Source organism: Heloderma suspectum, chromosome 1 (genome assembly GCF_057233095.1).
Source record: "Heloderma suspectum isolate Gila_16-S chromosome 1, 16-S_ref, whole genome shotgun sequence".
Lineage (NCBI taxonomy): Eukaryota > Metazoa > Chordata > Lepidosauria > Squamata > Helodermatidae > Heloderma > Heloderma suspectum.
In genome coordinates, this window is record NC_139458.1 from 291,056,351 (window position 1) to 291,128,236 (window position 71,886).

Here is a 71,886-nt window from a genome sequence, read left to right on the forward strand (position 1 = left end):
AAGGGCTCTCAGTATCCACTTTTGCTGTCCATCTGTTAATCCCCTCATTGGATGTAATTTAAAAGTGCTTGTACATCCCCTATTATAACAGAACAAGATTTATACAAGCAATAAGTTCCAACCAAAGCAAAGCCACTACAGGACATGACAACGTTATATGCCTCAGTGAAGCATTGTCCTCATTACATCACCAGCATCTAGTTGAATTAGCCAGGTGCCCTCCAACACCTTGCCATTGATCCCCGCCCCTCATCATCTGCCACCTGAGTCAGCTGCCTCACTCTGCCTAATGGTAGAGCCAGCCCTGGCTATGATTTTGTGGTAGCAGTCCCAAATGGAGGTCTAAAAACACCCCATAACAGGTCAGACTATTTGTCCACTATCCCAGTATTGTGTGCTCTGGTTGGCAGTGGCTCTCCAAGGTTTCAGGTACAGAGAGGTCCTTTCCCATCACCAGCTACCTGATCCTTTCAACTGGAGATGCCAGGAATGGAACCTAGGACCTTGTAGTCCACCACTGAGCTATGGTCCTTGGATTGGGGGAGTGGAGAAAAGAATTGATGTTCTCAGAACACAAGCAGAATCATATTGCAATGTATTTGCCATTTCAGAAACTGGTAAAAAGCAAACAAACGTTATGCTCATAAGTAATCAAAAAAGTGTTTCTGAAATGGCAAAGCGTTACAGGGGGGTGCAGGGGGCAGCTTTGCTGGTTCAACTTCTCACCCTTTTTTGTTTGAGGAGTGTTCCTTCATTGATTAGTATAAGCATGGAACATTCCATCACAATCCAGCCCTCCCAAATGAAGGGTGTGCTGCAGGAGTTTTTCAATAGAATTGCTAACTTTGGGGTTTCAAAAGCTCTGGAACTGAAACAGGCCCAGCAGGCATTGGCAAGCCAGGCTCAAGCAGGTGCACAAGGAGGTGTATGATAACAATCCCCATGGCTCTGCGGTGACCACTTCCTTTTCTTCTGTCTTTTGACTACCTTGCTTATCACTATCAACAGAACCCGTGCAAGCAGCTACAGAGGAAATGAGCCTTCATTTCACATGAAGCTGCCATTTCATCTGTAGCAGCCTGTGCGATAGCCCTCCAGGGGCAAGCTCACAAACTGTGTGCCTTAGCACACATGTGTGGGCTACACTGATCAAGCTGGCTTTTTCATATACACATTCTGGCATATACACATATACACATACCCAAAGACCAGCCCCCCTCCTAGAACAGTCAAGTAGTCTGTGGTGGGTTTTTCATTCCTTCTCAGTTGACAATCTTACCCTTCCACAACATTTATCAATGTCATCTCTACCCACCTGCCAAGCTATGTAATTCACTAGGTCACACTACAGCCACTTGAGGTCTTCCCACACTTAACATCCAGGCCAGACCTTGTTGTATCAAAGCTGTGGCCATCTGTGATTATCTCCCTCCCCTCCCCACCCCACCCCACCCTTCTCTCTCCCCACCCCCATACACAGAGTTCCAATACTCCTCTTGCATTCCTGTTGCAACCATCTTCTGTTGCTTCTGTTACCCTGACACTTCCCACCTCTTTTTGTCATCCCCACTTCTGCCTCCACCCCATGAAGCTGAATGGTGGGAGATTCAGGACAGATAAAAGGAAGGACTTCTTCACACAGCACATAGTTAACTACAGAATTTGCTACCACAAGATGTACTGATGGCCAGCAATTTGGATGGCTTTCAGAGGGGGTAAGCGAAATTCATGGAGGAGAAGGCTATATCAATGGCTGCTAGTCCTGATGGCTATATGCTACTTCCAGTATCAGAGGCAATATGTCTATGTAGCCCAGATGCTGGAGAGTACAACCAGGAGGATGCTATCGTATTGTCCCATTTGTGAGTGTCCCACAGGCAGCTGGTTTGCCCCCGTGTGAACAGAATGCTAGAGGAGATTGATGGACCGTTGGTCTGATCCAGCAGGGCTCTTCTTATGTTCCATGCCTAGGTGGCTGCATCCTTGCTGGCTGTGTTTGGGAGACCAGGTCCTAGGAAGACACTTCACTTTCTCCAGCTCTCTCACAGACTCCAGATAATTCTGTTCTTCATGGAAATACAAATTGAAAAGAACCTTGAACATTCCCTGTTATCTTCTCCCATCTATGCAGCGAATAGTGTGGGAGATGGAAACAACCAGCAAGTTAGTATTCTTTTATAGCAGCTATTGTTCTCTGGAAGCAAAAGTAGGTATGGAATGTTTCATAACTGATGCTAATTCTAACCCCTCATTGCCTCTTGGCATTTGTAAAGTAAACATTTGGCCGAAGTATAAAATACGTATTTCCCCACATGGTACAAAGAAAGGAATTGAATCACAACAAGATAATAGAGTTCCAGCGAATAAACAAAGGTGCATTAAGTGCTTGAAGACTCTTCAACTTTATTGCTTAATTTAGAGATTACATCTGCATTCAGGCCAGAGAAGAATTACCCTCAAATGTCAAGGCTTTTGCGTTAATGCTTTTGTCAATGGAGGTAGTTTTTAAATTGAACTGTGGCAGAAGCCTTGACATTTGAAGCTTGCAACAAGATACAATAATTATACCGCTAAATGATTCAACAACTTCCAGATGTGGAGAAAGGAAGGGTGCAAGTACATTGTATCTCCAGAACTGACACTGCAGAGCAGAGATGGAGGCCCAATTTAAATGAAATGCTAAACTATGTGTTGAGCCATGGTGAGTTTGAGATTCACACACTCTCTCTCACCTCTGCTACTTCACACACAAAAAGAGGAGATTGTATACCTCCATTTGAGTTTTGAATAAACCATTGTTTCCAGTTATGGCAGAACTCAGGAAACTGTGGTTTATTCTAACTCTGGCTAGTTCAAACAAACCAGGATCAAATCATGATTTCAAATCCTAGTTTGTTAACTGACTACAGATAAAATTAACAACACTTTACTGTGTTTAGTTGTAACAAGAAACAATGGGTTATTTAAGGGTGGGCAACTTGTGGCCCTCCAGAAGTTTTGGCCTACAATTCCCATTAGCCCTAACCAGCATAGCCAATGGTGACGGATCACGAGAAATGTAGGCCAAAACATTTGGAGGGCCACAAGTTGCCCAGCCCTGATTTAAGTGGAAGCTCCCCATCTTCTCGCTTCATGCATGATGAAGGAGGGGACAGGGAGCATGTGATCTCAAGGTTCACCATGGCTTCTCTTTGTAATGCTCAACAATGGTCAGGGCTGGCCCAGAACATTTTTCTGCCTGAGGCAAAAGGCAAGATGGTGCCCCTTGTCATTCCATGTACAAAAACTGACCAGGCTAGTAGTTGAATCTTACTTCAGTACTGGTGGCAGGGCAGCATCCTCCACCACACCAGAGGGCAGCAGGCTAGCTTAGGACAGGGTGGATAGAAGGTATATCTGGATCTACTGGGTGACTTCTGGATGATCAGCAAGGATTTCTGACCCAATTGTTTAACAGTGATAATAACAAAATGACTCTCCCCCACCCCCGCCAAATTATACTGCTGAAATGAAGAAAGCTTGAGGAAGATTTTTATGTGGAAGGTGAGCTCAGTTCAGATTCTCAAAACCAATTCCTGGGCTTAGAATTTTTAAAATTCTAAGTGTATGTCTTTTGTATCTGGCTCTGCTTCATGGATATTGAGGATCTAGGTTTTTTTTAAAAAAAACACCAAAGTAGATCCCACAAGCGTGAAATCTTCCACCCCTGGCTTAGGGGGCATAGGGAAGGACTAGCCGCATACACACCTTACCATCGCACCCTGCCCCCTCAGCATCTGCTTCCTGAGGGAGCCATTTCATTCTGTCTAATGGTAAGGCAGGACCATAATGGTGTAGCATTATGTCTGAATTATCTCTAGGCTGTTTTCATTTTAAATAATATGATTCATGACTACTATCCACAAGAAACTAATTATCCAGCTGCTATGGCACCATTTCAAATAAATCCCATTGCCTTGGGATACCATTAGTAATAACTACACCAAAGAGTCGTGCACACAACCCAACAGTATATGTGATATTTGGATAACCAATGCAAGACCTACCAAGAAGAGGCTGTGCAGAATTTTGAGGAGAAAATGGATCTCAGCAAGACTGTTGTTGTGAGACCTATTTTGCCAATACCTAAATTACTGCAAGATGATGCAGCACAGTAAAAGTGAAAGGTGTGAGTTAGGTAATCTGACCTGTGGTCCAACTTATGGCCCTCCAGATGTTTTGGCCTATAACTCCCACCATTGGCTATGCTGGCTAGGGCTCATGGGACTTGTAGGCCAAAACATCCAGAGGGCCACAAAACATCTTGGGCAATCCATGATCCCTTCGCCTTAGCATTCACTCCCATCTGTAATATGGGGATGATAATATAGAGCTTACTTTATTATTTGTTTCATTTATATCTTGCCTTACCACCAAGGAGCCCAAAGTGGCATACCTGAGCCTCCTGTCCTCTCCCTTTTTATCTTCACAACAACCCTGAGAGGTAGGTTACTTTGCATGGCTGTTATAAGGATTACTGAGTTAAGGTACGCAAGGTGCTCCAAAGCATTGAAAATGTGCTATACAAACACAAACAGCACAATCCTATGCAAATTTACTTGCAAAGAAGTGTGTTCACGTCATTCCAGGAAAGTGAGCATAAGTTTGTAGCCTAAGAAGAATTAAGTATTACTTCTAAAAAATATTATGTCCACTTCCAGCAGTAGACATTTCCTTTCAACTCCACAGTTATTCTGAACGTTAGAAACCCTTTAGAATTTTCTAAAGACACCTTTCCTCCCTCAGTCTTCACTCCATTATCCCTGTTAAAGCAGTGTGTGTGTTTTTTTCCATGAAGGCTTCAAAAGCACACCCTGGCCTCACCTAATCATTGTATAATGCCTGCCCTTTTTAGTAGTCTTTCCACTGCCTTCTGCAAGCAAGGTGACTGGAAGCAAATAATCCAGAATCACTACCATTCCACAACACTGCAATTGAAACTGAGGGACAGGAGCAAAGGGTATGGCTAAAGAGAAACAGATTCTGTCACGTGACAAAGGAAAGGTCACAGAAATGTACAGAAAGGAATGTTCTCAGTTTATCTTGACCGAAAGAGCTCAGAGGGCATGTTTACCATAAACATTGAACAGATAGACTTACAAACCGGGAGAACGTTAGAAAGACAGCACTGCTGTCAGGAGCGCCCTAGCAGCCTCTTTCAGTAGACTCCAATAGCCAACTCAAGACACAGACAAAAGGATTCTTTTCAAGGCTTTAATCCTTTTACAACTTAATGACTCTCTCAAATGCTAATCACTAGCGACGAAGCAAGGAACAGCAGAGTAGCCTATGATCCGGGTAGGCAGTTGGTCCCTGTTTGAAGGAGAATCACTTGAAGACCCTGAACTTATGGGCTAGGGAGAGATCCTCCCTCTTTCCATTGCTTGCATGCCAAACGGGCGCTACACCTCCTTTCCACACCCTCCATCGCTCGTCGCTCCCTCTGTCTGCGTTGAGCATCTAGCAACCCCCCCACACACACTTTCTCACTGCTAGGATCACTATCTATCTCAAGAATGCCGGCAGGAGGAATCTCTGCCAGCTGCTGTGCCTGTGAGGGATGAGCTGGCTTCTCTCCCACGGATTGCTGATCCTTCTCAGAATCAGAACTGCTCTGGGGTTCTTTCGGCTCAGTTTCCATCCAGACATCTGCTCTCCCACCAAGTTGCTGTGATGTCCAGGTGTGCTGTGTTGTACTAAACAGCTCATAATCAAATGGCAGTCATGCATCATCATAGAATCATAGAATAGTAGGGTTGAAAGGGGCCTACAAGGCCATCGAGTCCAACCCCCTGCTCATTGCAGGAATCCAAGTCAGAGCATCCTTGGCAGATGGCTGTCCAGCCTCATCTTGAATGCCTCCAGTGTGGGACAGCCCACTACCTCCCACTACTACTATCATGTCTCCTGCTTGTGTATTGTAGCTCTCCCTGTTGATTTCACAACCTCAAGCAGCAATAGCTTCCTACTCTCCCCATGACCAGCCCTCACAGCTGTACCTTCTTCTGCCTCTCCTCTCCCACCTGACAGGAATATGAGTACCAGGCCTGAGGCAGCCCAGAGTATTCTTTTGCAGACTTTCTTCTTCCTGCATTGTAACACAAATCTTACAGAGGCCTCTGCAGATAACAAGGGAGTATCTACACAGCCACTTTCTACTCCATTGGTTTAGAGTGCTTCTAGACAGAGGGCTCCTGGCTCTACCAATCAGAAGGAATTGTGCCCCAAATCCATCTTCTTTTTCCTTAACGGATTTTCTGCAGGAAGGGAAAAGACAGCAGCAGAAGCAGTGGGAAAACACAGGAGGGTTATGAGTGGAAGATGTTGTTGTTTACATCCCAATGGCACCATAAAAGTCTTGCCCAGAAGCACCCATAGAAATGTGGGAATCGCTGGAAGAAGATTATGCCTTTTCTCCATTTTAAACAGTTGAAAGCTAATAGCAGAGATTTACTGGACAGATTCTCTTCTATGGTGTCGGTTACCAGTAGTACTATCATTACCCTCTTTGTGTGAGCCTTTCTATACAAGGCATTTATTGTGCACTTGTGATTCCTCACTCAGGTAGCTTGTGGATGCTTTACACGATGTCATCCTCCTCCAGGGCCTCTCCTGTTCTTTGCAACCATTTTAGTGTGTTTATTTCTAACAAGGGAAGTCTGGTATTTCTGTAAGATTTGTGCAGTTCCACTATACCACAGTGCCACCTAATGATTATGTAATGGAACATTTAGAAAGGCAGAGAAAGAAAACCCTGAGAAAAAAAATGTGTGTAAAGGAGCTGAGCTTAATCCCACAAAGAATCCCGAAGCAGAAGCCTCGGTAAAGCGGTGGGTTGAAACCTCATGTAGAAAACCACTGTGTGTGTGTGTGTGTGTGTGTGTGTGACAGACAGACAGAGAAAGTCAGAGTTCAGATGTACGTTAAACACACCGCTAATTATTTTCAAGTCTGATGGTTTCAATCTACCACAACCACACACCCCCACCACCCAGTTCGAATCTTTCATCTTTACCTATCAAAATTTATTTTGGAGGCAGGGATGTTAGAATTGTTGCTATATATGATAGACAATTCCTGGATTGTCTAGTAAACAGATACTTGTGATTTCACTGAAACTTTATATAAAATAGAGCTGTGCACAAATGGCTCCTCAAAATTCTCCACCTTACTTGTGGGCAGAGAAATTTGGAAGACAATTTCACTGAATTTCTCCAGGGGCAGAGCAGTGTTGTGTCCAGCTCCAATCCAGAGACGAGGTGGAGCTAATGGTGAGCCAAAATCTGTCTTCCAATTTTCTGAAAGTTTTCTTCCCCCGTGAAAGAGGCTTCCATTGCTCTGCCTCATTTTCAGGGTGCTTTATACTTTATTTTTGTGCTGTTTTTGAGCTCACCTCATCATTGTGAGGCAGCGGAGGGTAGTGTGCACATGTTTTCTTTCTACACATCTCTCCATTGCTTGGCAGCCTCCCAGGCTGCCTGCACTTCCTGATCTGAAAAAGCCCTATGGGAGGAATTACCTCATGAAGTCTTCCCCTGGCCTTTAACTGAAGTGTGGGAAGCCAAGGACGCTACAGGTTGCTGGAGAGATGAAGGAAAAGCAGGACACCTTCACATACTCCTTAGCCACTTCCTAAGCACAAGAAACCCAACCCCAACCAATGAGTATTTCTCCAAATTTTTCTTCACCACTGAATTTCTTTTTGAAAGAAATTTATTTTGCATCAAATTGAATGAGAATGGTTAGAAAAAATGTGGAAGACATTTTCGTTATAATACTAATATAAGCAGCAGCTTCCAGCATTCCATAGTGTTCCAACATTTTGTTACACGAGACCAGAGATGGGGAATGTGTGGCCCTCCAAATGTTGTTGGATGGCAACTCCCATCATCCCCTGCCACTGGCTATGCTGGCTAGGGCTGATGGGAGTTGCAGTCCAACAACATCTGGAGGCCCACCTGTTCCCTATCCCTGCTCTAGAGTCATCAAGAAGCAGAACATGGAGAAGGTCTGTGCAGATAGGGTCTGGTTTGATTTTCGATTGCTAGGGTTACCAGGGTCACGAAGCAGGTTGTTACCAGCAGCCCCATTGCTGTTCCAGAATAGTTTAGGAAAGATATGGGGGGAAAGCCCTGAATGTGAGCAAAATTGTAATAGATGCATTTGAAAGTGTTTTCCATTCATATATAGTAGTTAATCAACTTATCCAAAATCTGCCAAAATCTGAGCACGGGAACATCCTTAAATTTGCATTTCAAAATGAAGTCATCTGCAGGTAAGTGTAATTTCTCCTTCAACTTTTATTTTTCAATTTTGTAATATCCCAGTGACTAGTAGTTAATTGTAAAGATCTAAGAAATATAGAGGCCCAGGAACATGGTATTTCATTTATTATACATATTAACCATATTATTTATAATAATCACATGTTTGTCTGCCAGTGCCATAGTGCCAAGACTGTGAAACATAGACAACTGAAACTTGACATACTAAAGGGATCTAAGAGGTCTGCTCCTCATGGTTATTTGGCTTTTAAAATGCATTGATTTTAATGCGTCCGTGTCTGAAGCCTGCAGTTACATCTTCAGTCAATAGGTGGCAAATATCCCTAACCACCATATAGTTTTGCAGTTGATACAGTTTGAAGCCAGGGGAGACTGGTAGGCTGAGAGACAGAGTTGTTTGACTTCTCCATCCCCCTTTCCTGGCTGAATATCGCTTGTTGCACCCAAACTAATGGAGGCCTTCTACATTTGGAAGGGGGGAACACTGGGGTTTCTGTGCTTTGTTCTACCTGCCAATATTGTATTTCTCGGTGCACGTCTGATGCCTGTTTGCCATCTTCTTCACTTGATTCAGGACAGAATAGTTTCCTCCTTAAGGTTTCTTCCATGAAAAGTCATGCTGCTGTGCCAGGGATAAGCTGCTTTGTTTATACCCATTGCTCTTTTTCTACTTGCAGCTTCACATGCTGCCTAGGGTGTCAAGGCTGGTGTGTTTCTCTGCTTGTGTTTGGGTGTTTCTGTGGTAACACAGGCCTCTGGGAGCAAAAAATCCAAGTGGTGCTCTTGACGATTGCTTTCCCTGTGGATACAATGTTTGTGTTATTCTGTACAGTTTTGTTGTGGGGGTTATTCTAATTCCTCGTTTTTAATTCATCATCCAGGAAATAAGACTTTTAATGTGAATGACGTAGAGGGATTTTAAATAGGGAAGCAGGTCTAAATCCTGCTTATTCAAATTGTTGCAAACAGTGTCAGCGGACCAGCTTTTGGAAAAGAAGGAAGAAAAGCTATAAGGTTTTGTTTGTTTTGTTTTTTTCACAGCAGGGGCCCATTTTCACAACCAGCTTCCAGTGTGTTAGCCACCACTTGCGCTGAAGGTGGGCTGCCATAATTACTTGTGAGGATCATCTTGTAAGGGGTGACAGCACACACAAAACTTTGTGGGTACTGCTCTAAAGCACAATCCTGTAAGCAGCTACTGGCTAATCATTTACATGGATGTCCAGAGTTCAGTTTGTGCCTTAAAGTGCAATCTTATGCAAGTTTAGTGAGAAAAAAGGTCCTTCAACTCTCAGCATGCCCCAACCAGCATCTCTGTCTGGGGCATGCTGGGAATTGTAGGGCTTTTTTTTCTGTCTAAGCCTGCATAGGATTGCACACTTAGGGCACAATCCTATTCAGATAGGCGGCCGCCTCCAAACTCGGAGGCAACCTTCTATCCAATGCAGGACAGGAGAAGCACAGGGCAGATTGTTCCCTCCATGCTCCTCCTGCCCTGCATTTTCAGCTGGACAGCTGATTGCAGCTGTCTAGCCGTGGGAGGGCTGAGAGCGACGGGACGCTGCTGTACGACACATTGGATGTGTTATACAGGCATTTCCGTCCTCCCCGTCCCAGAATGTCTCCTGGAACGCCCCTTTTCAGCCGCTCCGCACTCCTCTTGCGAGTGTGGGGGATGGGGCTGTTCCATGATCCCTGCAAGGGAGTGCGGAAGTGGGGGGAGGTTGGTTCTCTGGGAACCGAGACTGACTTCCAGGTCAGTTCCTGGAAAACAAGATATCCTATGGCCGTCTAGCCACTGTCTCGCCACCATAGGATTGCTCCCTCCGCCACTCACAGAATGGCCTCTGCTTATGCTACTGATGGCTCACAATCAGCAGGTACCACCCACACTGGGAGCTGGTCGAGGAAAATTAGCACTTACTGTGAGGGTGCTTTGAGCTTTTTTGTCTTCTTGATGTCAGAGTTGGAACTGAGCTCATAGAGCCCCAAAGCAGCTCTGATTTTGAGAAAAATCCACAACCCGTGGAAGAGGAGCCCACTCGTCTCTCAGAGGTGCAGCTGCAGGGAGAGGCCCCCCCTGCTTGCATTCCTGAGAGAGTGACCCTGGCAGCGAAAGAGCGAGAGATCAGTTGGTGCTAGACGCAAGGCACCGGCGCCAAGAGGAGGCGCTCAGCCCATTTGGCGCTATGCCAACGGCTGCTCCCTGATGTCTCACGGGTAAGGGGGGAGCCTCTCCTCCTAGCCCATAAGTTTCAGAGCTTTCCCGCCCTTCTCCTCCAAGCGGGGACCAACTGCATACATAGAGCTTAGGTTACCCTGCTAAGATACCCTTTGCAGTTCCTTGCTTAGTTGCTGGCAATTAGCATCTGAAAGAGTCATTAAGTTATAAAAGAATAAAGCCTTAAAAATAGTCCCTTTTGTCTGCGTCTTGTTTTGGCTACTGGAGGGGACTTTAAGAGGCAGCTAAGGCGCTCCTGACACTTATTTCATCCGAGTAGAGAGATAGTAATGAAAATGGGTCATTGGTTTGTTACAGTAGCAATATAATAAGAATTGACTCATATATTTGGAATACAAAAGAAGAACTGACAAACTGTATAATTCAATGAAACTGTATAATTTAATAATAGACAAAATAAAGTTACATAAATAAAACGTCTGTACCAACTTTATAACCTCAAAAATAAAACAAAAAACAACATATTATATCACTCAAGTACATAACATGAAACTAATCATGTATAAATACACCAAATTTGTTTTGTCCAAAACATCAAATATTATCTGTAAGAACAAATATTGCCCCATTTATTATTTCTCATATTAACACGTGTGTGCGTGTGTGTGTGTGTGTGTGTGTGTATATACCAAGCCTCTCAGACCAATCTGCCAAAGAATGAGTCAGTAATAACAGTATCACCACGTATTAAGGCTCGTTATTATACCTATAAGCCAGACAAAAGCAACAGGCAAGAGTGCATATATATATATACATTCAGTGCAGCTATTAACATCCTGAAGCAGCAGTGAAACAACACTCCAGGCTCTAACCATAAAAAAAGACATGCAAACAACAATAGTAGTCCTAGGCACCAGTAGAACATTACTGAGGGCTTCAGTTACAAATGGTAAAATTGGAGGGTAGCCACACTTTTTACCCATTTCCCTTGAATGGCAGACAACCACTCCTCCAGATATCACAAATTGGTTTTTGATATTTCCCTCAGTTTTTTTTTTTAAAGTTAGCCTTGTGGCATGTAGGGCTGCTGTTCCAGAAACCCAACCCCCTTGGGCACACAGAATTGGTCTTATAGCTTTTTAGGTTGCAGCCCAAACTGAAACCTACTTCAGACCAACAGCAAATGAGGTGGTAAACCTGCGTCAGGAGGACTACACCACTTTGCATTGCAAATAGGGACTCACATGATGGAATGTCCTCCTTACCAAAAGAAAACAAGAAAAGTTCCTTGTACACAGAAAAGTAGATGTCAGGAAGACGCATCCTAGACCAACTGCCCTTCTCCTTGACATGCTCATTTTCTACATGCAGGGAGCTTTTTTTGTATGGAGAAAGCATCCCCCTCATGTGAGCGCCCACCTGCAGTCTGAAGTGATAATGTCCAGACCGGTTTACCAATGCCTCCTCATCTGAGCTCTATACAGGTGTTGTAAAAGTGTGTGTGTGTGAGGAGGAGGAGCATGCTAGCTCCAGCCCCTCCTCATGCATTTCCGTCAATCTCTTCACATGGCGGGTGACTTTCTGAAGGGGAGAAAGCCTCTTTATCCATAGAAGCTCTCCACGCAATTTTGAGCACTGATTTTCCAGCATTCCAAATTGTATGGAGAACCTCCACAAATACAGGAGGCCTCCCCTCTAAAAAGTCACCCTCCACATGTAGAGGGCGACAGAAATATGTGAGGAGGGGAAGGTGGCTAGCAGGTTCCTCCTCTCATGCATTTAGTCTACATACTTTCCTAACACATAAACAGGGCTCTGGTGTTTGTCAGAAGTAGGCCTCAAGATTTATTTACTGATGCCTAAGAAGCTGAGGTTGATCGGTTCTATGAAGACCTACAACACCTTCTAGAACTAACACCAAAAAAAGATGTCCTCTTCATCATAGGGGATTGGAATGCTAAAGTAGGAAGTCAAGAAATCACCGGGATAACAGGCAGGCATGGCCTTGGTGTACAAAATGAAGCAGGACAAAAGCTAATAGAGTTTTGCCAAGAGAACACGCTGATCATAGCAAACGCTCTTTTCCAACAGCACAAGAGACGACTCTACACATGGACATCACCAGATGGTCAATATCGAAATCAGATTGATTATGTCCTTTGCAGCCAAAGATGGAGAAGCTCTATACAGTCAGTAAAAACAAGACCTGGAGCTGACTGTGGCTCAGATCATGAGATGCTTCTTGCAAAATTCTGGCTGAAATTGAAGAACGTAGGGAAAACCACTAAACCATTCAGGTATGACCTCAATCATATCCGTTATGAATATACAGTGGAGGTGAGGAATAGATTTCAGGGATCAGACCTGATAGACAGAGTGCCTGAGGAACTATGGACGGAGGTCCGTAACATTGTTCAGGAGGCAGCAACGAAATCCATCCCAAAGAAAAAGAAATGCAAGAAAGCCAAGTGGCTGTCTGATGAGGCTTTACAAGTAGCTGAGGAAAGAAGGGAAGCAAAAAGCAAGGGAGAAAGGTGAAGATATATCCAACTGAATGCAGAGTTCCAGAGAATAGCAAGGAGAGACAAGAAGGCCTTCTTAAATGAACAATGCAAAGAAATCAAGGAAAACAACAGAAAGGGAAAGACTAGAGATCTCTTCAAGAAAATCAGAGATCTCAAGGGAACGTTTTGTGCAAAGACGGGCATGATAAAGGACAAAGAAGGCAGGGACCTAACAGAAGCAGATGAGATTAAGAAGAGGTGGAAAGAATACACAGAAGAGCTATACAGGAAAGATCTGAATGTCCCTGATAGCCATGATAGTGCGGTCACTGAACTTGAGCCGGACATCCTCGAGAGTGAAGTCAAGTGGGCCTTAGGAAGCATGACTAACAACAAAGCTAGCGGAGATGACAGTATTCCAGCTGAGCTATTTAAAATCCTAAAAGATGATGCTGTTAAAGTGCTGCATTCAATATGCCAACAAATTTGGAACACTCAACAGTGGCCGCAAGACTGGAAAAGTTCAGTTTACATTCCAATTCCAAAGAAGGGCAACGCCAAAGAGTGTTCAAACTACCGCACAATTGCGCTCATTTCACATGCCAGCAAGGTGATGCTCAAAATCCTACAAGCTAGGCTTCAGCAGTATGCGAACCGAGAACTACCGGAAGTACAAGCTGGGTTTCGAAGAGACAGAGGAACTAGAGATCAAATCGCCAACATTCGCTGCATCATGGAGAAAGCAAGAGAATTTCAGAAAAACGTCTATTTCTGCTTCATTGACTACGCTAAAGCCTTTGATTGTGTGGATCACAACAAACTGTGGCAAATTCTTAAAGTGATGAGAGTACCAGACCACCTTACCTGTCGCCTGAGAAACCTGTACGAGGGTCAAGAAGCAACAGTAAGAACCAGACATGGAACAACCGATTGGTTCAAAATTGGGAAAGGAGTACGACAAGGCTGCATATTGTCACCCTGCTTATTTAACTTATATGCAGAGTACATCATGAGAAATGCTGGGTTGGATGAATCAGAGGTCGGAATTAAGATTGCTGGGAGAATTATCAACAACCTCCGATATGCAGACGATACCACCCTAATGGCAGAAAGCGAAGAGGATCTCAAGAGCCTCTTGTTGAGGGTGAAAGAGGAGAGTGCAAAAGCTGGTTTGAAACTCAACATTAAAAAAACGAAGATCATGGCATCTGGCCCCATCACTTCCTGGCATATAGAAGGGGAAGAAATGGAAGCAGTGACAGATTTTACTTTCTTGGGCTCCAAGATCACCGCAGACGGTGACTGTAGCCATGAAATTAAAAGACGCTTGCTCCTTGGGAGGAAAGCTATGGCAAACCTAGACAGCATAGTAAGAAGCAGAGACATCACCTTGCCGACAAAGGTCCGTCTAATCAAAGCTATGGTTTTCCCAGTAGTAATGTATGGCTGTGAGAGCTGGACTATAAGGAAGGCTGAGCGCCGAAGAATTGATGCTTTCGAACTGTGGTGCTGGAGAAGACTCTTACGAGTCCCCTGGACTACAAGGAGGTCAAATCAGTCAATCCTAAAGGAAATCAACCCTGAGTGCTCATTGGAAGGACAGATACTGAAGCTGAAGCTCAAATATTTTGGCCACCTAATGCGAAGAGAAAACTCTCTGGAAAAGACCCTGATGCTGGGAAAGACTGAAGGCAAAAGGAGAAGGGGACGGCAGAGGATGAGATGGCTAGATAGCATCACCGATGCAATGAATATGAACTTGAGCACACTCCGGGAGAGAGCGCAGGACAGGAAGGCCTGGCGTGCTATGGTCCAGGGGGTCACGAAGAGTCGGACACGACTGAACAACTGAACAACAACAACAAAAACATATTACTCTAACCGTTAGAGTCTAACTTAATGCACATTGCACCTGCATCCACTTCTGCTTTGCACCAATGAATGTGAAAGCTGAATTAAGCCACATCAAAAATATAGTGAACAATTCAGTATGGGTGCCTTATTGTTTACAACCACCAGACACAGAAGATTAGAACAGATATATACTTGCTGACTGTTCTGTATATCCTTGGTGTTTTTGGTGGTGTTGAATCCAGTATGACTAGCATGTTTATTAGTTAAACCCTATGAGATTTCACAAGTTGCTGCGGAGACCTTGTCCCTTGTCAGGCTAAAAATGCTGACTGCAAACAAGATGCCAAATCTCTGTGCAGAGAGCTTTGTATGTCAGACTATCCTAGCACTGGATTTGTTGACTATGAGATGGAATAAAGTTTGCTTGTACTAAAGAATAACAACATGTTTACATCCTCTTTCACATTCCCACTGTTGTCAGCAGCAGAGGAAAGTGTGCATGTGCCTCCCATATCCAGAACTGGTTTGGGAAACATGAAGGGGACAAGGGGGCTTTTGACTTCACTTCCTGTATTTTGCCTTCTTCTACCCTGTCCTTCCTGCTTGAGCTCTCAGTCCATTCACTCATAGGAGACTTTCTTTCTTTCTTTCTTTTTCTTTCTTTTTTTCTTCCTTCCTTCCTTCCTTCCTTCAAGAGATTTATAGTACAATCCTATGCATTCATGCCTACTGAGCTCAATAGGACTTATTCCCAGGTAAGTGGGTATAGGACTGCAGCATCCATATAAGCAGCAGCAGCAGCCTACACAGATGTTCTAATTCTCTAAGGTGGTCTTATCTTTTTGTAGCGAAGCACTCTTGTTACGGTTGGAGTCCCCAAGCCTCACACAAAGGCACACACATAGGTTCCAGGTAAACACAAGTCCACAGGTGAGAAACAGCTTGGGAAGGGGGATTTCCAGTGGAAAAGTGATAGGAAGGGAAATGGTGGAACACCTCCACCACCTGCTATTCCAGAATGGTCTCCCTTTCCCATCCTGTTTTACAGCAAAGGAACAGGCCATCGAGCCTTTATTACATGTAGTTGCATGTATTGTTTAGTTAGGCTCACAGATGAACCTAAAAACCAACATATACAAATGTCATTGTTGAATTGTATAGAACAATTTTCTTACAGCTAAATACCCTTGTGTCACCACAGGAAGGCACTGCCACTCGTCCCCTCAGCCCTGGAACTGGCCTTATATCATACACCCTTTTCAACATAATCAGCATAGTGAAGATGGGAGTAGCAAGTTGGAGGAAGAAAGAGAAACTAAGATTGTTCCTAGATGGGGCCTTCTTACACAGCCTGAGCCCAGATGAAATCTATGTCACCATAATATAGGTCAGCCTTCCCCAGCAGCCTTGTCTCCTCCAAATGTTTTGGACTGCAACTCCATCATCTCCAACTATTGGCCATGCAGCCTGGGGCTGATGGGAGTTTCAGTCGTGCTGCTATTGCACTGATCCCTGGCTGAAGTGAAGGTGGGCAAAGGACCAGCTGGCCCTATGGACCTGGACCTATGATGAGCAAAGGGGCACCAAGTGTCCTTGCTGAAGCTTAACCTATCAGTAAACAACATCCAAGAGTTAGCCGCATAGTTCTATTTTGCAAGCTTGTGCAAAGGAGGATTGAAATAACAAAGCTAAAACTATTATAGTTGCTAAGCTACTGAATAATGTGGTTCCTTTTAGTCACCCCCAAGTCACTGCAAACTTACAAAGGCCAGCTTTGCAGATAATATGTCTATAGCCAAAGGTAAAATTCCCCAATAATGCCTCTCTGTGTGATCTACCATGGTTAGAATGTGCACGCACACACAGTTGTAAACCTAACAGTATTGTCTGCTGGCCTTCTTAGTTTTCTCTGGGTTTTATGATGCTTCTTAGCTAGGGACATTCCTGATGCGAATCTGACAAAATGTTTATGTATACTAGCAAAAACACAAGGTTAACTTATTCTGAAATAGGCATATTGCAGATATTGAATCTCAGAAATATCAGTAATTTCATTTAACAGATGGGGAAAACAGATTAACAAGGTAGTTCTGTACATGGATATACATGAATGCATTCCTCTTTTTCTCTGAATGTATAACAGGTTACTATCAATAATAAACTGGCTAGCCAATGAATTAAGCTTCATTTTACTGAACATTTGCACTCTGCTAATAATTCCTTTCATTGATTCATATTGATCTCCATGTGCACTTAATTTATGAATTCTATGGATTTAAAGCAAACTGCTCTCAGTAAACAAGATGCATTGACTATTTGTGCGAAGTTATAAAACAATAATAATCACATGATATAATTTCAGTTCCTGAGTTTAAAATGTGAGCAAACATTTCAAAGGCAATGTTTTGAGCAGTGAATTCTGAACAGGTGACGGTAAACTTCTATCAATACCTCCTGATTTGACTAATGTTTGCAGAAAAGTTGAGTGGGTTGTTTTGCAGAATATTCTTACTTCTTTTAGGGCATAATCCTAGGCATGTTTAGACAGAAAAAAGTCCTACAACTCCCAGCACCCCCCAGCTGTTTAAACATGCATTGGATTGCATACTTAAATCTTTTTGGGTTTCTTAACCTCCAGTGACCTGGTTCGTACCACACGACAGTCCACCATGGTTGAATTTAGTTGTGGGGGCTGTCATGATGTGGCCTTTTTGTATGGCACCCACAAGGGACCCTGCTTGCAGTGGTTTGCCATGCTGTGTGAGCCCGGCGTCATGGGTTGTTTGAGGGGGTAGACAACCATCAAATAATCCTAAAACAAGCTATTGTTTACCCCCTCAAACAATCCATGACACCGGTTTCACATGGCATAGCAAACTACAAGCGTGACATCACTTGCATATTCAAAATGGTGGCCACCACACTCTGCTAAGCCCCATGGTGAAATTAACCTACAGTGTCTTAGCGTTGCGTGTGAACAGCCCCAGAACTCACATGTCACTAGCACAGTGGAGTTCATGACAACGGGAGAGCCCCAAAGGCACCAAAAACAGTGGGGTTGTTGACACAACACATTAACCCACTCTCAGGAGTTGAGCGTGGCTTATTTATTTATTATATTTATATCCCACCTTTTTTCCTCTTTGAGGAACCCAAGGTGACGTACATTATCTTCCTCCTCCTCTCCATTTTAGCCTCACAACAACAACCCTGTGAAGTAGGTTGGGCTGAGAGTCTGTGACTGACCCAAAGTCACCCAGTGAGCTTCCATGGCCGAGTGGGGACTAGAACCTGGATCTCCTGGCTCCCAGTCCAACACTCTAGCTACTACACCACACTGGCTCTTGTTTTGTAGCCACTACAGTTTTTTGAACTGTAGGTTGTTTGTTGAACCGTGGGTTAGTGTGTTGTCTGAATACAGTCAGGGTGGCTTGTTAACCATGCAGTGTGGCTTACTTTTCTCCAGTAAGCCACCTTGAAAATCTATCGTTCATCTTTGGATTGTTCAGGGTGGTTAACAAGCCACCCTGCATGGTTAACAAACCACACTGGCTGTGTTCAGATAACACGATAATCCTTCCTGTGGGAAACGTGCTGCATTCAGACGACACGCTAATCCCTGGTTCATCAAACAACCCACAGTTCAAAAAACCCCACACTCAACCACAGAGTGTGGGTTAGTGTGTTGTGAACAGCCCCAGTAACTGCATTCCAGAATGGAGCGAACAGATAAAATGCAAGGCCAGCTCCAGGTTTGAAACTAGTTTGTTGCATTTATTGTTTTGTATTTATGATGTTTTGCTGCATTTTTTAAAAAATGTACAAGTTACCTTGTAAAAGGCAGGCTAGAAATTCTTTAAATGAATCATAAAGATACCAGTCAGTGTCGTCATCCTCATCCTCTGGTTTCCCACTTGCAAATGAGAATGGGCTGGTTATGTCAACAGTAAAATTTTTGTGTTTTTCACAACGCTGATGTCTCCACATCACTGACTTGTGCAACTATAAAAAAAAGATTGATGTGAGGAATCAAGTCACACATATCAATCTAACAGATTGGCCTTTATATCAGTGAAATCACCAGCCTTTCCTAACACTAGTCCTACATCTGTGTGAGAAGCTGCTTCTGTGTAACAGCACTCTAATTGTGGAACTCCCTTCTCAAGCAAGTTAGGTTGGCTCCTTCATTATTGGCCTTTAGGATAGCTGGTAAAAACTGTACTGTTCTGCCGAGGTTTTAGTGATTAATATCACTCTTTACTTTTAGAAGGTTCCCCGTTTTATTGCAGTATATGTATTTTATCAGATTAGGGCACAATCCAGGAATTGCCACCACGATTTGTGAATCAAGTCACTGAGTGGAGGGGAGATTCTGAAATAGATAGATAGATAGATAGATAGATAGATAGATAGATAGATAGATAGATGTTATTCTTAGATTTTGCTTGTTAAAAAAATATTATTCATGCTATTATGTTTAATAGCCAACCATCATTGTGAGTTGTGATTTTAAAATCAAATGGGCCAGACCTTAATATATACTTGTATCTTATTAAGCCATCTTAATAAGAGAAGTTTTAATAAGCAATAGTGTATATTTCTGATTTTAATATAATGTCCTTTCAAAATGGCAACAAGCCCCTGACAAATGGAGCAAAGTGTCAAAGATTAATAACTTAGATACTGTATTTTTATTACTGCTTATTCTCCAGCTGATAATTGAGATTTTATTATCTGTTTTGATAATAGCTAGCTATGCCTAACATAGGCCGTGTTTCCACAGCAACAGAAGGAGAAGCTAATGGAGGAGTACCAGATTTTTTAAAAGGAATCGGCTTTGCTGTGAGCAGGGCTCCACGAGCAGATTTTCCAGACCAGAAAAATCGCTTCATAGAGCATACTTCCTGGTGGGGTGGGGGGTGGAGTGACCGTCATCTGCTTGGCAGGGGCTGCTCAACCAAAAAGAGAGGCTTCCCCCTCCCCCCCTTTCTCCTTTCCCCTGAAAGTCCAGATGCACCTGCATTTCAGGAGCAAGCCTCATTGAGCACAATGGGAGTTACTTCCAAGTAAACACGCATATGCTTGTGCTGGGAAAGCGGGGGGGGGGGGGAGAACACAAAGACAGAAACCAGCCCCCATTTTAACCCGCAAGACCTCATTGACCACAAGGGGAGTTACTTCTGAGGAGACACAAATGGGTTTGTTGTGGGAGAGAGCAGTAAACACAAAGACAGAAACCAGTACCCATTGTAAACCGCAGGATATCTATAACCAAGCTGTGAAGTACTTACTTCCTAAGGCAATGAATCGGAGCCTCGAGATCATGCTTAATCCCATTTAAGAAATTGGGCTTTAAAATGTGCCTTGTCAATTGCGGGGCTTCTCTGTTATTTCTGTTGGCATTCAGAGGGCAAGCTTCATTCAGCACAATGGGAGGAAACACCCCTTGACCAGGGTCATGGTGAAAGGCACACCCCTGGGCAGGGCTAGCATACCCAAGCCAAATGCGGGGGTTGGGGGCATACAATAACTATACCAGGGAGAACCCGACTTAAGGAAAAGAATCGGACTTTAAGCAGTCTCAGGAAATCTGTTTTTTCCCTGATAAGCTCCAGGGTGGCTGCTGGATGGCCACGATGCCATGTGTCCCTAACGACCTCAACACGCAGCCGGCTCGGAGCAAATCACTGGTGGAAACAATCCCCTAGATACTTTCCCTCCATGATCCAAATAGCAGCTCACTCAAATTGATGCCAGGTCCTGCTGGCTTTAAGGAGGAGATGCAAAAAATATTTTTTCACTTTTTGAGAGAAGAATAAAACATGCCCTTCACTATTTCCTAAATACGGGTGCGCAGAATAACCTACCAACCTTGAAGATGCATTTGCGTAACTGAATACTGTGTCCTAAGGAAATCTGGCAACCTGATTACATGAACATTGGTTCAACTGAAATGTATTTCAGTGAATGTGTTCCAGATCAAGGGTTAAGGATTGCAAAGTGCTATATCTAAATGGCATGCTTCAAAATGCTTTGCAAATGCATGGTGTACATCAAGTTGATTTTCTTTCCTCAAAAGGCTGGGCTAGGAAATTATCAAAATGCTTAGAAATGTTATTTTATTTTGATTACATGTTTATACTACTCTTCCTCCAAGGAGGCATACATGATTTTCACCCATCCATTTTATCCTCACAACAACCCTGTGAGGTGGGTCAGCTTCAGAGATAGTGACTAGCTCAAGGTCATCCAATGACATTCATGGCCCAGTGGAGATCCTAGTCTTGACACTCCCCAGTCCTAGTCCTGATACTCTGACCACTACACTACACTGCCCCTGGGTCACATTTTTATTAGTGTGGGTTATTTTGATTATGATTACTGTCACTGGGTAACTGTGGTCATGGACTTAAGCAAAACAGTATTATTCCTTGATTGTTATGAAGCACTCTCCAGCCTCTGGTAAATGATACCAATCAGAATTTGGGAAGGTGACACCTTCCAGAGAGTAGGAGGTGGCCAAGGAACAGTTTTTAGTCAGTTTTGCCATTTGGATCTGAAAAGAGTCAGATTAGAGAGCTGGGAGTTTTTAGCTGGAATTAGCTAAACTAGAAGCAGCCTGGAGGACTATGGGAGTCCATGCTGTTGTTTTCGGACATCTGACACAAGATTAGCTGTTTGCTGACTCTTTTTAGAATCCTGCTTCCACCCACTTATGCTCTGTTTGCATATTTGTAAATAAAACCAGTGTCACGAAGCCTCCAGTGCTCATGCAAAAGAAACTCTGCAGAGCTACTCATGGGTTCCTCAACAGTCAGGGAAAGTTAGAAGCACTTAATATATTACAGCCTTTCTCAAACTGTGTGGCTTCAGACATGCATAGACCCAGTGCATGTTTGAATGTTCCTGCATGGGAGAGGGACTTGGAGAAGCCACTGTATCTCAGCACAAGCTACCTCACAGGAGGAAGTGTGGGATGCATACATTATTGACTGATAAATGAGTCGATTTAAATTTTCTGCCCCCTTGCCCCACACTGCCTCAAAAGAAAACATGTATCTTTTCATTTTCATTTAGGTTTGAATAGAGTCAGTGGTTTCCTGTCCCACAGCTGGGGTTAATTTATTCAGCAATGCTAAGATGATTGTCTTACAACCAATGTTTGCTGTTGTGGAGGGTTGCTGTGCTTGTTTTGCACACGTTTAAGCTGTAAAGATGCAATCCAATATTTGTCTCAGAGTACTCCAAGGAGCACCATGACATTTTCAAAGCCTCGCCAGCAGGGTGGAAGTGAGGGAGGACCAGTGTTTTGCCACTCTTCCTCCATGTTTGTTTGCTTGCTTACCATTTCCCTTTCACTGCTCAAAGTAGGAGTCAAATAATTTCAGCCAGCTCCAGGGCTGCTGTGTTTCCCCATGTTGTGTCTGGGAGGGCTTTGGCTCCTTCAGATTTGGAGCCTCCCCTGCTGACCCAAACTATGCCCACAAACCTTCCCTCCCCCCACCCTCGATATCAGGGCTTCAATGTGGGAGAGGTGGGGGGAACAGATCTTTCTGTGGGGGCAGAAAGGGGGGATGTAAGACTGGATCTCCTTCTCCAAGATCTGAAATCTGTCTCTGACCTCAGAGAGAGATTTCTCATCTATCCTGTGGTTCCACAGGATTGCCCTGTAATAGAATTGTCACAAGCTGTATTTTCTGCATTTTATTTAGAGTTGTGCACAAATGGCCTCTCAGGATTCTGCAGCCTATTTGTGGGCAGAGAAATTGGGGGACAATTTCACCAAATTTCTCCTAGGGGAGGAGAAATTCTCCAACAGTTTCTCACAGACAGGGCTCACTATTGGCAGGGGTTGTAGCGCAGGTTCTTACCTTTTTCGTAAGGGGTTTTGGTTTATTGCACTGCTTCTGTAGGTGTCAACAGCATCAACTATGTTGAGGCTTCCAGTTTTTTTGAAGCAGAATCTTGAATTTCTTTTGGTGGTATTTTTGAGCTTGCCTAATCACTGAGAGGTGACCGAGGGTGCTGTGTGTGTTTTCTCTCTCTATTACACATCTCTCCATTGCTCTGCAGCCTCCCAGGCCACCTGCACTTTCTGAACTGAAAAAGCCCCATGGGAGGAATTGCTTCATGCTGTCTTCCTCATGATGTCTTTAACTGAAGTGCAGGAAGCTGAGGAGGCTACAAGCTGCTACAGAGATTACTGTATAATGACAGACAGGACACTCATGCACACTCCTCAGCCACCTCATAAGTAAGGTAAGCCCAAGAACCCCAAACCCAACCCATGAGAATTTCTCTGAAATTTCTCCTCCTTTGAATTTCTTTTTGAAAGCAATTTATTCTCTATCAAATTGAATGAGAATGGTCGAAAAAAATGTGGGAGAAATTTTTGGCACAGCACTAATTTTATTGCCACTTAACTCCAATGTCTGCATTTTTCCTTAACACTCATGTGTATATATACTTGCCAACAGGATTACACTTGATGTGGCTGATGGAATGGACTGTAGCTTATAATTTGTTAATCTTTAAGGGCAGTATCCGAAGGCAACCTTATGTAAACTAGACCCATTCACTTCAATGGGTCTACTCTGTGTAGGAGTACCACTGAATACTGCCCATAGGTGCCGTGCCAGTCTTTGTTGTTTTTGCTGCAATAGACTAACAGACTCTGGAAATCTTTAATTAGGGATTCTCAAACAATGAGGGGGTTAGCCTACCTGAATACAAATTCACACAACCAAACTGTGGCTTGGTCACATGGCTGCTTCACCATATGTTAATTTCTACACATATACACTCCACTTATACTCTAAACATATCAGTCTGTTTGTGTGAACTAGCCCTAACTCAAGACAAAAGCAGTTCAAGCTTCCTCAACACAATGCAGAGAAAGATGACTTAGCTGGCGGTATGTCCATCCTTGTTCTGGATTCATGCAACATCAAATAGAAGAAAACGTGGCAATATAACTGTTAATTCATTGATGCTAAGGATTTTATTTTAATGTTATTTTTTGTAAGTAAAATTAGTGGATTTTGTTATGTTCTTTGATTTTATGACCGGCCTTTGTGAGCCTGACTAGTGCTGTGTTAATTATTGTTCTTAGCATCACCGTCTTAATGGTTTTGTTTAATTTGATGTAAACCACCTTTAGAACTATTAATTGAAAGGTGACCTAGAAATAGAGTAACTAAATAAGGGCGCAATCCTATGCATGTTTAGGCAGAAGAAAGGGAAAAAAAAAAGATGCTGGCTGGGGAATGCTGGAGTTGTAGGGCTTTTTTTCTGTCTAAACATGCAGAGCATTGCTCCCTAAATAGCATGGACACAGGGGCCATTGCATGAAAATTACAAAATCAAAACTATATCAGGAAGGGTAATTTGGCATCTTCCATAGAAAATCCAGCACTTTCATGGAAAAAATGTAATAAAGAAGAGTCCTCTTGCACTTGTATGATATATAAGTTAAGTCAAGCAAAACTGCTGAAGCCATTTCCAGTTTCAGAGCCTACAATCATTAACCCAACTGGATGTGCTTGACAACAGTACTCCAACAAGGTCCAAATCGAAGTGCGTGACTTCTATATAGAACCTAATTAAAATGTTTCCCCATGGCAGTGGTGATGTTTGATGCCGGAAGCAGTAACATTTGTAGTAGGCAACAGCCATTCACTACATCATTTGTGTGGATCATGTGTAGAGAGTCTCCACAGCAGCACCAAATCTTCCTGGGAGAAAATGGTGGTGACATGGAGAATGGCAGTGACAGCAGCTTTCAAAAGTTACAGTGCTCAAGTAGAGATATTACCATACAGACATGTTTTAAGTGGTCTTTGTACAGGGGCTGCTGTACTGTCTGAATCAGGTCTTACTGCAGACAAGTACAGGAAATTTGTTTAGGTCTTAATTTCTTCCCTCCCTCCTACCTAGATTTCCATTTGCATGGTAAATGCTGTTCTCTCTCCTCTCACTTTGGGAACCATCCTGGTCTTGAACTTTTAAACAGAAAGCACTTCCAAAACATTTGTTTACAGATGGGATGGTAACAATTTGGCCTGCAGTAACGCTGTTCCTCAAAGCAGTGTTCAGATCTACCCCCAGCCAGCTATTTCATTGGTTTGACATTCTGCCACTGGCCTTTGCTGGTTTCTCGTTAATTCCTTGATGTAATAGCAAACCAGCTTTTTAAAAGCAGTTCTGAGTCTGGAATTGTAAAAGCCACATACCAGACAGGTTAGGCTGCTTTTATTATCATCAGATGCCAGGGTGATAAACCCGGCTTGGAGATCACTTTCCTGATAGGCCAGAAAATTATACTGATACTTAAAAGGCTAAATACTGTTTTAAAGAGAAATTTCATTGACATCCACGCATCAATTTTGCACTTTAAAAAAGGCACTGCAAAATGTGAACAAGCATATTTGAATAATATCTGTAAGGCTGAATGCATAAAAATATGTAGGAAGAATATGCTTCATTCTTAGTCAAGGAACATACCACAAAATCCTGGGCATTTTTACCCAGAACATGTCTCACTGAGTTCAGTGAGGCTTACTCCCAGGTACGTGTGCATATGATTGCAGCCTGAGTCCTGGGAATCCTGAACCTAGCAGACCTTCATGGAGGATAAGGCTGTCAGTGGCCACAAGCCCTCATGGGTATATGCTAGTATCAAAGGCAGTATGCCTATGTATGCCAATTGCTGGGGAACACGAGCGGGAGGGTGGTATTGCACTCATGTTCTATTTGCGGGCTTTGTGTGAACAGAAGCTGGACTAGATAGATCTTCTTCTGATTCAGTATGGCTCTTCTTATGTTCTCTTCACTCATCCTGTGACTTGTGATGTCCTACTGCTAATGGTCCCCATGCTCATGTATTTGCCAGTAAGCCCTGACTCCCAAATCCCAAGGAGTTGACAAGTCTTCCAATTAGTCCACACAGTTCTGAGACCATTTGACTGAAGAACATAGGAAGCTGCCTTAGACTGAGTAAGAGCATTGGTCCATCTAGCTCAGAATTGTCAGCTGTGACTTGTAAGTGGTACTCCAGGGTTTCAGGCTGGTTTTTTTCCAGCTCTCCCTGGAGATGCCAGGGATCAAACCTGGGACCTTCTGCACGCAAAGCATGAGCTCTACCACTGAGCTAGGACCACTGCCTTCTTCTGTTGCCACTAAGGTCCACCATCCTGCCCATCTCTTATTTGTCTCTTTACAGCATTCATCTCTCCTTCTGCCCTGCTTTTCCTCCAGAACAGAATCATGTCCACCAAAGAGGTCCTGGGAGATTTCTTTTAAGTATATATTTGAAATAGAAGTGTTTAATTTTTTTTCTTTTCTTTTTATTAATGACGTTGTGAATAGTTATTGTGAATGGATATGCTTTTTGTCATTTCTTTTTTCTTTGCTGTTTCCCCCCTTTCTCCTTTTTGTTTTTGTTCTAAATAGTGCTGCTGCAGCATCTACCATCTACACTTAGGCAGCTATGGGGGCCTGTCTTACAGAAAGGAGAATGAAGCTGTTGCTTCAGATAGCAGATTCCTGAGGAGGTGCCATTTTCTTATCTCCATAGGTATGGGTCATTAAAGAATGAGAAGGAAAGGTGTTTGTAGCAGGGGTTCATAACCTGCTCATCTTCCAGTGTGATATACCCATAATTTCCCAGCAATGCCCTGCTGAATTCAACATAGAGCTAACAGGCCAGTCTATATGCAAAAGAATAATTGGACACAAATGTGATATAAATGGCCATAGACAAAAACCAGTGGAGGAACACTTCAAACTTCCCAGGCTACTCTGTGAATGACCTTAAGGTGGCCATTCTTGAACAAAGGAACTTCAAGGCCACTTTTTAACAAGAACCAGCTGCATAAGAATTCATCAAGAGGTTCAGCTTGAATACAAAGACTTTTTCCTCACCTGTATTAATCACTTCATCAGTGCAAGGATGTTTCTGTTACAACCCAACAATTGTTTTGCAAATGACCACTGTTAAGGTAATTATCACTGTGTGCAGTTTCCCCATTTAAATTCCTTCTGTTTATTATTCTCTCCCTCCCCACCCCAATCCTACCAGTTCAGAATAATTGACTGGGGCCATGAAAGCTTATTTCATAATAAATCTGTCTATTAGGTGTCACAAGACTCTTCCTTGTTTTTGCTGCAAGAGGCTAACAGGGCCATCTCTCTGGAAATTGTTTAAATAAAGAGAGACATGCCTGTTTGCCTTGACTCTTGTATCTCTGTTTCTTTTTAGGCAATGCTGGTGGTAAACCTTAGGAGACAGGGAATAATTATTTTTGCTTCAGGCACAATATTTAAGGATAGCACCAGCACTCACTATGGGTTATTTTCTGGCTTGGCTAAGGCATAGAGAGTACAAAACAAGGAAAGGGTCAGCAGACTGCAACATATTTAATGTATCACATATTTTGACCCTCAGTCACTGAACTACATGGACCGATGATCTGACTCAGTATAAAGCAGGTTCCTATGTTCCATTGTTATGGTCCCTCCGGGACCTTTATAATGGTCCTGTTTGCTGCCTGGCTATTATCAAGATGGTCTGTTTTACCTATGTATCACTCCTAACTCTATCATTCTATGTGGATGGTATTGATTGCCAGTTGGGTACTTGTAATATGGAATAATAACTTCAGCTGCATAGACTCCATGTGTCTGTTCCAGTGAACAGACAAATCTGGGACTTTGGCCCACTACTCTGCCACTGACAGCCATCCAGCTTCAAGCTAGTGGTGAAGCTGGAACTAACCGCAGCGTAGGATGCCATAAAATATGCATATTGCCTAAATAACACATCTCTTAAGGTGTGGCCCTTAACAGCCATAATTTCCCAGCACTTTGTACAGCACCAGCTGCATAGCTCTGAAGCTTTCTCAGGCAGTTAATTCTTCCCACTTCCTGTGTAATCTCATGGTACTCCAGCCCTTCTGATTACAGACGAGAAGAACATAATAAATTATCTTCAACCCAGATCAGTTTTTCATGATCTTTGGTTATAGCCTCAGCTTCCTCTAATCCTTGGCCCCTGATCCAATACAACTGTGAAGCAGGCCAGATAGCTTTGACCATAAACCCCCACCAAGGCCCAAGCCTATGGATCTAGCCTATGTCAGATGACCACTTGCTTGTACCCACCCATAAAAAAAAGCTCTGCTTTTTAAAAAGGTTGTTTTAGGCAGGAAGGCAGGATGAAGAAATTACAGAGCTGAAGCTAAGTGTAGGACAGTGTGTTTCCTAAGATACCCAATGCCATGTTCAGTAGGGTTTCTTAAATGCCATGGTTCCTTAACTACAGCATTGCGTTTCTATCCTTAGACACAGAAGGCAGAGAACTTTACTTCTTCTCACTCCACTTCCAGTTTTATTAACGTATACTTTACATGACATTTGTCCCAAACAGGTAGGAGTCTTTAAAGAAACCAGAACGGCACTGGTGATTGCAGAGATGTATGGTCACTAATGACTGTTTATGCTGAAATTGCTTTTAGAATGCATGGATTTAAACATTGTTTTCCTCATGCAGCCTGTTTAGGATGTCGTGGCAGTGCTACATGCTGGTTAAAATAAATTTAGAATCAGATTAAGGCTGCAATCCTGTATCTACTTGCCTCTGTGTAAGCCCCATTGAACTCTTGGGGCTTACTTCTGAGTAGATATGTATAGTATTGCACTGTAAGGCACTCCACACCTTTGCATTGCCTATTCATCCTTGAGGATGCCCATTCATCCTTGAGGTAAGATTTTTTTATGTGGCTGGACAAAACTAACTTCTTCTTCTAGGTCAATTCTGGGGAATCAGGTCTTAACTTCCAAGGACTTTCTACTGATGAGAAAAAGCTGAGATTATGATCTATCAAATTTACAAACCCAAGATTTCACAAGAATTTTGTTTCATTTTCTCCTCTTTGTGTATACCACACACTGGTTTGTCAGCATGACTGCTCAGTAATGTAAAGCATTAAAGGTGTCTACTGTAGATTTTTTAAAAAATATGATGCTGCCCATGTTGGGGCTCCAGATCAACTGTCAAAAACACTATCAGCCTCACAGTGTACAAATGTGCGCAATTACTGGTCAAAATATGGAGTGATCGCTCACACCCAGACACCCTTTTCACGAATTTACTGCATGATTAATTATCAGTGACTAATTCCTGTGTGAAATTGATCTTGGAGGGTCAAACACAACTACTGGTACAGCACTTTGGTACAAACATGCACGCTTTTTTCATCTGTACTTTTAAAATCATTTGATAGTAATAAATAGATATGGATATATTTTAGGTTATATTATGGGGGCCTCATGTATTCTATTAGGACACTGTGGACAAGATTTGGGGAATCCAAAGGTTCTGTTCTTTTCCATAGTTTGAGTCCTTCTGGTCCCATCTGTTTCCATTTCCCATGGCAATACTCTTATCTCCATTTAATCCTTTACATCAGGGGTCCCCAACCCCCAGGCTGTGGACTGGTACCAGTCCGTGGCCTGTTAGGAACCGGGCCGCGTAGGGGTGTGCAAAACCCCCTTACCTTGGGTCCACGGGGGGGGGGGCAGAGGCGATCCATCCCTTCCCCCGGAATCCTTGCCAGCCCCGGCCGGCTCCAGACACTGGCGGACTTCCAGCCGTGAAACCAGCCCCCACTGGTCTGTGGAAAAATTGTCTTCCACGAGACCGGTCCCTGGTGCAAAAAAGGTTGGGAACCGCTGCTTTACATGTCCTGTTATTGCGACTTTTTCAGTGGTAGCACCTGGACATAGAATCATAGAATATTTCCCATCTGTCCAAATGGTGGAAATGGCAAGAGATAAATCATAGGAAAGAACAAAGGTAACAGTCATTTTGCTACTATAATACATATGAAACAGGAAGTATGAATGAAAACTGCATTGGAACTGGGATCTCTTAAAGATCTTTCTTTTCCAAAGGCAAGGTGCAGGATGGATTCTCTGTTAACTCCATCAACTCCATCTGCTCAATATAGGTTAAAGGGCAAAGCAGAAGATGAACAGTTAAGATACAAGGACCTCTATTGTTCTCATTTAGGTCACCAAGAAGCTACCTGAAAACTATCTTATCACGGCCCTTGCGATTTTGAAAGTAAATGCTTTAAGCCTAATTGCTGTGGTGACTGCCAAACTTAATTACATCCCTGCTTAGTAAGAAAATAATAAACTAAATATTTCTATGAGTCTATCAAACTACCATTTTCCAGGCTTAAAGATTTTGTTCTTAAACAATTTAAGGTGCAGTCCTATGGGATGCACCCTTGGTACTCCTAAACCCCGGAACTCAGAGGCTTACGAGTATCCTATGCTGAGAAGGAGGCGTCTCTGAAGGAAAGCTTCATGTGGATGCACCCACGGTATAGCACACAAGTCCTTTTTGGGGTGGAGTGACAGCTGTAAAGATAGTGAGTATCCAAAGATACAGAGTGGTGTTGTTATAGACCAAGACCCCAAATCCTCATCCTTGGAGGATCCTGACGTCTTGTCCTCAGAAGAGGCTCCAGAGTTAATGGTTCAGGGAGAAGACTCAGCCATGGAAAGGCATCACACCTCCATAGGAGCCAGTTCTCCAGAAAGACCCCAGGAGTTGGCTCCCCTGCATCCAGAGGTCACATTAAAGTCCTCAGACTCTTGAGAACTCAGGCCATGAGGACACTGGCATACTCCAGCCACCCCCACATAGTCGCACTCTGAGATTGCTAAAACAGGCCAGGTCCCTTTAAGAGATCAAGCCTTAGTCAGTATAGAAGCAGAACCAACCAACCAAAGGGCAGCTAAACTCCTATTTAAGTCTGTAGTCTTGCACCACTCCTTCTTGGAGTAACATATAGACAACCCTGTCTGGCTTCCAGTCCCAGTACCACTTGGAGCTTTCTGTGGTGCTGATCTCTTCCTATCTTGTTTACCGAGAAACCTGACCTCTTCCTCCTGTTGTTGTTGTTGTTGTTGTTATTATTCCACCTTTTCCCCCATACTGGGACTCAAGGCGGCTTTACAACATTTACATCCGTCTTGGGAATTGAGTATCCTAGTATATGTGAGGTACAAATATGTGAGATACAACTGCAAGGGTGTATCCAGTATATGTGACGTACAAATATGTGAGGTACAACTGCAAGCGTGCATCTAGTATATGTGACATACACATATGGTGTCCACTAGCAACCAATTCACATACAGAAAGACAGATACCATATCATATATAATCGCTCTTTCGTATCTGTGAATGCAAGCTAACTGAAGTATAACCAGCTCCCACACAACCTAGGGCATAAAACTTGATATGTTTTAGTGTCTGTAGGTATCAATAGCAAAAAAATCCAAACCCACTAATTCATTTATTTTTAATTTGGAACTGGAAAAATGGCTATCGCCATCTCAGGCTACCCACACCTACAGATTTTTCGCCAGAAGCTTTTTTATTATGGAACGTCCTCCATAATACTTCAGTGAAAACTGAACTTTAAACTTCAGTGAAAAAAAACATTTTGGGAACATTCTCACAGCCAGCTTGGGCCCATTGGTTTTCAAACTCTCTGAAAAGTTAGAAAGAAAAAATGACAGCACTGCATCCCATGTAGAATTTCCCAGAACTCCATTCCTTAGATGTTTCCAGACAATATCATATACTCTCCCTGGCTTTTCTGTGGTAGCAGCCTATCATGTCAATTTTGTTAGACAAACAATATTACTTTACCTCAGTGACTTCTGTGAAAGACCAAAAATAAAAATAAAAGGATCATTTGTAAGTTAAAAACACACTAGATTATTCATTCCTTCGATAAACAAGTGTTGTAAAAGAGTAAATAAGTCTCTAAAAATAAATAAAAGCAGATTGTTTATTTTAGATACACTGGGTTGGATCCAGAGGGTTCTTCCACCAGTGGTAGCAGCCCCTGAGTGAAGTTCCACTCAGAATGTTCCTACTAGTGGAAAGGGGTGGAAGTGCTATTTGCCAGTTGGCTCCTCTTGCAGCCCCCAGTGCCACCAATCCCATGGTTCCAAAGGGTACTGCAACCCTCTGGAGCACATTGTCTGGGGGAACAGGGGGATGCAGGGAGAGGGGGGGAATGATGAACACTGTCTCCTGCCCCATTCCACCTCTGCTGGCTCAGAAGCCTTCGGTGGACAGAAGGAGCCTTCTGTCCATGGGAGACAAATTCTGGATCCAACCCATTCTTTATCATAACATAAAATCCTTCTTAATGCCTTCAGTTTATCAAATCGGTACAGTTTAGCAGGGCATGTATGGATCCCATTCCCATAGGTCAGTGAGGACTGAATGCAGTTGAATATATGTTGAAAAAGTACTTCAGGAATTCATTTGGCTTTAATAAAGACCATAGTGAAAGTAGCACCTGAAATAAGAGAATAATAGTATTCTGAACACATGAAAATACATAACAGTAATTGTGGTAAGTTCCATAAACAGAAACATTGTTTTCCACAGAGGGAATTCTGACTTGTGCTTTATTTGAACTGGAGGTGGCTTATTGTACCTTTTGTCCAGTCAAATAAATAACACAGGCTCTGGCAGCTTCTGATGAAAAATGAACCTGCAAGGCTAGTACAAGAGCCTCCACAAATTATATGCCTCATGTGTTTTTTATAGGAGCATCAACACAGATTGCAACAGGTCGTATGCTTTGTTTCAGCTTGCTGCCACTGAATGGTATGATGTGCTGTATCTGAAATCCAGTCCGCTCAAGGTTTGTAATGTATATTGTTCTCAAGGAGTAGCTTGTTTATATGAGTCTCTAGTTGTTTTGAATTTGATACTACTTTTCCTGCCAATGAGTTACTGTTCCCACATAATTCTTGTGTAATTGTATGATAAATATTTTGAACATTTGATTACTCACTTAAATCCTGTCCACCTCAAGAATGGTTAAATTGGTACAATACAGTTTACGAAGAAAAATCCAGAACAGCAATTTAACAAAAACTTTCAGATATAACAAGCTGATTGGAAGTTAGTATAATGACTGCCTCAGACTTACCATCTCCAATGTTTCTATATATATTTTAATGTTATGCAGTGCATCCTATAAATGTCTACTCAGAAGTAAGCCTCCCCGTGTTCAATGAAACTTACTCAGAGGTAATTGCATGTATGATTATGTATCAATAAACCAGTCTGATCAGTTACAGAGTGACATTTAAAAGCATGGATACTTCAAATGTTGGTTTCTATATTCTGTTTATTTCTGTGAGAATTTTCCACCCATGGGCATATGTATGAATAGGAAAGGTTTTTTTGTTTTAGTTCTGGTTTCTTGAAAGACCTCACCTCACTGTTTCTTTACTTTATGACTGTTGCCATGAAGAGGTAGCAACAGGCCGTCTTATGGATTGTTGTTGTTGTTGTTCAGTCGTTAAGTCGTGTCCGACTCTTCGTGACCCCATGGACCATAGCAAGCCAGGCCTTCCTGTCCTGCGCTCTCTCCTGGAGTGTGCTCAAGTCCATATTCATTGCATCGGTGATGCTATCTAGCCATCTCATCCTCTGCCGTCCCCTTCTCCTTTTGCCTTCAATCTTTCCCAGCATCAGGGTCTTTTCCAGTTACTTTTCTCTTCGCATTAGGTGGCCAAAATATTTGAGCTTCAGCTTCAGTATCTGTCCCTCCAATGAGCAGTCTGGGTTGATTTCCTTTAGGACTGACTGATTTGACCTCCTTGCAGTCCAGGGGACTCGTTGAGAGTCTTCTCCAGCACCACAGTTCGAAAGCATCAATTCTTCGGCGCTCAGCCTTCCTTATAGTCCAGCTCTCACAGCCATACGTTGCTACTGAGAAAACCATAGCTTTGATTATACGAACATTTGTCGGCACGGTGATGTCTCTGCTTCTTACTATGCTGTCTAGGTTTGCCATAGCTTTCCTCCCAAGGAGCGTCTTTTAATTTCATGGCTACAGTCACCGTCTGCAGTGATCTTGGAGCCCAAGAAAATAAAATCTGTCACTGCTTCCATTTCTTCCCCTTCTATATGCCAGGAAGTGATGGGCCCGATGCCATGATTTTAGTTTTTTTAATGTTGAGTTTCAAGCCAGCTTTTGCACTCTCCACTTTCACCCTCAACAAGAGGCTCTTTAGATCCTCTTCGCTTTCTGGTTAAAAAACAGGTGGAAGCAAACAGTATGAGTAAATGGGGAATTCTCAAGAAAGGTGGGATATAAGAAGTGGGGGTCCCCAAGGAAACCATCTTATTAACCTGTTCATAAATTAGCTGAAGCTGGTAAGGGCAGTGAAATGGCCATATTTGCAGATGACACCATTTTTTTCATGATGGTGAAAATCCAAGCCGACTGTAAGAATCTTCAAAAGTTTCTCCAAACTGGGCAAATGGGCAACAAAATGGCAAATGAGATTCAACCCAAGTAAGTGTATGCACAGTGGAGCCAAGGATCCTAACTATTGATGGGGTCTGAACTGGTGGAGATTCATCAGGAGAGACTTTGGGCTGTGGTGAAAGTGTATGGAAACATCAACTCAGTGTGCAGAAATTGTGAAAAGAGCAAATATCATGCTAGAGATTATTAGGAAAGGGATCAAAAATAAAAGTACCAGTATCATAATTTCCAGAGGAGTAGCCATGTTTGTTTGTTGCAGCAAAAACTATGAAGAGTCTTTTGGCACATTAAGAACTAACACATTCATGGGGGGGGGGGGGCGAGATAAACTGTTTTGCAAGAAGGAATTGAAATGCAAAGTGTTCAGACAGTGATGATTACCTTAAATTTTGTTGGGTGATAACACAGACATAATTGCAGTGGTGAGCCAATTAACGTATGTAGTGTGATAGGAAACTTTTGTCCTTGTTCAAGCCACAGGAAATAGTTGAATCTCTTGCTAAACTGTTACTTAAGCTATTTTGCAATGTTACCTGTCTTTGAAATTGGCTAGCTGGGTGTGGTGCTGACCACGTCGTTCCCTTCTGTGCCCTAAGGTCATTGACAGAATATCCTTGGAAGTTGAACTGTTTCCTTACAGGTTTTTGAACCTTGCCATTCTTGATGTCAGATTTTGTTGTTCTTCAGTCGTTAAGTCATGTCTGACTCTTCATGACCCCATGGACCATAGCACGCCAGGCCTTCCTGTCCTCCACTTTCTCCCAGAGTGTGCTCAAGTTCATATTCATTGCGTTGGTGATGCTATCTAGCCATCTCATCCTCTGATGTCACATTGGTATCCATTTATTCTTTTGCACAGATTCTGCTCCTTTTGTCCTACCTAGAATGCAGCAGAGCAAGGGGTGTGTGTGTCTGTGCAACGCTCCATCCCCACTGCCCACTGCTGCCCCCCGCCATACCGCCAAACTTGGTGGTGCTGGAATTGTTTTTCTTCTTACAAAAAGAAATGGTGGATTGGGTGGGGGGAGTGTAGCCTGTAGTTGGGGGATAGCAGGGGGGAAATGGCCCCCAGGCCTCCCACAGTTGCTCACCCTTGCAGCAGGGCATAACTGGCAAATAAAGGATCTATCACATGAATATGCCATCATACTGATGTTGTTCAAGAATGGCTACCTGTCATTGACAGAGTGGCCTTGAGGTGGCCATTCTTCAACAAGGGAATTTCAAAAACAGATATCAACATGAAATTGCTGAAGTACAATTTATCAAGAGATTCAACTCTTATTTCCTGCGGACATATGTTAATCTGCTCCCTGTTGCAATGATGTCTGTATTATCACCCAACAACAATGGCAACTGTAAGGTAATTATCACTATCTTGTATTTTTTGCATTTCAGTTCTCTCTGACAGCACAGTTTATATCTCCCCATCACCCAGCATGTGTATATAAATCTGGCAATTTGAGGTTAACACTTCATGCATTTCATGAAGTGGACAGTGTCCATGAATGCTTATGCCAAAATAAATGTGTTAGTCTTTAAGGTGCCACAAGAGTTACTTTTGTTGCTTTGCTTTTGCTTCAATGGACTAAGACAGCTACCCCTCTAAAATGTGATAAAAATGCCTTCCGTGTAGCTAAAATGGAATTGAAAATAAAGTAATGCCTGATACTGATGTTACTTGTGCCTTGGCTCCTTTCACTTAGGGAACATCCTATGGCTGCTAGTCAGCAGCTAGACGGCCATAGGATAGAACCGACCTCGGAGCCCGTGTTGAGGACTGACCTCCACCCCCTCCCATGCTGCCTCGTAGATAGTGTGGAACGGCCCTGTGCACCGCAATCGCAAGAGGAGTGCAGAGCGGCAAAAACGGGGTGTTCATGGGGGTGTGTCAGGGTGGGGAAGTTGAAAATGCCGGCACGACACATCCTACGTATCATCCGGCTGCCGCTTCCTGCTCTCTGAGGTCCTCAGCTAATGTGGGACCTCAACCGAAATCGGCTGTGTAGCTGTAAATGCAGGGCGGCTGAAGCACAGAGAGGACGATCCCTTCTGCACTTCTCCTGCCCTGCATTGGATAGGTGGTTGCCTCTAAGTTTGGAGGCGGCCGCCTACCTCAGTAGGACTGTGCCCTTAATGGGTTTGTTATCTGAGCTTGGAACCATCTCCTGTCAAGACTAAGCAAAATGTAATCAAATTAACAAACCTTCCTGACTAAAACCCTGCACTGTTTTCAGAACGGACAGTAACAAATACAATCCCATACAGGTTTTATTGGGATTAGCTCTACCTCTATGCAGTTCTTATTTTTTTTAAAGTCATGCAATTCAAAGCATCACATAATTAATTAAATCATTCTTGCCCGTTCTGCACCATCAGTTTACCTAATCTACATCAATCTGCACCAATCAGGTGAGCAACTCAGACTTTAGACAAAGAAGATGTTTTGTTTGAATGAGTATACAGCTATTATGGTATGATGTTTCACTGTACATTATTGTACTGAGCAAAGTTAGCATTCCTATTGTCTTTTTGTTGTTCAGTTGTGTCCGACTCTTTGTGACCCCATGGACCATAGCACGCCAGGCCTTCCTCTCCTGCGCTCTCTCCCAGAGTGTGCTCAAGTTCATATTCATTGCATCGGTGAGGCTATCTAGCCATCTCATCCTCTGCCGTCCCCTTCTCCTTTTGCCTTCAATCTTTCCCAGCATCAGGGTCTTTTCCAGTTACTTTTCTCTTCGCATTAGGTGGCCAAAATATTTGAGCTTCAGCTTCAGTATCTGTCCTTCCAATGAGCAGTCTGGGTTGATTTCCTTTAGGACTGACTGATTTGACCTCCTTGCAGTCCAGGGGACTCGTAAGAGTCTTCTCCAGCACCACAGTTCGAAAGCATCGATTCTTCGGCGCTCAGCCTTCCTTATAGTCCAGCTCTCACAGCCATACGTTGCTACTGGGAAAACCATAGCTTTGATTAGACGGACCTTTGTCGGCAAGGTGATGTCTCTGCTTCTTACTATGCTGTCTAGGTTGGCCATAGCTTTCCTCCCAAGGAGCAAGCATCTTTTAATTTCATGGCTACAGTCACCGTCTGCAGTGATCTTGGAGCCCAAGAAAATAAAATCTGTCACTGCTTCCATTTCTTCCCCTTCTATATGCCAGGAAGTGATGGGGCCAGATGCCATGATCTTCGTTTTTTTAATGTTGAGTTTCAAACCAGCTTTTGCACTCTCCTCTTTCACCCTCAAAAAGAGGCTCTTGAGATCCTCTTCGCTTTCTGCCATTAGGGTGGTATCGTCTGCGCATCTGAGGTTGTTGATAATTCTCCTGGCAATCTTCATTCCGACCTGCGATTCATCCAACCCAGCATTTCTTATGATGTACTCTGCATATAAATTAAATGAGCAGGCCGGCAATATACAGCCTTGTCGTACTCCTTTCCCAGTTTTGAACCAATCCGTTGTTCCATGTCTGGTTCTTAATGTTGCTTCTTGACCTTCGTACAGGTTTCTCAGGAGACAGGTAAGGTGGTCTGGTGCTCCCATCTCTTTCAGAATTTGCCACAGTTTGTTGTGATCCACACAATCAAAGGCTTTAGCGTAGTCAATGAAGCAAAAATCGACGTTTTTCTTGGATTCTCTTGCTTACTCCATGATCCAGGGAATGTTGTCGATTTGATCTCTAGTTCCTCTGCCTCTTCGAAACCCCGCTTGTACTTCCGGTAGTTCTCGGTTCACATGCTGCTGAAGCCTAGCTTGTAGGATTTTGAGCATAACCTTGCTGGCATGTGAAATGAGCGCAATTGTACGGTAGTTTGAACACTCTTTGGCATTGCCCTTCTTTGGGATTGGAATGTAAACTGACCTTTTCCAGTCTTGTGGCCACAGTTGAGTGTTCCAAATTTGTTGGCATATTGAGTGCAGCGCTTTAACGGCATCATCTTTTAGGATTTTAAATAGCTCAGCTGGAATACTGTCATCTCCGCTAGCTTTGTTGTTAGTAACGCTTCCTAAGGCCCACTTGACTTCACTCTCTAGGATGTCCGGCTCAAGTTCAGTGACCGCACTATCATGGCTATCAGGGACATTAAGATCTTTCCTGTATAGTGCTTCTGTGTATTCTTTCCACCTCTTCTTAATCTCATCTGCTTCTGTTAGGTCCCTGCCTTCTTTGTCCTTTATGATGCCTGTCTTTGCACAAAACGTTCCCTTGAGATCTCCAATTTTCTTGAAGAGATCTCTAGTCTTTCCCATTCTGTTGTTTTCCTCGATTTCTTTGCATTGTTCATTTAAGAAGGCCTTCTTGTCTCTCCTTGCTGTTCTCTGGAACTCTGCATTCAGTTGGATATATCTTCCCCTTTCTCCCTTGCTTTTCGCTTCCCTTCTTTCGTGAGCTACTTGTAAAGCCTCATCAGACAGCCACTTGGCTTTCTTGCATTTCTTTTTCTTTGGGATGGATTTCGTTGCTGCCTCCTGAACAATGTTACGGACCTCCGTCCATAGTTCCTCAGGCACTCTGTCTATCAGGTCTAATCCCTTAAGTCTATTCCTCACCTCCACTGTATATTCAGAAGGGATATGATTGAGGTCATACCTGAATGGTTTAGTGGTTTTCCCTACGTTCTTCAATTTCAGCCAAAATTTTGCAACAAGAAGCTCATGATCTGAGCCACAGTCAGCTCCAGGTCTTGTTTTTACTGACTGTATAGAGCTTCTCCATCTTTGGCTGCAAAGTACATAATCAATCTGATTTCGATATTGACCATCTGGTGATGTCCATGTGTAGAGTCGCCTCTTGTGCTGTTGGAAAAGAGTGTTTGCTATGATCAGCCTGTTCTCTTGGCAGAACTCTATTAGCCTTTGTCCTGCTTCATTTTGCACACCAAGGCCATGCTTGCCTGCTATCCCGGTGATTACTTCCTACTTTAGCATTCCAATCCCCTATGATGAAGAGGACATCTTTTTTTGGTGTTAGTTCTAGAAGGTGTTGTAGGTCTTCATAGAACCTATGAACCTCAGCTTCTTCGGCCTCAGTGGTTGGGCATAGACTTGAATTACTGTGATGTTGAATGGTTTGCCTTGGATTCGTACTGAGATCATTCTGTCGTTTTTGAGATTGTACCCCAGTACTGCTTTTCCCACCCTTTTATTGACTATGAGTGTTACCCCATTTCTTCTGTGGGATTCTTGCCCACAGTAGTAGATATGATGGTCACCTGAATTAAATTTGCCCATGCTTGTCCATTTTAGTTTGCTGATTCCCAAGATGTCGATGTTCAATCTTGCCATCTCATGTTTGACCACCTCCAGCTTACCTTGATTCATTGATCTGACATTCCAGGTTCCTAAACAATATTTTTCTTTACAGCATCGGATTTTCTTTCCACCACCAGACACATCCACACCTGAGTGTTCTTTTGGCTTTGGCCCAGCCGCTTCACTCTTTCTGGCGCTACTTGGAAATTCCCTCTGCTCTTCCCCAGTAGTATATTGGACACCTTCTGACCTGAGGGGCTCATCTTCCGGTGTCATCTCTTTTAGCCTTGTGATACGTTCCATGGGGCTTTCTTGGCAAGAATACTGGAGTGGGTTGCCATTTCCTTCTCCAGTGGACCACCTTTTGTCAGAACTCTCCACCATGACCTGTCCATCTTGAGTGGCCCTGCACGGCATAGCTTATGGCTTCACTGACTTACGCAAGCCCCTTCGCCACAACAAGGCAGTGATCCATGAAGGGGGGGGGGGTAATGATAAAGAACCATAAAATGGGAGAGCAGGAGCCTTGGCATTACTGATCAAAAGTTAACACCGGGATAGTAGACTGAGCAGGCACAGCTCACTTGGTCACAGTCTTCCCCTCTAATGCAAGATATACTGTATTTTTATTTAATTTATAGTAAGCACGCACACAACGTATCTGTCTATATATCTATGTTATGCAAATCTGTGTCCTTTTTTGTCCTCTTTTTTGGTGATGGGTAAGTGGCCACTTGAAAAGAAAGTAAAACACCCTAAGCCATGCTACCACATTCCCTGGTCTGAACCCACTAGTACTTTACAAGCTGTTATGTCTATTGCACATCGCTTTTGCGTTCTTTTGTTATTTGTAGCCCCTGTTGAGGTCCCTTTTGAAGTGTGACCAGATCTTTCCTATGTGTGCTCATTTTGCTGATGACTTTTGTCTCTAGATCAAGCTGTACAACTTGTTGTGACCCATGAAGCCTAACAAAGGCCAAGTGCTCATGTAGTGTGGCCTCACAGGAGCTTGGCAACATGCCTGTTTTTGCAGTTCAAGGCAGGCAGCCGAAGATTGAGGCTATCAAACCTTTGGTGGGCCACCATAAATAGATGGCATTCAACTTAGTAGATCTCAATCTGTATCAACTCGCTTATAAGCTGGCTGTTACCTGCACCTACACTTTTAACTTCCTGTCTTGTTCTCAATAAAAAAAAAAAAAATCTCCATAGCTGAACACAGTCTGGTCTTCTTTGGCCTTGAAGATGACTTTTCTGTTTTATTGGATGGCTGCTATTGCAACCTGGCTGTTGAGTCAATCCCTGTAAAGCCAATCCGTCTTGGGGATTGACTCAACAGCCAGGTTGACTCAAGCCAATCCGTCTTGGGTGGCCCTGCATGGCATAGCTTATGGCTTCACTGAGTTACCCAAGCCCCTTCGCCACAACAAGGTAGTGATCCATGAAGAGGACTTGTTTTTTAGAGAACCCAAAACACTTCAAATACAATGTATTTCAACAGTCCTTGTGACACCCCTGTAAGGTGGTCAGTATTATCCCCACATTGTGTTCCTTTCGGCACCTCCTGAAGACGTTATTTCAAGAGGCCTTCCTTGCATGACCTGCCGTGGTTTGTTAAATTCCACTTTGTTGGGGTTTGTGTTTTTAAAAAACGTTTTAACTCTTTTAACCTGTTTTATTCTTTTACCATGTTGTTCACCGCTCCGAAATCTTCTGATGTAGAACGGTATATAAATATTATAAATAAATAAATAAATATTGCAGAGGCGTCTGAGGGCCAAAAAGCGCAACATGGAAGATCCATGACTGGGTTTCCCAATATATTTTATTTATTTGGGGAGGGGAGAAGCTGCAGGGGCGCAATTTGAATCAGCTTCATAGTTTGTGCGGAGGGGATATGCATACCAGTCTAGTTCCATTTCCCATTGGAGCTATGGTTGAAAAAGACATTAAGAAGCAACAGTCAGCATAGGCAACACTACCCCCAAGGCAAAATTAGTGCAGGACTCCAGAAGTCTACTAATAGCTCCTTCACACATATCTGTTCTTCCATGATGACTGCAGTATGAAAAGTGTGTGAATAAACCATCACAAAGCAGGAGTTATTCAAGTGCTGAGCAATCAAGGGATATACATGCATGCATGCATGATCTGAGCCTAAAATCACAAAAGCAGGTGCTGAACACAGAAGAATATTCCTCGATTCAAAATTTTACATGGCTCACAGGAAAGCAGGACTGTTCCTTTGGAACATTTTATGTTCGGTGAGAATGTCCTACCGACCACGTGGAAAACCACCAAACCTACATTCAAGTGGAGAATATGACTGGTGCTATAGAACTGGACTGAATAAATATGCTTGTATGCTGGGTACACTTATGTGCTCTACCTTTCTGCTGGCTAATGGGGTTCACTGATGTAGTGAGGGTTTAGATCCCCTTCCACTTCTTTTCAGATGGATTAAAACCCATCCTATTTCTTTTCCACAGCTGTAATTAAGTCTGACTTCCACTGATTCAGTACAATAAGGCTGCACTACATGTTTTCTCAGATATATACCCCATTTAATTCAAGTGGACTTACTCCTAGGTAAGCACGCATATGATTGCAGCCTAAAAAAAGACTTGTGGCATTTGAAAGGTTAACAGATATATTGTGGCATAAGCTTTTGTGGATTAGAGCCCATTTTGTCTGATGCATGCATGCATGCACAAACTATTATCGTCAACTGGCATGAGATTGATAGATTTCCACTTACGCCACAATAAATCTGTTTATTATGGTGCCAGAAGACTGTGTTTTCTGGCACCATAAAAATATGGTGCCAGAAAACAAGTCTCTTACAGCAAACATTCATCTGTGTGAGTGTTTGCTGTAAGAGACTAACACAACTGTCCCTCTGGAATTTGGATTTACCCATATGATGAAATCGAAATCCAACAATCTTGTGCTGAGGAGGGTGGCACTTTATGCAACTATTTCACAGAAGCGTAATAAACATCTGTTAGCCTTTCCGGTCCACAGGGCTGTGTGCTTTAACAGACTAACAGGGCGACTCGTCTAGAATCGGTTCAATACAATGGGCTGCCTCCAATGTTAGTCTTACTTAGAGTAGACCATCTGAAATACCTGGGGTTTAATTTAGATTAACATTAAACACAACCCCAATAATGTGTGATTTATTATTACATTTATGTCCCGACTTTTCCCCCCATTGCAAGAAGCCCAAGGCGGATTACCTATTCCTCCTCTCCAGTTTTATCCTCACAACAACCCTGTGAGGTAGGTTAGGCCGAGTCAGTGACGGGGTCACAGTCACCCCGTGAGCTTCATGGCCGAGTGGGGACAAGAGCCCGGCTGTCCCGGGTCCCAGCCCAGCATTCTAACCACTGCACCACACTGGCTTCTCCTTGGAGATTTCTGGCTCTACCGTTCAAAGCCAAACAACGCAACGACCGAGCAGAGGCGCGCGGCGGTGTCAGCAGCAGCGGACCAATGGGCGCGGGCGCGAGCTCTACCCCTCCCTTCCGCCGGCCTGGCCGGCCACCGCTTGCCGACGCTCTAACCAGTTCTCACCGGCTTCTTCCGCCGCTCCTTTCCCCGCCTTCTCCCCCGCCTCGCCTTCTCCCCGCCCACCGCCACACTCCTGGCCAGGTCAGCGCAACCCCTTCCAAGGCCTCCGATTGGCCGGCCACCCGTGCCATTCGGCGAAAGGCGTTTGTGACGCGAGGCGGCGTCCGAGCTTTGAGGGCAACGGGCAGGAGGGGCGGGGCCGTCGCATGACTGCGCGCCGGAGAACGAGAGGCGGCGCTTAACACATCTCCGCCCGCCCCGTCCCCCGACTTGCCTTGCGCGAGCCGCCTCCTGCTCCCGCCGCGTTGCCTCGCCGCCGTCAGTGCCGCGTTAGCAACAGCGCCGCCGCCAGCTGCCGGAGCTCCTCCCCCTCCCCGCGCCTTTCTTCTCTCCGGCTCCTCCGCGCCCTGCATAGTCCATTGCCGCCGCCCTGCCCCGGCACCACCTCCGCGGCCGCCGCCTCCTCCAGTTCCCTCCGGCTCAGCTCCTCCTGCCCCCGGCGGTGGCGCCCTCAGCACCCAGGCTGTATGATCAGGCTACAGTCTTCAATGAGTAACCATATTCCTGTGAGTAACGGGCGGCGGGGCGGGGGGGGTTCCACTCGCCTCCCTGCCCGTAAAAAAAACCCTCTTCGCATCCCCCCTTAGCGTGCCCGCCCTTCCGTCTTCTCTCCTCCCAGGGTTGCCTCTTTGTTCCCTGGGCCGCAGCATTAGCGCCTTCACGGGCCGGGCGGGCCGGCATGTGGAACCCGCACACATGCGGCGGCAAGAGCAGGGGATGCCGCTGCTCGTTTCACGCTGGCTCCTTCCGCGCCACTGCATCTCTTGGCTCCTGCTGTTTAAACTTAAACAGCGGCAGCTGCTGCTGCGACCGCTGTCTTTTGGCCTGGCCCGAGCCTGCGATGTGGGACGTGGCAAGGGAGGAAAGGGGGCTTTGGAAGGGGTTGTAGGGAGTGTCTGGACGGGAGGAGCCGCTGCCTGACTCGAGGAAGAAGGCTGGGAAGAAGCAACAGCAGCCGCCAGGCTTGATGCTGCTAGGGAGTTGGGGGGGGGGCTGACTAAGCAACACCCCTCGCCTCCAATGCTGCATTGGGGGGGGGGGACACATACTAAGGCACACGACTGAAACACGTGCTCTGCTGGTGCTCGTATCCTGTTGAGTTCCTGGGGCTGTTTCTACGGCTGGCGAGAGCGGAGAACAATGTAGCACAATTGTTAATGAAAAGCAGCAGTTCTGCGTAGAGTATCCAATGGTAGCCCTGCGTAAAGTAGACCTATTCACGGGAATGGAGGGGGGGGAGTTAGAGCAAGGTTGGATGCAGTCCTTGGGGCTCCCTGTTTCGGATTCCGTTGTGTATCACATTCGGAACAGCGATCCGAATTCGCCCCCGTGGGTGGGTGTTGCATGCATGCAGGTAGGTCTAATACTCTCGTAACGTTGCGAAATGGGGGGTGGGGGAGAAGATAAAGTTCCAACCTCTTTGTCGCCCTGATCGTGACTCGCAGGCAGACGGCTTAAGGTACTGACTGAACTATTCCCCGTAAAAGGCGCTTAGAATAAATAACTTGAAAGAGGGGTTGGAGTTCTTGCGGGTCTCCCTCCGTCTCTGCCCTCCCGGAGTTTTTCCTTCGTATTCATCATCCATGTGGTCCCGCAGCCGGCCGTGGAGTGGCTGAGGGCAGAGGAGTAAGTCTCCGTCCTCGATCCCTTTTACTACCAGTAGATAGACCCGATCCCGGCGTGGAGTCAGGCGCTCCGTTGACGTGAGGCTCATTGGTAGGCTCGGTGTCTCCTCGCCTTTAGACTGCACGGGGGGGGGGGTCCCCTTCTCCCCCCCCCCTTCGCTTCTTGGGAAACAAGTCGGGACTTGTCCGGGCCGCTGCCCCTGGTGTCGGCCTGCCCACTCGCCCACCGCGTGCCGCAGGGAGCTTGAGGGCACTGTCGCGTGTGACTCACCGTGGAGGGAGGGGCGGGCGAGAATGGAGAGGACATCTGGCGCGCTGGGTCGGCGTGGCCTTCCAGACTCACTGCTGTCTGAATACAGATGACGGGCACGATGCTGCCATTCACGGGAGAGTGGCTCACGATGCATCCCGACGCCGGAAGGGGGTGGGAGAGGGACGGACAGAGCGCCGGAGAAATACTTGGCACACGCCTGGCCCAAACTGCTTGTCTTCCCGGCTCTATCCAACATGAGGGGAGGAGAGCTGCTGTCTGGAACCTGGCCTCGTGTCTGGCTTGGAAATGGCTGCTCTGTTTCCCCGGTTGATCCTCTGTATTTTGATTTGGGCTGAGAGGCGTATTAAGTGACCAGAACAGTGAAACGATTTATGGGGGTTGCACTAACAAAGCAGTTATTTTTGGGCTGAGTCATAGGGGGTATATCTTTTCTCTTTTGTGCCAGGCCCTTAACACATTTCTGCTTGTAAGAGGCTATCCAGAATGTGCTGTAATTCAAAGAAGACTCTTACAACCCAACTTTTACAGATCTTCTCATGACTGTGGTTTGCCTCTCCCAAGTATTGAGGGGATGCATGAAGGAGTAGAAATGGTTGGCTTTCATGTTTTTAAAGCAGCCTTCCTAATCTTTACCATCTTTTTAAAAATCCTTGGCTATTTATTTTTATTAAAACATTTCTTGGCTATGTGTATCTACTACATCCTGTGTTAAATGCAGGTATCCCACATACTTTCTGGGGCTCTTTTATGAACATTTGGCTACTTCTAAATATTGTAAAAGCCTCAGGCTGCGGTTGCAACCCTCACTCACATGGTAAACAACAGAGGTGACATCCTTTTAGTAAAAAAGGTTGAACCTGAAGATCTATTTTGTCAGTCAGAACTTGATTGAAAACCATGGAGACCCTAAAACTTTTAATGTATTTTTACATCCTAAATACACATCAAATCTGGAAGCAAGCTCCAACTCCATGCTGTCTTTAGCTGTACTCCACAATTTTAAGTGAAGGAGATAGTTCATCCATCATTAAATGGTTATCATGCCTCCTCACTCTGATTCCGTCTGCTGCCCCATCCCAATTCCAGAGCTTCTGTCTTCTCTAAAGTTTTTTTCTGTTTTTACTCTCCCCATGTCATTTGTCTGTTACTTTCTTTTCATAATTTTCATTTCTCCTTCCCACTCAGTTTCATCTCTCTCAGTCTCTGCCATTTATCTGCAACTCTCAGGGCTAGCAATCTGTTCTTGGTTTCTTCCTGCTGTTCTAGGCAGATACCAATGGCACCTTCAGCCTTCTCATGGTCTTGCTCTACAGGTTTCATCCATAGCCTTATGCTTTGTATGATTGTTGCAGGATGTGCTGAGGCTACAGGAGCACCCCACAGTGGCTGTACTTGGGAAATGCTTATGGTATTTAGCATGGCTGTTTCCATTTAGCTAGAAGACCATCCTATCTGGAACTCTTTTATCTTGGCAACATAGCAGAAACATTTCCTTAAAAACCCTGCACAAAGCCTAGAGTTGATTCCATGCCTCTAAACTTAAGTTGCAACTTCAAGTTTTCAGTAGGCCTTGAAGCCGGCTTCTGTGAGAAAAGCCCTGTTGCAGCAACACTGTAGCGCTTGGCTCTGTAAAAACTAGTAGGCTTTAAGGTGTTTACTATCTGTACGCCGCCCTGAGATCTTAATGATATAGGGTGGGATACAAATGTTTTAAATAAATAAATGTCTCTGCTTCAGCAGCACTAGTAAGAGTATTAGTGCTGGTTAACAAGATGACTCAACTATTAATATAAAACCTTGGTGTGTATTCCATGCTTTCACGTGTATATTTTCCAAGCACCAAAGAGGTGCAAGATCTAGCATATAGAGATTCCTTGAATTCATTCATTCATTCATTTATTATTGCATTTATATCCCGCCTTTATTCCTCTTGCAAGGAACCCAAGGCGGCTTACATTATCCTCCTCCTCTCCATTTTATCCTCACAACAACAACCCTGTGAGGTAGGTTGGGCTGAGAGTGTGTGACTGACCCAAAGTCACCCAGTGAGCTTCCATGGCCGAGTGGGGACTAAAACCCGGATCTCCCAGCTCCCAGTCCAACACTCTTGCCACTACACCATACTGGCTCTTTTCATTTTGAAAAGGAAACATCTTATGCAAAGATGGAAAAATGTTTTAAATGTGTAAACAGTGTCAGGTAAAAGTTCATCTTAGAGGACAGGTAGTCAGCAATTCCATTGGTGCTGTGATCAGATTTTTTTTCTTTAGCTTCATAACCTGTTGTTGTTCAGCTGATAAGTCATGTCCGACTCTTCGTGACCCCATGGACCATAGCACGCCAGGCCTTCCTGTCCTGCGCTCTCTCCCGGAGTGTGCTCAAGTCCATATTCATTGCATCGGTGATGCTATCTAGCCATCTCATCCTCTGCTGTCCCCTTCTCCTTTTGCCTTCAGTCTTTCCCAGCATCAGGGTCTTTTCCAGGGAGTTTTCTCTTCGCATTAGGTGGCCAAAATATTTGAGCCCTGTAGAGCCCTCCAAATGTTGTTGGCCTGCAAATTCTACCATTTCTCACTATTGCCTATGCTGGATAAGGCTGACAGGAGTTGCAGTCCAACAACATCTGGAGGGTCACAAGTTCCCCACTCCTGTTTTAGATGATGTATGCATGTGTTGTAGCAAGCCTCTTTATTCCCTCTTATATGTGAGGAAAAAGGGGGAATGCCTCTTAAGATGGTACTTAACATGTGGAGTTTTAATAAGTACTATGTTAAAGAAATCTGCCTGGTCAGAGAGCAACCGATTAGTGAGCACTTTTAATCAAAGGTTCATTTAAATCAGGGGTGAGCAACGTGTACCCCACCAGATGCTTAAGCCTTCCAACCCCCACTAGCCCTAGCCACTGGTGAAGGATGATGGGAGTTGCAGGCCAAAACATCTGGATGGCCACAGGATGTCCACTCCTGGTTTAAACAGTCAATCTAAGAGATCATTTTCAACATTACAGCCCTACTGTTAACACTTGGGTGTGTGGGAGGAGAGAGGGTGCCAGTTTTCATAATATTTCTCAATAGACAAGGGCAGCAACATTTGGAGTTTCACAACTGCCATGATGATTCCAAGAAGCATACATGTCTAATTGGAGTTGTGTTGTTCCTTGGAAAATATGTAAGAACAAGATTGTTCAAACTAAAGTCTCAGTAGCACACTCTACTTACTAGTTCTAGATTTACACACATATTAGAACTTCAGTTTTGCAGGCATACAGTCCTTCACAATTATCCTTCTTGAATTCATTCATAAGTTATTATGTAACTCAAGAATGAACTATAGGCAATACTATGAACTTCATAAAGGTGGATCAGCATGGCTGGATAATGCATAGAACTGTGTATATGTTAGGAATAGTAGGGGTTCCTCATTACTACTTTTATAATTTAAAAACAAAGGATATGAAGGAACTAGAGCCTTTTGAATACATTGTTATATCCATACAATGTCTGCAGCCAAGAATGGCTTGGGGATAGTGTAGATGGCAGACAGCTCACAAAGCCTTGATGGTCTTTAGCAGTATGGTGTCACTGGTTAAGATTACATTGCACAGAGATTGGAGAATTTGTTCTGTGATATGTGAAAACACCACATTCTTGACTTATCAAAATTAAAAGTTGGCACTTAGCCACCCATTGCATGCTGTTGAGAATTGGTATCTTTTCTACTATAACCATGACAACGAAGTTGCCTTGGCCTGAGAAGGAGTAATCTTTAGGAGCATCTGTTGGTGCAGCTGTTTTGGGGCAGATAGATAATTGTTGGTGTTGGCTGACATTATTTGAGAATCTGTTCTGTTTCTTAGCAGTCCCTGTGGCCCTGCTTTCCTTTTAGTTTGCTCAAGGTTGTCATGGTACTTCATAGGGGAGTGTTTACTACTTCTGGTGGAAAAACTAGTTGAAGTCATTAATGTCTCTTACAACTATTGGGTTAAATGGAGGATTTCATCACACTAGTATGGCCTTGGGCAAGGCAAGTCATGTTTTCTCAATCTCCTATCTGTAAAGAGGGAATATATGACACGTAATATGTAATAGTAACATGTAATTGACCCTTAGCAGTTAAATGCCCGCACACTTTTTACTTCCTTAATTGGTTTTTCTTTACCTGAAGGAAGTAAACAAGATATTCGAGTGAAATACCAGAGCTAGCATTAGGGATGGGCAGATTCCCCACCTTCCCATCTGTGGGGAATCTGCCTGCGGAGGGAGGCGATCCGTTCCTCCCCCCGGAATCCAGAGCCGCTGGCCAGCTTTGAAGCGCCAGCGATACAGTCGCCGTGCCGTATCGCTGGCTGAAGGGGACTTGACTGACTGCAGACGTAAATGGTGTCCAGGACACCATTTGCAGCCATGAAGGCCTTAGTTTAAGGCAAATGCAGCCATTTACGGCTGCATTTACCTTAAACTAAGGCCTTTATGGCCGCAAATGGCGTCCAGGACGCCATTTGCATCCGCAGTCAGTTCTGTTCAGCCAGTGATACGGCATGGCAGCCGTATCGCTGGCAACCTGGAGCTGGAGGATCCAGCCAAAGAGGATTCCACAAGGAGGCAGAGGTAAGTGTTTCATTCCGCCATGGACTCCGGGGGACTCCTTATCGGAGTCCGTGGCGGAATTCTCTGCCATCCCTAGCTAGCATGAAGAAGATGTAAACTACTAGGTCAGACCTAACATACTAATTATGAAATGGACAGGCCAAGCTAGGTGCCTCTACTATGCTGTTGAAATATTTCTTCCAAAACATAAATTTTTTTTTAGAATGTTCCTAGCCCTGTATATTGGAATTGTGGCCCCACGCACAGCATTGGCCTCACCCACAGTCCCTAATTGATTCTCACTTGTGATTCTAATTTCAAATGCCCCTGTTGTAGTCCTTCTTTGCATCCATAGGACAGGGCTGGAATCTTGTTAATCATTTTTGATATAACGTGAGTAGCAATCTGTGGGTATCCAAGTGTTTGGTACATAAGTGTCCCCCACACTCCAATCTAACACTTCAGCTGCTGTGTGTATACAGCTGGACAGACTCCCTGACTGCTTGATTATTTACGCTGAGCTTGCACGGCATCTGCATAGTTTATAATGCTTTAGGCGTATGTGTTTAAACTTTGGTTTTCAAGCTGTTAGATAAACTTGGAAACAGATTATGCATTGAAGCATATCTTACTTCTCTTGTACATAGTTCACAATCTAGAAGCATTTTGATCTGCCACTTAGCATACATCATGTGTAATTCTCTCCTCATGTTGCTAAATTGAAATCCCTGCCTGACCATCCCACTTGGGTCAGTGTGTTCATGCTCCAGTGGGTTAATGTATTTGTTTTTTGGAACTCTTGGATTTTAACCTTTACACTTGATTCTAGTTGCTGTAGAACAGATTTAATACTCTTGCTAAATAACTTTGCTTCAGTAAAACTACCTCCCCTACCCTGGACCAGGAGGCTTCTTTGTACTTGCAATTTACTGACTCCGCTTCTACTGACTGAAGACCCCTGAACAATATGAATTGAATCAGGAACATTATCACAATTGTACTGCAATTTGTACTGATGGCTCCAAGTTGAAAGACAACATTTGTCCTTAGACACCATGGGGAAGGGGATCCTGTATAAGTTGAATTCAAGGCAGTGAGCTGGCTGCCAGAATGGCACCCCAGCTCACTGTTGGTCACACAGGAATCCCATTGAGGTGACTCCTTTTACTTCTGCCTTTAAGTCTAAAATGATTGTACAGTACTAAGAGTTTCAGGAAGACCAGAACAACACGCTCTTTGAGGTCAAACCAATATTTGATCATAGTTAAATGTGTCCCCTAACAACTAGAGACAGGAGGTTTGCTCAGTTAAAAATTGGGCATGAGGTCTATACTTGCCAGTACCTGCTGACGAGAGAGGTCCCACCATTAGCTGAGACTTCTCCCTCACTGTTAAACATGTATTGTTCAGGTGCCAAGTTGTTCAGCATGTGAACTATTGATACAGCCTCCTTATTGTCAAGTTTAGCAAATACAATTCTTCAGAGTTTTCTTTAAGCATTCAGTATTTTCACAACTTTTTTTTGGAATTCGTTACAACTTGTCTTGAAATATGATGCTCAGAATTGAACACAGGAAGTTGTCTTTCTGAGCATTGCTGACTGTTTTTGTTACCCAGTATAATCTGAGAAGTTCTTACCTCTAATGTCAAAAGTATTTTGGCACATGTCAAGTGTAACACTTAACACTTGTTCCTGTTAGAATTGCGGGGTGTGGATGAATGTACAATATTAAATATAGTTGGAGAAACAACTTTAATCTTTCACTTGCAAGTGTAGTTTGTGTATCAAGTTTCGGTTGCTTGTGTGTAACATGAACCTTACAAATAACATCTCATGGATGGTCATCCATGCTCTGCTTCACTGGTCTGGACCATTCTCTAACCCATCCACCCCTCCCCTACTAGCATCTGTCATCTCCCAGAGACAAAATGTACAAAAGTTGTAAGGTAGGGTGAGAACCCAGCCCCTAAGTAGCTGGTATAATGTACTGGGGGCAGAGCTCTGCGTGGCCATGAGGTTCACTGGGTAGCTATTTGTGAACAAATAGATCCCTATGTATGTTGTCCCAACCTAACTTAAAAGTGTAATACCAATGTGGTAATAAACAAGGCTCCATTCTGGAGGCCTGTGGTGGGCTGTTTTTCCCTAACTTTGGAGCTCATAGCTGTAACACTGGAAAGAAAACAGTTTTTCTGTACCACCTCCAGAATGAAATGTGATCTGAAACGCATCTGTTCTGAATATTGGTAACTGGGGTTTGCCACCTCTTGCGAGGCAGAGAGAGCAAGAGCTGTTGGTATGAAGGCCATTTTTAGCTTGACCACTCACCTGATCATCTGGGAATCTTGCAAGCCTGATTAAAACACATGCAATAAAGTTAAGTAGGTTCTCCTATTTTCTGGTTTGGAACAAGAGTTCTGTTAAATTAAGGATATTTCTAAATACTGGTGGCTGTTTACCCTTTGTTTTTGTCCCCTTATTTATCTAAGATACCTCCCCAGTCATTGAACAGTGTACCTTTTTTTCTTTTCACAGCAGTTCTGTGGTGTTCTTGGTCACACATTTATGGAGTTTCTGAAGGGCAGTGGGGACTACTGCCAGGCACAGCACGGCCTCTATGCAGACAAGTGAACTGTAGAAATCGATTACTCCACCAAGAAGCCCCCTTAAGAGCGGTTACCAGGATAAGAAGTGTTGAATTGAAATTGGCAGAGCATTTTACAAAGGAAGTTCAGACCTGGATGGGGTAACCTCAGTGCACTGCCATTCTCTTTGCCTCAGTATTACTGGATTGAAGAATTGCTGCTTCTTGTTTAGGAAGTTCATTTCATTTCCCGTTGCTCCCAACTTCATACTTGTCAGCACTGGAAACTTTTGAGTGTTTTTTTGTGAAGTAGACTTTAGTTTCTCCATCAATCCTGCTAGGTTTTTTAAAAAGTAGTATCGGTCTTGTTCATTTTTACCAAATTAACATGGCCCGAATGAACCGCCCAGCTCCTGTGGAAATCACTTACAAGAATATGAGATTCCTTATCACTCACAATCCAACCAATGCAACCTTAAACAAGTTCATAGAGGTAAGGGCTCTTGACTGGGATTCTTATTTGATTTTATAATGCTGTGAAGCTCAATAGAATAGCAAGGATGTATTACCGAATTTACCTCAGTCTTGTTGAGTTGACTACTAATGTGTTTCTGTGGTACTCTTTTTAAGAAATGGTTCAGATTTATTTGATTTAAGTATTCTTATACCACCCTTCAATCATATTTTCAGAGCAGATTTCCTCTTGCATGTCTGCAAATTTAGAGGTTTAGAAGTGCGGCAGCAGAATATTGTTAATGAAGCAGTCCAAGCCACACAAAGGCAGCACCAGCTGTAATTGGAGTGCATTTGCACTTTGTAATGTGGGCAAGGCTCTGTGAGCTGGTGTACTGTGGTGGTTAAAACTGAGGTGGTGATGCTCGAGGTGAAAGGCAGTAATTATAGGTATGATAAACAAATTCTGCATGTGACATAATTGTTTACAGAAGCACAGTAGTATAGGCATAAACATCAACAGCGCAAGACTTATGATTAAGATACAAAATCTATTTCTCTTAGGAACTTAAGAAGTATGGAGTTACTACAGTAGTAAGAGTATGTGAAGCTACTTATGACACCGCTCCGGTAGAAAAAGAAGGCATTCAGGTTTTGGTGAGTGGCTTATACTGATATCATAAGATACTTCTCTGTAAGATATTTTGTATTACTTGTATTCAGCAGATGTTAATTTGAAGCATTGGGGAGTTCTTGAAGGTCACATTTCAAATAACTTCTAGGGTTTTAAGGGGGTGGGGGTGGGGTTTGCAAATAAGTGGTCTGCAGCCTGAAAAAATCTTGGGTGAAATAAAATGAGGGAAGACACTTCAGGCAGGCAATGCTGCTGTCAGATTTGCTAACTGTAAGACACAAATTGAGAAGTGGTGCTTGGAGAAATCTGAAGATCAGATTGATCTTCTTAACGGCTTAACGGCTGAAGTAGAAATGAGTCTTCTATACTTTCCTGCAGAGTGTACAGAATTAGAGAATTTTTAAAAGGTAAGATCGCTTAGGTGGAAGATCTGGCCTTGTGGTTGAACAGTGTCAGTATAATGTTAACCTCCAAAATATGTGGAAGCTGAAAGAATGATTGTCTGAAAATTAAAGGAACCCTTGTAACTAACAGTGGTTTGATATGCAGAGAAAAACTATTCATACATACATTCCAGGACTGGCCCTTTGATGATGGAGCACCACCATCTGTTCAGATTGTTGACGATTGGCTAAACCTCCTGAAAGTTAAATTTCGTGAAGAGCCTGGCTGTTGCATTGCTGTACACTGTGTTGCTGGTCTTGGAAGGTAAGCAGAACTAAGTTCATTAGGATCTACCCGTAGAGCATTTCATTTCATGTTCAGTGCTGCTACAAGGTTGCATGTAGATATGCTTATTGTGCAGCTGTGTTGTATACCATTATTTATAGGATTGTAGAACCTGAATGGGTGAAAGCCCTGCCTATTCTTACCCCTCTGCCAAATTGCAGTGCCATTAGCCTCTCTGGCCTTAGGGGAAATTGGAGCACAAACAAAACTTAACCCATAATCTTTCCAAGGAAATATTACTGGTGTTCAAGTCTACACTCGTATTTTCAATCCCTTTGGGCTGTAGAAGACTTTGATCTTAGCTGGAACCTGGGAGACCCTTTCTGACCCAATGGGTCACAACTTGAATTGTCAGCATAAGCTTGTAAGATTCCTTATAAGTATATAATTGTTATAAAATCAATGTAGTTTCAACTTGCAAGATAGCTTACAATCAGCCTTCCCCTATTGTGGGCCCCTCCAGATGTTTTGGCCTGTAACTATGATCAGCCCTAGCCAGTTGTTAGGGATGATGGGAGTTGTGGGTCTCCCCAATGATTTGGACCTGTTAGGGAAGGCTGTATTGTACTAGAATAAAGGCACATGTTTTCTTTTATTCCACTAAATCTACCATTTTAATAGTAGGAGGCTCATTCGAAATCTCTTCTAAAGAACAAACATCCACCCTCTCTCCCGTCATTACTTAACTAGTGAATTAACTCTCCAAATGCAATTTGACAAGGAAGCTCTATGGTTAGACTTGGGCCAGTAGTCTGGGAAAGGAGATCAGTTTTTCTTAAGCCGGTGAATAGTAGCTTCCTATGTTCTTCCAATGTCAGTTCATAATTTTCAATAAAACCCAAGACTTTCCAGATGAAATTAGCATAATTCACTTTATGGCTAAAATTTGTAGGCTAAAATTGTAATGTTGTCTAGCCTGTTATGTAGTAGCTGTTTGGGTCCAGAAAGTAGGGAAATATAGACATAAGCAAAAAAGACTTGGAAAGCATTGTGTATAATTTAGCTTTCTTTTTTCCCAGAGCACCTGTATTAGTTGCCCTTGCACTCATAGAATGTGGAATGAAGTATGAAGATGCAGTGCAGTTCATAAGACAGTAAGTATTAAGCCCCTGCCTCATACATGTCTTCTTGTAAGACTGTGGAAGAGGAGCAGGCATTTTTTGTCCTACAGATCTTTTGGACTCATGGGAGTTGCAGTCTAAAACATCTGGAGGGTTTCAGGTTGCCTGCCTTTGCTATGGAGAGTGACTGTTGAGAAAGCTTCCTGACTTGAATGTTTTACTTAGCATAGATCTAGTTGCATAGAACTATGTGCAATACAAGGTTTAACTGTAAGCTGCCTTGAATACTTCTATAGCCCCTCTTCTTTCATCCCCGACAGCCCTACATGCTGTGACACTAGCAGATAACTAGTAGGAGCTCACAAAAGTGAGTTAACAATAGATTACACAACAAAACACAAAGGGAGAAATGCAAAAATCTGTTGTTGCAGTGGGAGCAGAACTGTAAGCTGTGAATTTGAAGCAGGATTGGGAACTGAGAGCTGTGATTCGACTACGAGCCAAGTTCAAATTTAAGCATCTTAAACTCCTACCTATCCCTCCCCATACTGCTCATTCAGAAGAGACTACTTAATGTGGATATTGTTTCACTCAGCATATTTTTAAAAAATGTTTCTTATTGCAGTCTGAAATGAAATCCTGTTTATATACTGATGGCAAATCTGACTTCGCCCCCCCCCCTTTTTTAACTAACCCCCAAGTAGAGTGTAAGTGAGTGTGTGTGTGTGTGTATGTATGTATCTTTGAGAGAGAGAGAATTAATTCTGTTCTTGAAGGGACTGTTACCCAAATGATAATAGTGTCAACTTTATACGTCATTAGTAGCTGATAAATAGATTAAATATTTGGTGTATAACTGAACCTCACATCTTAGAAGGTGGTCAAGAATGAAGCTATTGCTTGAGACACTCACATTTTTAGAACATCTATCCTATGCTTCAATTTTGTTTAGGAAGCGACGTGGAGCCTTTAACAGCAAGCAGCTTCTCTATCTGGAGAAATATCGTCCCAAAATGCGCCTGCGTTTTAAAGATTCAAATGGTCATCGTAACAACTGTTGTATTCAGTAAAAACCGAGCTGCCTATATTACTATTTTGGAAGTAGAAGACTAAAACTAGAATTGGGCATGTTACATGGAAAACTACATGTATGTCTAACTAGGTTACATGAAGCTTCTATAGGAGTAGGCCACAGTGCTGGCAGGAGAGCAACTTTGTTTAGATGATCTTTTTAGAAAACAAGAAATGTACATGGCCTTTAATATGTCTTATTTGTAATTTGTATCATTAAACTATCCTTAATCATGTAGTTTAGTTTTTTCATTGAAGTCCCAATAGTCAAATCTACCACAACATGAGTAGAGATTAGGTGCCAAAAGCCCAGCACACTATTTCTGTATACTACAGTGTAGTTTCCTAGTAACTACAGCTATCTGGACCTTTGCCCTCTTCCCCAGCTATCTTCTGTTTTCTGTGGATAGGGCTTCATAAAGCAGTCACCCTATTCACTATGTTTGTCTCCCACAATCGCACTAGAATAAGCATCAGGATTTGCACACAATTTACTGACTTAGTCACTTTTGGTGTCTAAACTCTTCATTCTCATACATTCTCTGGTTACGCATAGAAAATAATCCTTCACGCTGTACAGAAGCACACAAGTCTTTAATGTCTCCAGACAAAAAGCCTTACAGTTAAATAAATATTGGCACTTAATGTGCAACTTTAGCAGAGAGTTTGTGAAAGGATGGGAAGGGGACTAATTAATATTTCTAGTAAAATGTTGCCTTTTGTCTTGTGCAGGAAGTATAGAATATGCCCTTTACTTTAGTAAATATTTTTTTAATGTAGAAATGCTTTATTGTAGCTGAAAATTCTTAATCATAAAATTTCTGAAGTGTGATTTCTTTTATCGTACTTATTGGAAGTTGTTTACCAACTATTGCTTTGTTGGAAGTGATTTTGTTTTTTCCTTGAGTTTCTGCCATGAAACTGGCAGACCTCTGTAATATTTTGTATGCCTTTTGAGCTGCGTAACTTAATATTTGGATACTTGATAATTTGTTATGTAATTGATAAAAATGGTGGTGTGTATTAATGTTCAACCATATATTTATACTGTCTTGGGAATGTGTGGTTATAGTACTGTGGGAGAAATAATTTGCCAGTGTTCACCAGCTTGTAAAATCTAGTGCGAGAGCTCAAAACATCTAAATAAACTCAAAGCTGCATTGCAGTTGACCTGAGATTTTGTCTTTGGGTTAAGGGGGAGGGCAAGGAAGCACATTCTGGTCTAAATCTTGCTAGGAACATCTTTTATGTTGAAATCTGATGCAAGAAGTATGTTTATTCCCCTGAGGCAAATACATGATGGGCTCTGTGTGTTTCATATTTCCAGAAGCATTGATTCTAATGGCTATAATTGCCCTCAGCAAGTTGCAATGTTCAGAAATCTGGATTCATTTAAATAATCCTACATGTATGTAGAAAACAAGAAAATTCTAGCTATACATGTTGGAACTGATACTTTGCCCTGAAGTAATATGGCATTTTAATTTTTTTTAGCCAAATAACAGCCTTAGGTCTGTTTGCCAGCTCTAAAGAATGGTTTCCTCCAAAGTAATACTGTTAAATATATTGTCCATAACACTGATGTAAAAGCTCAAGTACAATTTCCACTGGCGATATTTTTCTGTTTTATCGCTAAATTTGAGACACAAAGAAGAGCAGTATTAGTTCACTAGAAAAATGTCACAATATTGTGAACTAAAAACTTGGTCGCTGTTGCGTACCATTCTGGTTCATTGCCCAACAGGATTTTGAAACAGTAAATCTGATCAAATAAATTGCAAAACATGCAATTTTGTGACAGCATTTTAGAATGTATGGAAAGCCAATGTGTAGGAGGCTTTTGGTGAGTCCTCTGGTCTCTGTTGCAATCACCAGGCAAAATGCTAATGGTTCCATTTTTGTAGCTGAAAAGTTTAGGAAGATGCCAGATTCTAAGGGTCAGACTATCTGATGTGAAGCTTAACATACAGCTGGGAAGTTCATCGGTTGTTTCTAATAGGGGAGGGGGAGTTTTTCATTGGTGCTGTACCAGAAGGCCAGGGGCAGTTTATTTCTTCATAGTCCTGAAAATTCAACACCCTCCACTACTGGGCCCAGGGAAAAAAGCCTGGTGCCAATAGGAGCTCCCTCTGCACCCTGTCCCCTGGGATTAATAGCACTGACTGCCATAGGCAAAGAAAGCATTAAATCTCCCTCCCCCACCATTCCTAATAAAAAACTGAAGGGCTTCCTAATCAGTTACTTGACCCTAAAGCTGCTTCAAACTAAGGAAGGGGGGTGGGGTGGATATAGTGTTCCTGGCATCTGCAAACTTGCATATGAACCATAGCTTCATGTCCTCCTGATTATTGGTAGTCCAGATGGGATAGCACCCGTCCAAGTATGCACTTGAAATTTAGCACTATCACTTTATTTGGGTGGTGGTAAACTTCTTGGTTAAGCAAGGATAACATTGCAGTGGGGAGAAGGTGGCGAATAGTTTTCTATCCAGGTTACACACTTTACTCTGGATACAGTTAGGGCTTTATTTAAAGCCATTACTTCATTTTCTGTCACTGAGTATTCCTTTTGATTAAATACTTTGGCATAGGCAGAGCTTCTCTTTTCGCTGAAGTTGGTATGTCAGCTCACACCAACTGCTTTCCACTGGGGGGGGGGGGTGAAATCGTTTGTAGTCGCTTGTTTCAAGGGACTCTCCTTGCTCTTGGTTACCTTTCTATTAGAGCTGTGCATGGACCACCCTGATCCACTTCGGATGCCATTTCGGATCATCCAAAGCAACCCTGATCCACCTCTGACTGATTTGGACCCCTTCGGATCAGACCTGAAGCGAGATTTGGGTATCCGGATCATGCGTTTTGGGTGTTTTCCCATTGACTTGCATGGGAGAACACAAACGGTCATAACTTTTTTTAGTTTTTATGATACAGGCATGAAATTTGGGAATCTCTCCACACCCCTGGAGAGGAGGCCACCTGCAAAATTTTGGACAGTTTGGCCCAGTGGTTTTTGTGCTAGGCGGAGTTGAAATCTGATGTTTTCCACAAACTCTCAAAGCAAAGAGCTGTAACTTCTCCCTGTTTCTACACATACATGTGACACCTTGGCCTCTCCCAGCCCCCCTCCAGGGCATTGCACCCCCAGCTTGTGTGCTAGCCACAGGTGAAACTTGACGTTTTCCAGCAAAACTCCCAAAGCAAAGATCTGTAACTTCTCCCTGTTTCCACGCATGTGGCCGCCTCCCAGCACCCCTTGAGGGCATCCCACCCATCAGAGTTCAGGCACTTTGGCCCACTAGCTTGTGTGCGAGGTGCAGGTGAGATTTGATTTTTTCCAGGAAAACTCCCAAAGCAAAGAGCTGTATCTTTTCCCCACCTCTGCCCCTGCCAACACCCCAAAGATGCCTCATATTGCGCTGAATTGCTTTGCCACACAGTAGACTAAGAGGCAAAAGGAGAAGGGGACGGCAGAGGATGAGATGCCTAGATAGCATCACCGATGCAATGAATATGAACTTCAGCACACTCTGGGAGAGAGCGCAGGACAGGAAGGCCTGGCGTGCTATGGTCCATGGGGTCACGAAGAGTCGGGAACGGCTGAACAACAACAAGACTGTTAAGGTAATTAATATAAATACTATGAGTCTTGTGCTTTTTTAATGCTGCCTTGAAATTTGGATGTATAGTGTTGGTGGAACTAAACCCAGCATGCATACAGACACACAAGAGCTAAAGAAAAGCAGAACTACCTAAGCAAATGACTGGTGTCTTTAATTTATTGTTTTATATTTCATGTTCTTTTATAGGAGGCAGGATAACTTCAAGAAATACAGGGTGAAAGCGCAGGTGATTAGGTAACAGCCAAATCAAACCCTAATTTTAAAAAACTCTTTAATTTCTGTTTTGGGAGGATCAGCATAGAGAACACACAGATGGTTCACTTCAGCACGGGGGGGGGGGCGGGTCGGAGAGAAACACTACACATAGGCTATGTCTTTAAGGATTTAGAAAGAGAAAAACAATGTTTGAATATGACTTAAAGTGGGGGGGGGGGGAGAGGAACATGCCCAGAAGTCAATGTTTGTTTTTAAAATTGTAAAGACTGGGTTTGTAAAAATCTAACAGACACAGTTGTCTGACAACAACAACAAGAAAATAGAAGGGAGAAAACAGAAGTAAGGCTCAACGTTACACAACAAACAACTGTTTCTGGGGTCCAAAATCGAGAAACACAGGAATGGTGGGGGAGGGGGAACATGGTAGCAATTTGCAAGGAAAAGCTATGTTAGTTTGAAAAAATATGGAAAGGAGAGATAGAATCTTATCAAATACAAATAACAAATGAGTTGGAGGTACAAAGATAAAGGAGAAAGCAGCTGGAAGAGGTGCTGCAAAAGACACCGTCCCAAAGGGGATGGCCAATCAAGGAGTGTGAGAAGGGAATGCTCCCAGTACAACCAAACTGTTTCCTTTTAATTTAAATTCTGAGGAAAGCCTAATGGCAATCAAAATTGAAGGAACAACTCCTAGGAATGTACGCGTGCACACACACGCAAATGATCTACCACACCAGCCCTCTCCCCCACAGACAGAGCAATGACTGAACGCAGCCTTTCTCCGAAGTATATACCCCCTTCCTCCAAAGCTCTCTCTGATTGGAGACTGCTAGCATCGGTTCTGGCTGAGGGTTCCTATTCGCCAAAGCACATTCCCTCCTGCGCTCGTCTTCCTGCCTCCCTGCGTCTGTTTGCCTTCTCCCTCCCTCCTCCTCCCCACATGAGCGTTGAGAAGTTGATACATTTTGGAGAGAGCCTGTCTGGACTGCTGAGGCATTCGGTACAGCTCCGAATATACGAGGTGGAGGAGGGGTTTTGTGGGGTGCGTGCTTTGCCCTGAGGCACCTTGGCACTGCTCTGAACTGCCTCGTATCAAGAGACTTTTGCTCCAAAACAGCTCACTTCTTCTCGTTGTTCAGACTTCACTTTTGCTCCAAAACAGCCCTACTTTCTATCCCTCCCAAGCCTAGTTTCTGTCAGTGCCTGGTTCTCCTTTTACCTCCACCAGTCTTTCCTGCTCTGCCTGTTGTCTCTCTCTCCCCCACCCGCCAAGAACTGCCTTCCCGTCTTGAGAGCTCTGGATTGTGTGCACTTACTTGTTCCTCCAGAAACCTTTCACCAGTCCATTGGTTCCAATGCTGTCAAAGCTGCAAACGACTTGGCTTTCAAGAGAGCTGTCTCGGGCAGTCTGTCTACTGCTGCAGTAAAGAACACACATTCCACACAAACCTGAACAGGAGGGAAAGACTGATGGCTACATAATACCAGCTTTTAATTCCTGTTGTATCAACATAGTGCTGTTTATGCCCAAGGTGTTTATAAATAAGGCTATAGTCACCTCCTGACCCAGAGCTGGTGGGCGAGGGGACTTTTGGCTTATGGCTGTGGTGGTGGAGCAAAATACCTTTAAGGGCACAATCCTATCTAGATAGGTGGCCGCCTCCGAACTTGGAGGTGACCGCCTATCCAAAGCAGGGCAGGAGAAGCACGGAGGGGATCGTTCCCTCCGCGCTTCTGCACGGCTTTTTCTGCTAGACAGCCGATTGCAGCTGTCTAGCTGCAGGAGCACGGAGCGGGGAAGGAGGCTGCTGTATGACACATTGGATGTGTCATACAGGCAGCTATGCTTTCCCCACCCCGGAATGCCGCTAGCCACGCTCCTTTCCAGCCTCTCCGTGCTCCTCTTGTGAGTGGGGAGGATAGGGCTGTTCCGTACTGCCTCTGAGGCAGCATGAAAGTGGGGGGAGATAGGTTTTCCAGGAGCCGACCTTGGAGCATGGGCTCCGAGGTCAGTTCCTGGAAAACAGCATATCCTATGGCCATCTAGCCACTGTCTAGCGGCCCTAGGATTGCCCCCTCCACTTTTTTTTTTTTTAAGTACAACGTCTTGGACAAGGATAGTTATGTAGCAACGTGCCACAAATGGAAGTCAATATCCTTGTTAATATTTCAGAGGACTATTTGTATTCACCTGTTGTGATTAAACAGACACAGCAATGTGGCACCTTCAAGAGGAACTAGAATTCAATGATAAAAATCCTGATGGTTGTACCACCAGAGTTAAGGCTATCTCATGTTGGGTCAAGCTCTGCAAAGCCAGGAAATTGGAAGCTAAGGCTCATGCCTTAACAGACATGCCCCATGATCAGTGATGATGTACCATGTCACAAATTGTGCTTGCTTACAACTTATCCTCCATGCACCCCCCAAATCTAGATGAGGATTGAGTGTCTGAGACCAGCAAAGATGCCCCTCCCCCTGCTCCATTGTCCTGGTCTTGTAGGAATCCTCTTGTGAGTTTGTTGCTTACATCAATAGCTGGCAGGATGGGTTGAACAGTGAGAGGGAGCTGTCTTCTAGCAGTAAGGCTAGATACTTCATAAAGCAGTACAGGACAAGGACAACGTGGGGCATCTTTGCTGAACAAGGAAAAGAGAATGAGCTCTGTGTAGAACTCAGATCAGAGCAGCTACTGGTAATTAATTAGCAGACAATACTTACCAGTATTTGGGTGAGTTTCTTATATACATATATGCAAAAACAGAATGGATGTCTCATGATTTTTCATGAATTGGAAAGAATGTAAGAAACTGTATCTGTGTTAATATTAAATACTTCAGGACAATTGCAGCAGATGGATTAAATACTCTCACAATGGCTAGTGCATGAGAGGACCAATCCACAGAGACTGAGCAAGCTATTTTGACGCCAACAGCAGAAGTTCCAAATGGTGCCACCTGTGGTGGTAAAAACATAAACCAAGGGCACAATCCTATGCATGTTGGGATGCTGGGAGCTGCAGGACTTTTTCCGTCTAAATATTCATAGGATTGTGCCCTAAAACACTGTTTGCTGTCCTATAATGGTACCCCAACACTTGCCTCTTGAGCGAGGAGGAAAAGCAGTGGGACCAGGAGGCTCCGAGGATTGCCAATGGGTCCCCTGCAGGAGTGTGAGCTTCAGCAGGTGCCCAACTATGCCAGTCTCTGGCACCAGGCCTGGAAGTGCATAACAGTAAGAGCAAGCTAGAAAGGAATGAGGGAGGATCTGTGTGGTACTGCATTTGTTGTGGGGTGTAATTGTCAGCAAAGTAGCTTACAGTTCAGAGAGGTGGATATGCCAGAACATAGTGGAACGTAGGACTTGTACAGGTATTATTAAGAATGTTGGCAGCAGATTTTCTTGTAGTTCTACCACTGCATTAGCTGATAGCCCTAACTCATGAGGAAATAATATATCATTTAACTCAAAGTTAATGGAGACAAAGGGAGTCTTGCTCCAGTGAGGAAACGTAGCCTTGCTGCCAATAAAACACATTTTCTTCCCTTTTAACAAATTATAATACATACACACAAACAATATCCATTGAGATGTGGTCTGTAATGATGGAGTTGGTGTGTAAGTCCTTCAAAGAGACTAATACTACCAAGAAAAAAAAATATCTTGAACCGTCAGGGCACTGAAGCAAGAGATGGAGTAGGCTTGCTTGGGTTTTCCAAGTTGTGTTTGCTTGCTTGTCTGTTTTAAAAGGCTACATGAGTGTTTGTGCCATAAAGCAGAAAAGTGCTAACCCTGAAAAATTATTTTAAAAATAAAAAATGGAAATTGCACCTTTAAAATAAAGCCAAGACTTGGGAAGGTGGAGTTGTGTCTAATCCAATAAGTGCCCATGACAGTCATACAACTATATAACATACAAAAACAAAACGCTCAACAAAATGATGGGCTAATTACAGGGGCAGGTATGTTTCACCAGCAATGTACAATTGCTGTGTGAATGCTGGGTTCTCACTCAGCCACAACAGTGTGCAATGCGTGGGAAAGAAGTCTGTATCCATGCAACTAAAGAGTAACAAAGCCCTTAAATTTTCCTGCCCTTTTCAGCTGCAGTCTTGTACATTCTCCCCCAGAGGGCCTAAGCAAGGATAATGTTACTGAGTAAGAGTAAAGAGTAAAACGCAAAGGGAAAACAGGGTAGAGTAAAGAAACTATGACATATCTTAACTATTCATGCAAACAAACATTAATGAATTGGGATAATGTCTTCACCATGGAGATGTATCAATTTGCAAGGTGATTCATATATTTAAACATTAATATATAGAATATATGGGTATGTTGAATATGAACATATAGAGAATACAATTTGTAAAAATAAAATAGTGGGCTTGAAAACAATGATACAGGAATTCATTTCAAATGGATCCCTCAAAAATAGCGTTTGGGGAGGGGTGAGTGTGTGTGTGAGAGAGGGGGGTAGGGGAGAGAGAATATGCAGATTCATTTAGTTACAAATGCACAGCCCGCCACTTGGCACAACAATGCCCTCTGTATGGCTAACAATAATATAAAAACAATTGCGCACAAAATGTAATTAGACACAATCAAGCAAAGTCACAATCTAAAACCATTGTGTGTCCCCAAATCACCGCAGCTTCACTGCCAAATTATTTTAAAGTGAAAATGTAGCTTTTTTCTCGCTGCTGAATCGCAATCAAAATTTGGCAGCAGCAGTGTGGCCCCCAGTGAGTTCCTGGGGGCAGAAATTGGCCCTTGGACCTTCCAAAGTTGCCAGCCCTTGACACAGAGTATTAAAATCTGAACCTGATCACTATAGTGCTATTATATTATAAGAGGGGAGACTTTGGAGGTCCAAAGCAGACATTGGGGAAGGATTCCCTTTGTTGTTTATCCTCTTACCTTGTACTGTCCCTATTCATAATGTAAGCAAAAACTGTTTGGGTTTGCCATTGTGGCAAGGTCCCAGTTTCTTGTGGAACACAGCCCAGCCTGGCTCTGTCCACTTGCCAGAAGCTTCAACATCTGCCCTAATGCTCTGAACCTTCCTCACCCCCAATAAGCTAGCAGAACTCCATTGTAGCTACCAAGGTCTGGTAACTAGGGGAAAGGGGGAAATAATTCTGCCTCTGCAGAGCTGACAGAGGCTCCAAGAGTCATGTATAGATATGTGTGTAATATCAGTCTGGCATGTTACAACAAGATACTGGTGACTACATTAATTGTTTATTTATTACATTTCTGCACCATCCATTAGCCAAAGCTCTCATGACCTTCATTCGAAATAACCTGCAAGCTGACTTTACATCAGTGAAAACCAGCAACTTGAGAGAAATCTAGGAATCCTACACCTAGAAATTTGGAGTTGGAGTCATGAGGTCTGCTGAACTATTGCAAGGTTGTCTGTGGAAGCAGGTGTTGTGTGACCCGTTATTACCTATGGATTAGAAGACAGATATATATTTTATGATCCATGAAGCACACCTGTGTAACTTGAAAAACTGACTTTGTAATATCATAGGATATATATGTCCAGAAACTGGTACCTTGCCAGAATGGCGAACCCAAACAGTTTTTGCTTACTTTATGAATAGGTACAGTATAAGGTAGGAGTTAGATGGCTGATATTTACTTCATTTCTGTTCTCCATATTAAATTCTCTGAATAAACATTAAGGCATTATTGGAACATCAAACATCTCTGTGGCCCTATTTAGGCATTTAGTATCCATAGATACTCAAGATGTATATATTGGAGATGGAAAGCTCTGCCCTAGATCTACACCTGTTCATCCAAACATCTTTAAAGTGGGCCTGTATGTACAGGAGCATGTGTGCACAAGGCTCTATACGCAAAATTGGGAACCCTTCAAAGGCTGGGTTCCTGATCACATGGATAGACCTCTCTGTATGCCCAGGAGTGCACATGGACATTTCAGTGAACATGCATGGACCTGGGTCAGACCTGCAAACAGTTTGTGACTCTCTGTAACTTTGATCTTCACTAAGACAAAATCTAGTGCTGCACTGGCATCTCCCTAGAGTCAGATGTAAACAAATGGGTCTTTGCCAGCGTCAACAACTGCCCTGATTACACCGTCTGTCAACCAGCAAGCAGATCTCCAGCTTGTTGTCAAGGACTGCCCCTGTTCCAGTGGGACATCTTGGTGGTTCACCTGCCCTCTCCATGCATGCAGTGGCCAGAGTGAGAAGACAGAGCAGGATCCTTCATTTGCCTTGCACTCTTCCCCTGGGAAGTTGTACAGATTGGGTTCAGAGGCAAGTGAATGGGCAGTACAGTCGGAAGTGAAAAGGAGGTGGACTTGCTTTCTGAGTGGTTAAAAAGCTTTAGGGATAGCAGCACTGCAGGGTTTACTTCTGGATGGCAAAGCACTGGATTTCCATCACGTTTTTGTGAAACTGGTTTATTTACAAATGTACACAGACCATGGAGTAGCAGACAAAGAGAGCTAGTATGTAAAGCAGGATCAGTCACCACACCACACTCCATCCTGGCAAGGAAGCAAAATCAAGGTTCCTTCTTCCTGCCAGTTCCAAGGCCAAACTAGATGTGATGTTAATTGCATGTGTGTTGCTTGACAGTAATTATATCACTAAGAAGTCCCACATCCTTCTTCGTCATAGCATTCAAAATAGTACACGTACCACAAGAAGGAAGTATCATATGAAATTGTACAACATACTACACAGAACATGCAGTGAAGCCCTTAAATTGTACAGTCAGGGCCAGAAATATTTGAACAAGGATAACTGTTTTGGTAGTTGGCCTCTGTACACCACTACATTGAAGTTGAAAGGAGGCACACCCAGATGGGAGTGAAGTCAGGACTCTCAGCTGTAATTCAAGGGGTTTGACAAAAGTGGGGCACTAACCATTCAGGAAGGACAGCCAGAGGCATACACACACACCCATCCTTGGTGGCTCATAAGTAATGGAACAAACCAACATTATTTCAAACTTAAGGATCGCCTTTAATACCTGGATGAAAATCCTTTGTAGTCAATGACTGCCTGAAGTCTGGAACCCATGGACATAACCAAATGCTGAGTTTCCTCCCTCAAAATGCTTTGCCAGGCCTTCGCTGAAGCTGCCTTCAGCTGCTGCTTGTCTGTGGGTCTTTCTGCCTTCAGTCTTGTCTTCAGTAAGTGAAAAGCATGCTCTATTGGGTTGAAATCAGGTGACTGACTTGGCCATTGAAGAACATCCCACTTCTTTGCCTGGAGAAACTCTGGGGTAGCTTTTGCTGTATGTTTTGGGTCATTATCCATCAGCAATATGAAGCAGCGTCCTATCAGTTTGGCAGCATTCGGCTGAATCTGAGCAGAAACTATAGCCCTATACACTTCAGAATTCATCCTGCTGCTTTTATCAGCAGTCAGGTCATCAATAAACACCAGTGACCCGGTTCCACTGGCAGCCATACATGCCCATGCCATAACACTGCCTCCACCATGTTTGACAGATGGTGTGGTATGCTTTGGATCATGAGCTGTTCCTTTCCTCCTCCATACTTTTCTCTTCCTATCATTCTGGTACAAGTTAATCTTGGTCTCATCAGTCCAAAGAATCTTATTCTAGAACCGGGCAGGCTTTTTAGGTGTTTGCTGGCAAAGGCTAATCTGGCCTGTCTGTTCTTGAGTGTTACCAGTGGTTTGCACCTTGTTGTGAAGCCTCTGTATTTACATTCATAAAGCCATCTCTTGACTGTAGATGTTGACAATGACATGCCTACCTCCTCAAGAGCGTTCTTGACCTGGCTAGATGTTGTGAAAGGGTTCCTCTTCACCATGAGCAGAATTCTGCGGCCGGTCATCCACATTAGTTGTCTTCCGTGGTCTGCCAGGCCTTTTGCTGTTGCTGAGCTTGCCAGTTAATGCCTTCTTTTTCAGGATGTTCCAAACTGTTGTGCTGGCCACTCCCAATGTTTTTGCTATCTCTCTGATGGGTTTATGTTGTTTCCTCAGCCTAATGATGGCCTCCTTCACTCGCATGGACACCTCTTTGGACCGCATGTTGGGAGTTCCAGTGAACAGCTACCAAATGCAAATGTAACACTCAGAACCACCTCCAGGCATTTTATCTGCTTGATTGGTCATGGGGTACCCAGGAAACAGGCCACACCTGGCCATGCAGCTGCTTGTCAGCCGTTGTTCCATTACTTATGAACCACCAACAATGGGGGGGGTGTATGCCACTGGCTGTCCTTCCTGAATGGTTAGTGCCCCACTTTTGTCAAACCCCTTGAATTACAGCTGAAAGTCCTGACTTTGCTCCCATCTGGGTGTGCCTCCTTTCAACTTCAATGTGGTGGTGTACAGAGGCCAACTGCCAAAACAGTTATCCTTGTTCCAATATTTCTGGCCCTGACTGTATATCTACGGCCTGTATCTTGTGATAATGGTACAATGACTTTATTCTGCAATGCAGGGGATTTTAAAGAGGTACAATTCATGAAGCCCAATAGTTCCTGATTTGCCTGGTCCTTGTTCTGCAGCATGTATGGAATAATTATTAATCCAGCTATGGATGCTGTCCTGACTTAGGCTTGCATTAGAGCTCCTGTTCCTTCAGCGTGCTTTTGTTTGGTTTTGTTGAAATTTTACAATTAAAAAATAATTATAAAAAGTCCCGAACCACTGGAAGCCACTGTCCTGGGGAACTAGTGTTCTCATGATTTAGGTCACAATCCTATACCTATATACTTCAGAGTAAGCTCCACTGAAAACAATAGGACTAAGCTTTCAGTAGATACGTTTAGGGTTGCACTGTTAAACTGATTTTCTCTCTTCCCCTTTCCTCTCTGTGTTTACATAAAAATACTACATGGTAGATTTACAATCCCTGCTTTTGTTGTCAGTATGGATATATGTTTGCATGAAGACATGCATGAATGCATGATTAGTCATAGAAAGGAGGACATGAATTACATCAATATCATATTTGTTCAATGAAGCTAGATTGCCATCTTTGTAAGCCTATACACTTACTTACATGGGATTAAGACCCACTGAACTCAGTGGAACTTATGCCTGACTAAACTGCAGGATTGAGCTGTATGACTTCTTGTGGACTTTGCTTACTTACTTAAGAAATGTCCCAAACAGCATATTGTTTGGCACTTCATTTGTTGTCAAAGGGATTAAGTAGCCGAGGGAGCAATCCTATGGCTGCTAGACAGTGGCTAGACTGCCATAGGATATGCCGTTTTCTGGGAAGCAACCTCGGATCCCATGCTCCGAGGTAGGTTCCCAGAAAACTGACCTCCCCCAATTCCGTGCTGTCTCCGAGGCAGTGCGGAACAGCCCTGTCCTCCACACTCGCAAGAGGAGCATGGAGGGGCTGAAAAGGGGTGTGGCTGGGGGCATTCCAGGGCGGGGAGAGTGTAGATGCCTGTACGACACATCCAATGTGCCATACAGCAGCCTCCTTCCCCGCTCTGTGCTCCTGTGGCTTGACAGCCACAGTCAGCTGTCTAGCCAAAAACGCAGGGCAGGGGAAGTGCGGAGGGCATGATCCCCTCTGTGCTTCTCCTGCCCTGCTTAGGATAGGCGGTCGCCTCTGAGTTCAGAGGCGGCTGCCTATCTCAATAGGATTGCGCCTGAATAACTTATTCTCAATTATATCAAGTTTTTAAAAAGTTTTTTGCCCCTCCTTTTTATCCTCGCCATCATGAATGTTGCAAACCCCCCACAGGTCCACAGCTTGGGGTCAGATAAAAACTATTTTCATTTGTGTAAATTTTTTAAATAAATTTGTTTACTAGCTTGGCTTTTTCCTTCTTAAAATTCCTTCAAGCTAACCCCAGCTGCAACACAGTAGCATAACAGGAGAAATGAAAGGAGAGAAGCTGTTGAATGGGGTCTTCAGTTGGAGATTGTTTTGCCCTGACCCATATCCAGTATATTTTATATTTGCACAAAAACTGATTCCAAACAGGAGCAAATATTTCACATAGTTCCCAATGGTAAGTTTGCAAATCATTCTTTGGTTACATCATGCAGCAAAATAATTATCAATGGAAGAAAATATATCTGATGCAGAGGTCTGCCTGTTGCTTAATATGGGTAGATAAGCCTGTATATGCTCTGATCTGATGCCTTGATAGAAGACATTGGACCATACCTATCTCACAAAATTAGGCAGTTGTAGCATATTTTACATTGGCAGGTACAATGGAAGTTAATTGCACCATTTGAAATGTAGAATACACTCTTTCCTATTTTCATTGGACAGGAATAAATTCATCACAACAATCACTACTAGTTTGTGTCGGCCCTTCTGTTTATGAAATCCTTAGTAACTTTCATTATCAATCTACAAAGTTTAATTCATGAAATTCAGTGCTGGGGCTCTGCTCTTGGCCTAATAAAATGGGGTATTTTTACATTTTTATGAGGTTATTCCTTGCTAAGAAATCAGTCTCAGCTGTAGACTTGTGAATGCTTTGCAACTCATATTTTAGTGTGAAGTCTTAACTGTGAGAGTGAAAAGGGGAAAAAGTTGGCATCTCTTCCATTTGGTGCTACTTTTGTTTTACTGGGATATACTTTTACTAAGATACAGTGGAACATATCAAAGGCTATCATATTTGCTCACTGGTTTCCATCTAGGGAAAACGTAGATATGTAAATGAAACACTTCATTTTCTTCAATCAGCCAGAAGACTTTCTATATGACTACAGCTTAATTTCAGCCAGGGCTCAGATCTGAAACCTATTTTGAATGCTGTGAACACATGAAGTGGTTCAAAGAAATGAGAGGGTTCAGATGTGACAGAGATGCAACTGTTCTAGGGAATTTTTCCCATTGAATTCAGGCACTACTTCACACACAGCCAGCCAATGTTCATGGATTAACCTTTTGTGGACCACATAATCTACTCTGTCATAAGGATTTATACTGCAATAAACATGTGACATCTTTAAGATACCACCAGACTTTGTTAGTTTTGCTACAACAGGTGAAAAATGGACCTCCTAGAATTTGTTTTGGGCTGGCTGGTGCACTTGAGCGAGGTGTGTGCATGCACACGCCACAGGATGGATTGGCCATCTTTATCAAAAGGCAAACAAAAAATTACCTTCACGTTGGAAGCGAGCTCTGATACACTAGTTTCTGTGCTTACATAGATTTTCCTTTTGCGCGGGGAAGCATTCTGCCAAGCACTACCCCATTTACGGTTGTGTGGTACAGGAACAGTTTTACCTTTTTTGTTAAGTAGGCCCCAAAGGGATTTACTTCTGAGTCAGGATGTTTTGGATTACACCGTTACAACCGCCCCCACAGGCAGCTGGGATCGGGGGGGGGGGGAACCGAGTTTCAATCTAGATCAAAATGAGTGGCTTTCTAGGAATGGTTTGTAGGCTCAGCACCTTTATGTGTCGCAAAAGACACTGCACAGGGCAGCCCTGCCTTCTTCAGCACGTTTTCCGTGTTGGGGTTGTAAAGAACACCTCTTATAAAATCTATGCATGTATTTCAAACCCATAAAAGAAGGGAAGACGCCGTTATTTCCCTCACGAGACCTTCGCTGGCAAACGCCTCTTATAAAGGCCCTTTAAACTGTAGCCCGGAGTGCCTGTCAACGCGCCTGACAGGAGAAGGAAACACGCCCCACACTCCCAAACGGATTTCTGAGGGAAGCTTCGCGGGGGGGGGGGGGGTAGATGACGCATGCGCGCGCCACCGCGCGCCGAGTAAACAGCGCCGTCACGTGAACGTGGCCTTCGCCGCCCGCTCACCAGCCTGACTCCCCCCGCCCATCCGCTGCCGCTTTCAAGGGAGCGCTCTTCGAGGCAGGCGTGGGCACGCGGGCGGGCAGCCGGCCGCGAGTGCCAGCTCCCACGAGCGCGAGGGGCCACCT

General features: G+C 43.7%; 3 protein-coding genes across 7 annotated transcripts in view; all 3 read left to right on the forward strand.

Annotated features, from left to right (window-relative positions):
* Positions 1-43,392: 43,392 nt before the first annotated feature.
* Positions 43,393-52,248, forward strand: LOC146359223 (uncharacterized). Its single transcript, XM_084826864.1, has 2 exons — positions 43,393-43,637; positions 52,153-52,248. The coding sequence occupies exons 1-2, from the start codon at positions 43,599-43,601 to the stop codon at positions 52,246-52,248; spliced, it is 135 nt and encodes a 44-aa protein (XP_084682990.1). The 5' UTR covers positions 43,393-43,598.
* PTP4A1 (protein tyrosine phosphatase 4A1) lies at positions 52,156-57,319 on the forward strand. Of its 2 annotated transcripts, none has more exons than XM_084826861.1 (5): positions 52,156-52,694; positions 53,219-53,311; positions 53,866-53,996; positions 55,037-55,111; positions 56,031-57,319. In XM_084826861.1, exons 1-5 carry the CDS (start codon positions 52,590-52,592, stop codon positions 56,146-56,148), a joined length of 522 nt encoding a protein of 173 aa, XP_084682987.1. In that variant the 5' UTR covers positions 52,156-52,589; the 3' UTR covers positions 56,149-57,319. The 2 variants fall into 2 exon arrangements, with proteins under 2 accessions (XP_084682987.1, XP_084682989.1); XM_084826863.1 differs by having other exon boundaries at positions 52,590-52,694; positions 56,035-56,289.
* Positions 57,320-71,794: 14,475 nt separating this feature from the next.
* The window catches only part of PHF3 (PHD finger protein 3), an 84,151-nt gene continuing 84,059 nt past the window's right edge, over positions 71,795-71,886 (forward strand). For 3 of the 4 annotated variants that reach the window (XM_084826865.1, XM_084826866.1, XM_084826867.1), the window contains exon 1: positions 71,809-71,886. This exon is cut by the window's right edge and continues 287 nt beyond it. The gene's annotated coding sequence lies outside the window, so the exon portion shown is untranslated. The other variant, XM_084826870.1, reaches the window with a different exon arrangement.

Excerpts from the sequence above, each read along its gene's own strand:
- LOC146359223 (XM_084826864.1), top strand. The coding sequence starts at position 43,599 with ATGATCAGGCTACAGTCTTCAATGAGTAACCATATTCCT. Across the intron at positions 43,638-52,152 it reads CAATGAGTAACCATATTCCT|CAGTTCTGTGGTGTTCTTGG; the intron begins GTGAGTAACGGG and ends TTCTTTTCACAG.
- PTP4A1 (XM_084826863.1), top strand. The coding sequence starts at position 52,590 with ATGGCCCGAATGAACCGCCCAGCTCCTGTGGAAATCACTTACAAGAAT. Across the intron at positions 52,695-53,218 it reads CCTTAAACAAGTTCATAGAG|GAACTTAAGAAGTATGGAGT; the intron begins GTAAGGGCTCTT and ends TATTTCTCTTAG. Across the intron at positions 53,312-53,865 it reads AAGAAGGCATTCAGGTTTTG|GACTGGCCCTTTGATGATGG; the intron begins GTGAGTGGCTTA and ends CATACATTCCAG.